We start from the raw sequence: 72,089 nt of genomic DNA, 5'->3' as shown, positions 1-72,089 counted from the left end.
GTCTAATCAGAGCATCATATGCATCGACGTTACATTGTGGAGACTGCACTAATCGAAGGGTTTTGTGTATTTCATTACGACAATCCCTTAACAGTAAAAGGAAGAAGATTAGGGTTAAAATTAATCGTCGTCAGCGAGATTATTACAGACAGAGTACAAACTCTGATCGTAGAAGAAAAAGGTAGGGTAATAGCCACCTACGTTTAAGACATGATTCAGAGGAACCATTGAGGGGCTATCGGAATAGTTGGACGAGGAGTTAAGCCTCGTTCTTCTCCTATTGGAAGACGGCAGTAGTTGTTGTCAACTGTCGAAATATACAGTTTTCCCCAGGTATCGATACTATGACTCGCTTTGCACTGTTCGTCTGGCGTCGATGTGTAAACGGTTTCCTGGACCATCAAAGAGGAGCGCCGAATCTTTTAAGCAACAATGAGACTACGGATGCATTCTGTGAGTGTCAATCGAAAACAGTCTCTTCTGAAAAATTGTTCTATATTGTGTCAAAGTATTTCTGACATCTGTTTAGATGACTGCCATATTTCAATTTTTATCGTTATGATGATACCCGCTGGCAAACACTGTCTGTGCGGTTTCCCTACGGTTTCATCAGTAATCACAGTCCCTGCAAATTCTGAGCATTTCATCAGTAATTGCTATGGGAATTTGTAGAGCGCAAAGCTATAACCCACCCCCAGCACACTCCTTGACCAATAACTTGGTCCCGTGTGTAGCGGTGTATTCGCGGTATGTTTGCTGAGAGATCTAGCTCGAAATGTGCAAGAGGTTGGATTGGCGGATGCTAAACGCACCCGATACATAGGGCCACGAATCATAGTACAAGTTGGCACGAATTACACCTGCCATTCTCGGTTTCTTTAGAAGACTGGCTGAATTGGTGAACTCATTAAGCCATGGAAGTATGGTTTACTATCTGCGGAATTATACCCCGAAATCATCGTGGTCCACTGGAGTTGAATGGAAGACTTAAACCGAAGCTTATACGATTCCATGACGATCTTGGTCGAGAATTTCTGACCCCCGCCAAAGAGGTTGAGACTTGCGGGTCACTCACTAAATAAAGGAAGGGACTACTCGGGTATCAGAGTACGCCAACGTGCAAATGGTTTTTTTTTCCGTAGGTTAAAGATACCCGACGATGAATTAGGCGCCGTACTTCGAGAAACGAGTAGATAATTCACGTTAATCAAAGTGGAGAACGTTTTTCCTTCAGATGAGAAAATGCTAATGAACCGCAGGGGCTTCAATGGTAAAACTCTACAGTTATTTGCACTTGTTAAAGATAATAATATCTACGCAACACTAGGAACAGAAAGCTGGCTGAAACCGGAAGTGAACACACTCCTGGAAATTGAAATAAGAACACCGTGAATTCATTGTCCCAGGAAGGGGAAACTTTATTGACACATTCCTGGGGTCAGATACATCACATGATCACACTGACAGAACCACAGGCACATAGACACAGGCAACAGAGCATGCACAATGTCGGCACTAGTACAGTGTATATCCACCTTTCGCAGCAATGCAGGCTGCTATTCTCCCATGGAGACGATCGTAGAGATGCTGGATGTAGTCCTGTGGAACGGCTTGCCATGCCATTTCCACCTGGCGCCTCAGTTAGACCAGCGTTCGTGCTGGACGTGCAGACCGCGTGAGACGACGCTTCATCCAGTCCCAAACATGCTCAATGGGGGACAGATCCGGAGATCTTGCTGGCCAGGGTAGTTGACTTACACCTTCTAGAGCACGTTGGGTGGCACTGGATACATGCGGACGTGCATTGTCCTGTTGGAACAGCAAGTTCCCTTGCCGGTCTAGGAATGGTAGAACGATGGGTTCGATGACGGTTTGGATGTACCGTGCACTATTCAGTGTCCCCTCGACGATCACCAGTGGTGTACGGCCAGTGTAAGAGATCGCTCCCCACACCATGATGCCGGGTGTTGGCCCTGTGTGCCTCGGTCGTATGCAGTCCTGATTGTGGCGCTCACCTGCACGGCGCCAAACACGCATACGACCATCATTGGCACCAAGGCAGAAGCGACTCTCATCGCTGAAGACGACACGTCTCCATACGTCCCTCCATTCACGCCTGTCGCGACACCACTGGAGGCGGGCTGCACGATGTTGGGGCGTGAGCGGAAGACGGCCTAACGGTGTGCGGGACCGTAGCCCAGCTTCATGGAGACGGTTGCGAATGGTCCTCGCCGATACCCCAGGAGCAACAGTGTCCCTAATTTGCTGGGAAGTGGCGGTGCGGTCCCCTACGGCACTGCGTAGGATCCTACGGTCTTGGCGTGCATCCGTGCGTCGCTGCGGTCCGGTCCCAGGTAGACGGGCACGTGCACCTTCCGCCGACCACTGGCGACAACATCGATGTACTGTGGAGACCTCACGCCCCACGTGTTGAGCAATTCGGCGGTACGTCCACCCGGCCTCCCGCATGCCCACTATACACCCTCGCTCAAAGTCCGTCAACTGCACATACGGTTCACGCCCACGCTGTCGCGGCATGCTACCAGTGTTAAAGACTGCGATGGAGCTCCGTATGCCACGGCAAACTGGCTGACACTGACGGCGGCGGTGCACAAATGCTGCGCAGCTAGCGCCATTCGACGGCCAACACCGCGGTTCCTGGTGTGTCCGCTGTGCCGTGCGTGTGATCATTGCTTGTACAGCCCTCTCGCAGTGTCCGGAGCAAGTATGGTGGGTCTGACACACCGGTGTCATTGTGTTCTTTTTTCCATTTCCAGGAGTGTAGAAGCGAAATCTTTGTTTCACACAGGGTGTTTCAGGAGAAACAGTAAATATTTTGGGATGTAGTAGTATATATTAATTCTAATAAAAAATTTCATATAACACGTGGACTGTTATCATACGTTTCGGAAATACAGATTTTGGAATGTAACCTGTTGTGTACAGCTTCGTACACAATGATATAGAGTGGTACGACAATCGTCGTCGTAGGCAAGTTGGACAGCAGCAGAAATGATCAATAAATAGATTAACATAGTAAACTGAATATTTATTTAACTTTTATTTCTCCAAGAGAACGAAGATTCAGAACAAATATACAGCAAGCAGTAGAGTCCAGCTGTCAACACGGATGAAGCTCACTGTTCTAAAACTATGGTGTCGGTGCGATGAGTTTCCAACCGAGAGTGGCTGAGCCTCTGCTGCCGGCGTTCATGGTACAGAGCTACTGGAGGCGCCGCTCAGTTGGCACGCACGATAGGGTCTGCCAGATTCCACGCGACCGTTATTGGCGTCAGAGAGAAACTTGCAATTCCGTTGCTATGACGCCCATGGGGTGGTATCGATACGTGATATCAAATAACCCAAGTAAATACAGAACTTTATAGGCAAATGATTAAGTTCGAAGTTGATTTCCTTGAATTCCACCTCCGATTTTAACCGATTTCCGAATTCACTTGAACAACACTGCATATAAATCTTCAGAGATCATGTTGGGGTAAGGTCCAGAAACGTTGGTGGTTAGAACGTGGTCATATGTAACGATCCATTGTCGGGGAACATTAGGTTTAGACGATGTGTCACCTAACGAGTAGAATGTGCAAGGGGTCCAGTCATGCTGAAAGAATATGTAGTCAAAGGTACCTCTTGCAGTACGGTTGGAAGCCCGTTTTCCAGAAAGTCCAGACAATGGGGCTCTGTGGGGTGAGGCAGCAACACAAAAGACCCAATGAACTGATTGTTTATCGTACCACACCACACATTTACAGACGTGAAACTGTGTCTTCATGTGGGTTGTCGTCGGACCACCGATTGGAGTGACGGATATTATTGACACTGTCACCAGGGAACATGGCTCATCAGTAAATAAAATTAAACGTATTACTCGGAATAATTACCGATAAAATACGAGGAGTCTACCATCGAGCCGGCCGGAGTGGCCGAGCGGTTCTAGGCGCTACAGTCTGGAACCGCGCGACCGCTGCGGTCGCAGGTTCGAATCCTGCCTCGGGCATGGATGTGTGTGATGTCCTTAAGTTAGTTAAGTTTAAGTAGTTCTAAGTTCTAGGGGACTGATGACCTCAGAAGTTAAGTCCCACAGTGCTCAGAGTCATTTGAACCATCTACCATCGACTCCTTCTCGAAGATGTTGAATCCGTCGTAAATGACGAGGATAGAAGACGTACATAAGTAACGTCCATCATATTCTTCAATGTAGAATAGCGAAACACGTAGAAATTCGACGGGTTCTTGTCGACGGACTACGTTCTATCGACTAAATAACGTCTCATGCGTCATTCACACTCTTTACTTTTAAAATTTCAGATGAGAGACAATTGATGGGTGCTGCAGAAGTCGCACACAGTTTAGTGAAAACACGTGAAACACTTTCGCATTTGAAAAGTGTATTTACTTTCTTCTATAGTCGCAATGTTGTCTGTTGGCTACCAGTTTCGGTACATTGTACGACCATCAGGACGTCTTATGATCAAAAAATCACAGTACATGGTTAAAACAATAACCTAAGAAACATTTACAAGGTATTTTCTGTTATAATATAAAACGTATGGTATGGAGTACAACCTTGAAATACATAGGTAGCTTCTCGCCGCTAGCACGCAACCGTCACGCTCGCTTCCCAGGTAGGTGTGCCAAAAACTGCAAGTTAAGGTCAATGCTAAGCTTTAAATAGAATCAAATTAAGGCCAGCAGTGGCAAGAACACCCTCTATATATAGAGATTCCTCGTCTTTCTTCTTAAGAAAAGTCACGTTGTAAAAACATCTAAAGAATAAAAATCTATAGGACATAAAATTTACGAAATTACGTAATGAAACAAAAATAAAAGAGTCGCCACCGAATGAAATAATAAAAGCTAAATAGCAAAATTAGGTTGCCTGCTCTGCGAAGGTAATGTATTTTTGTCACGTGACTCATATTCTATAACGAATATATAGTATGACAATTGCCAAGACTGCAGACGAAGAGCGGATACGGAAATGACTGGACGGATAGTTCATAATTTTTTGAAAAGAATGAAATGAGTCCCGAGGGAGATTTGGACGCAAATCTTCCGGGCTACAATCGAACACCGTGACCACTCAACCACGACGCCGTGCTTCTTCTGATTCTTTCGACGTTGCACATCTTGAGCTTGTACCGGTAACCGTTTCTATTTTGCTTCTTTTTTCACTCAGTGCACCTTCTTCCTATTTTCATGCTTGATCTATGGCAATTTGGAAATTTGTGGTAAGATCTTATGGGACTAAACTGCCGAGGTCATCGGTCGCTAAGCTTACACACTACTTAATCCAACTTCAACTAACTTACGCTAAGGATAACAAACACACCCATGCCTGATTGAGGACTCGAACCTCCAACGGAGGGAGCCGCACCGAAAGCGACAAGGCGCCCCTGACCGCGCGGCTACCCCACGCGCTTCATCTGTCTTCAGTTTTTGACAGGCTTTCCACTAGTGTATCTTACCACTGAATCTGAGGGGGGTGCGATGTGGACTTTCCGTTGTAAGTATTGCTCTACAACTGTCAGGTGAAGATTTCTGCTCTCATTATTTTCCAGTTTTCCTGTTTACCCCAGCAGTGTCGTTGAGTAATCTGCGCCTCTCGGCACCACTGCATCACATTTCCTCCACACTCTGACGCAGTTCATCAACCCGCCACAGGCGTGAGAAAGATGACTCGTTAAGTACCATGCAGTTGTGAGAAGTCCATTGTATGGTCTTTGGTATCTTTGGTATTAGCAGAAGCCCACAACACTAATTCATACGACTGCGTCGTTCTGTGATTGTTATCCCACTGTGACATTTTAATACAATACTTGTGTTCCAACACTGGTAGCGCTGTAAGTCTATAAGTGAAGAGACCACATTACATTCGTAGCTAACACGTGCATTTTCATCTTAAATCAGTAAGTCAAGTCCATTTAAAATATTCTCCTGATCCTTCCTGCCTTTACAATCCCACACTCTGCCGTTCCAAAAGGAATCTTGAGCTATTCTGTTTCGTACAGCACTGTACGAGGCCCTCCTTTAATTTCCTCGAATGTAAGTACATTCCTTAGACCCTTGTGATACCTAACAAATGCTTTATCTTCTACAGTTAAACAGAACCTGGTCATCTACAATATCTGCTCATTCGTCTAGAAACCCAGCCTTGCGGATGTCACTGGTTCATCTATAAATGACAACACGTCCTCCAATGACTTGCCCAACGGGGTGGTAACCAAATTGGCACCAGCTGAATCTAACGGAGGAGTGGTTCAAACTGGATGAGGTTCTATCCTCTCTCATGGCGACTAGATGCCTTTTGATAGTTTTAATGATGTCCAGTTTAATTTTTAATGTGTAAGTTAAATTTGTATCCAAATCATCTGATTCTTTTTCCAGCGAGTAATTTAATAAATACAAAGGAGATATATTCTCTAATTCTAATTCATGCAGGATTTCCATGTACAGCTCACATTTAACAAAATGTATGCCAATTAAATGTAGTTATTCATCAGTTTGAAACTCCGCTAATGGCTGTTCTGTTGCTAGGTGCACAATGTGCACCACATTTAGATACACTGTAACCATCCTTTCTAAGTAGATCCAAATTGGAATTAATTTGTATAAACAGATATTTGCTGCATCCTTCATTTTATTTATTCATTAGAATAATCCTTTCCAAGGGTAGAATAAATCCACTATGGTTTTGCTTCTTTGTGTATAATTTTCCTTGCTGCCAGACTTCCCTCAGTCCTTTCCTTGCTGGGTACACTTCCTTCCATTTGTCGACTTTTTTCTTTCCTAAAATCCTGCCATTTCTGTTGCTTCTATAAGATTTATTCTGTTATCTATTATGTCCATCATAATGCCCGGTTTTTCATATCTTTTCCAGTTTCAGTGAACCATATGAGTTTGGATTTAGTAAGCTGAAGCTCTATTTGGTTAGCCCATTACTATCTATCTGTTTTATTTTCCTTAGAATTCTTCTTCCAACCTTTCCCAGTTTTTCACGACCACCAACTTTTTTTAGTGTAAGTAATCCTGCAGTATATAGTGTTTCGGGCCTTACGACTGCTTTATACTGCCTTAGTTTTGTATTAGAGAACAAAATTTTTTTTTGTTTATGAAAGGCAGTATTCATTTTATATATTCCGCTTCCTATTGCTATATTTTCTTTCGTATTGTTTGTTATCCATTCTCTTGGTATTTAAAACAGCTTGTTTAAGATATTGTGGTGTTACAACTGTTAAGATTTTGGTGGTATAATTGATATTTGCTGCGAACTGTAGTTTCTCCGTAGTTGAACATTCTTAGTGTTGATAGATTTCCTCCATTCTCTCACTACATTCTCCACTGCGTAGCGGTGACAAACCATCCCATTATCTTACCCCTGACTTTTTTTTATAAAAGGTTTTGACAGTTCCTCCCTAAATGTTCTGTTTGTTCAAGTTCCTTTATTCCTGTTGTTTCATTATCCGGTCTAAATTCCTTTATAATGTTGTTTTTTATCAGTTGAGTCAATGTCTTTTTAAAACCACAAAAGTTTTCATATATTTAAAAGTTCTGATTTTCAAAATTTTGAGTATGTTCTTTAGATTTAGTACGTGCTTAACACAAGACCTTTCCTTCCTAAACCTCGCTTGATATTCTTGTAGATGTAGGTCATATATTCCTATAGCTCTCTTCAAAAATGCCATAAGAAGTTCCCTAGCAAGAAGGAGAGCCCTTTATAAGTGCTAGGATCCGTTTTTTTTTTTCTTTTTTAAGTAGTGAATTTATTAATGCCAGGTCCATTATGATGATAAGCTGTTTGCTGTCCAAATTTAAGTAATTATTTCTGTCATTCAGAATAATGTCACTGGAGTGTTTCCATAATTTAGCAAATATACTGTCTTCTCCTGATGCTTCGTTATTTTCAAGTATTTTAATGATTTCTCTGATTTCCTCTATTGTTGGTGGCTTTGATAATGGTTGTATTTCGATTATGTTGTCAAATTTAAATGGTTCTTTGGGTGGATCGCAGTTATGTAGGTCTTTGAAGAAGTTCACAAGTATTGTGCAGTTTTCAGTGTTATTGTACGCATCCTTCTGTGTTTTTGAGTTTATAAACTATAATCTTGGTGATGTGCGCTTTCGTAAAGTATTTTGAATGTTTTATAAACGTTGTTTTGCTTCAAACATGACTTAGTTGAAGTCAGTAGACATTCTATATGTTGTATTCTGATCTTTTTGAGATCTCTTGATGCAAGTTTCCTGGCTTGTGTAAAATTTTCTCCGTTTTTAGCATTTTTATTTGCACTCCAAATATTCCAAGCTCATGGTTTCTTCACAATTGACTCATCACAGTCATCATTCCACCAGTAAGTTCACAATTTTATTTTTAAGAGTAGTAGTTTCCTATGCAGTCTGAGTAATGTCATTTATTAAAGTTGTTTCTAATTTGTTATAAATGATTCACTGCAGTTCAAAAGGAACAATGACGTACGTAATTACAGTACTGGAAGGAGAAATGGCGTTTATTACTCCACATTAAATTTGTTTTTAGAAGAAAAAATGGTTCACAATGCCGTAATTAAAATTTTTGATAACTTATCCAGTGACACGTAATCTTTGACAGACAGCATACTAAAATTTTAAAACTAACTGTAAAAGTTTCTCGAAACAAAATTGATTTCAACAACTGACAGATATCGACAGAAAATTCGTTGACTACAAAACAAAACTGACTCATTTCTACATAAAATTGGTTGATCCCACGAGAACGTCGGAATAGCAGTGATGAGTGACATCCATTCCCGTTTTGATTTGCTTATAGAAATTATGAATATACTGTACCAATATGTGGTGGACTGTACGGTGCCTTGTTCTTCCACACGTCTTAAGAAAAATATGCCATTAAGTATTACTGCTGCTACAAATAATGTTATTCCAGAGGCCTTAAAAAAGTATCATCTTCTTTCAAATAGAATTAAGCCACTCCTTATTAAAGAAATTATTCCTTTAAGGACAGTTCTTGTGGAAAAATGGGAATGGAAGAGATCAAGGTCAAAAAACGAAAACTCCTGAATATCTCAATACTCTGAAACAAAATTTGCACAGAAGTGCAGAAAAGTGAGAACTTAGATAAATATTCGTATTTTTCCAGCATAATGACCCGGAGGACTCCTCATATCTTGTGAAACAATGGCCTCTTTATAACTTTCAGAATGTTTTTCGGACGCCACCTTCACCATCGGACCTCATTCCATAGAAAATTTATGGGAGGTACTCGTTGGAATAGGCAAGAGGGCTACAACCAACTAGAAAGAAGATCTGAAAAATTAGCTAAATGAAGAATAGGAACTAGTGGGGCGTGTGTACACTGTCAAAATAGCTGATTAGAAGTAAAAACGTCTGAATGCGATTGTAAAACAGAGGGAATACCAAACGGAGAATTTAGCGCCAATATTATTCCTCTATTCAGGAACCTTTATATTGTTACCCAACATTAAAGACCCTATATTGACATTCTTTGTAATATTATTTAAGAAAATAATTGATTGTGATGTTACCTAACAAACTATGTGACACATTTTATACTTATTAAGACGTTATATAATGTATTTTGTAATTGCATCTTTCACTTATTGAGATTTCATTTCTTTGGCAAGTATATGTGTAGAAACACATACTACTACAAATAGTGACGTAAGCGACTATTGTTGATAGGCTCTCAATACAAATCATGAGCCAGGACTGGAAAATACTACTGGAAAAACAGATCCGACTCTACTGACTCCTGCCGGCTGGTGTACCCCAGCGGTTCTAGGCGCTTCAGTCTGAAACCGCGCGACCACTACCATTGCAGGTTCGAATCCTGCCTCGGGCATGGATGTGTGTGTGATATCCTTAGGTTAGTTAGGTTTAAGTAGTTCTAAGTTCTAGAGCACTGATGTCCTGAGATGTTAAGTCCTATGGTGCTCAGAGCCATTTGAACCATTTCTACTGACTCCAATCTTGGGGACGAAGGGTAAAGTGGGCTTTACTGTTGTCAACAATAAGTTCTGTCAGTGAATGAAATATTCCATGAACTGTGTACAAAGCCAGACCAACAGGCATTACATACATTGACCGAAAAAGGATAGTGCATTGAGAGTGGCTAGTTGCTAGCCGAAATCTAGATATGCCAATAAAAATTCCAAACGACGACTGATAGCTGAAATCTATTATTTGTAAAACATTAAATTTTATATAAGAAAACTGAAACAACGCAAATATAAAACGCCCACATATGTCTCAATATTATGGGAAACTAATAATATCTCAGAAAGAGAATTAACATTAATAATATTTGATTCTTTACATTTCTCATTACAAAAGTACTAACTGTTATATAAATGGCTCTGAGCGCTATGGGACTTAACATCTGAGGTCATCCAGATTCTGAAAGAAAATCCATTCAAACTCATTATACAATAAAACATCCGATAGAAACAGCTTCTGTGCATGATAGCGGACTTATAACTAAAAGGCAAAACTATTCAACAAATGTTGTTGTAACAGATGTAGAATGTAATACAACACGTATAACATTCAACTACATATTGTAGTAAAAATTAAAATAATATGAATAGTTGTCGTGTAATGGAAGCCATACATGGTCCAAATTATACTAGCGCTAAGGATACATAGTACAAGCTATACAAATGCTGTCTGTATTCCATTAGACTACATTATTATTTTTCAGTTCAACGTTAGGTCAAGAGTCTTGATTTTACAAAGCAACTATTTACACCTAGAGTCACTCTGCAGTTTTTCAATTTGTAGATGTTATTTAACGAAAGTTATGCTATCTTCTATGAAGCTAATGTTAACATTTGTGCATTTCTTTATAATTGGCCCGCAGTGACTATCTAAGACTACCGCACTTGAGGGTGGTTTGCATTATTCTTAGATTGTTATTTGCTTCTAAGTATAAGAACATAGACAAGTCCTACATAAAATTAAATCAGGACAACCAGAGTGTATCTTGAACATGAGTATATGTTGGGGCATTTATCACTCCCACTAACCGCTAATTATTCATGTTATTTTATTTTTTACTACATGTGTGGTTGAATTTTATATGTATTGTAATACATTTCTGTCCCATACAACAACATTTCTTGAATAGTTCTACCTTACAGTTATATGGACGCTATCGTACTTGGAGGTTGTTTCTCCTAGCTTTTACACTGTACAGTGAGGTACAGCAGTTTCCATTCAGCATCTCGATATGTAATAGTTAGTATTTTTGGAATGAGGAACGTAAAGGACAAAATATTGTTAATGTTAATTCTCTCTCTGTGATATTATTAGTTTTCCATAATATTACGCCACCTGTAGGCGTCTTCTGTCTGTGCTATTTCAGTTTTATTATACAAAATTTCATATCTCTATAGTTAAAACCTTTAGTTACTTCAGATGTTTTTAAATTATTATTTTAGTTTTTCAACCTTTTTTGATTATTGTATTACACTATATTCGAATTCATTATACTGTACTGCCACCTTTTGGCATTTTCGCTGACCTGTAAGTCAATGTATACAGCGCCAGTGAGTCTCTTTGCTACGTTCGTCTAGTTAAGCTTTACTAGGCGTTATGACTTTATCTTATGTCGTATTCAAATTATTACAAAGATCCAGAATGAGATTTTCACTCTGCAGCGGAGTGTGCGCTGATATGAAACTTCCTGGCAGATTAAAACTGTGTGCCCGACCGAGACTCGAACTCGGGACCTTTGCTTTTCGCTGGCAAGAGCTCTACCATCTGAGCTACCGAGGCACGACTAACGCCCGGTACTCACAGCTTTACTTCTGACAGTGAGTAAAGCTGTGAGTACCGGGCGTGAGTCGTGCTTCGGTAGCTCAGACCGAGACTCGAACTCGGGACCTTTGCCTTTCGCGGGCAAGAGCTCTACCATCTGAGCTGCCGAAGCACGACTCACGCCCGGTACTCACAGCTTTACTTCTGACAGTGAGTAAAGCTGTGAGTACCGGGCGTGAGTCGTGCTTCGGTAGCTCAGATGGTAGAGCTCTTGCCCGCGAAAGGCAAAGGTCCCGAGTTCGAGTCTCGGTCGGGCACACAGTTTTAATCTGCCAGGAAGTTTTATTACAAAGATGTTTGTGCAATATGCTTCACATACGTATACTGTAAATACGACTGTAAGGTATTTTCTCACTGTAATTCTGCTGTACATATCTTTGTTTCATTGACTCTGCGTCATATCCAAGTAATTTTATTCTATGTTGTTTTACAGCTGACATTTCCTTAAGAATGTTAACACTATAATGACAAAGAGTCTTACCTATTCTCTTGACTTGAGACCGCATGTTTGTATCCTGGTGTGTGGCCCTACTTCTTTCCCAGATCTGAAGATGATAGTTTAAGTGGGTGAAACTTGTAGAGACTGTTTTTTACGTTGCAATCTCGGTCGAATAAAGTTTTTAGTAAAATCTACAACATTAAAAAATCATATTTCCATACACAACACACTCAGAAAAGTCAGACCTATTCTTCTTAGGTGAATTATTGTTTCACTATTTTTGTTACAATTTATTCGGATCGATGGGAATACAAAAAAGGCAGTAAATCTCCTAATGGATCCAGTAACAGTAGCATCTATCGTTTACTTTATTTGCGTGTTGTTTGTAGGACGGTATATTGAAGTGTCCGATTTCAGAAATGAGACTGTCATTGAACTCGATGGTTCGTGTCATTCGGCTCACTCTAGGTACAAGCGCGTCCTACATCTGTCCGTTGTAGCTCAGACGGGCAGACGAGGACTAAAGCGTTACTTCAGGCGGAATTCGTCGGCGGTCGAGTCGCTCTGCGCGTCCTGATCGTGGTAGCCGGACAGCTCGCGCTGGATCTGCTCCAGAGTCTTCCCCTTGGTCTCGATGACGAAGAAGAAGATCCAGACGGCGCCGGCGAAGCAGATGACGCCGTATATCCAGAAGGTGACGGCGACGCCGAAAGCCTCCACGAGGTTGGCGTACGTCTTGGCTACGACGAAGACGAGGATGAGGTTGGTGGCGCCCACGATGGCCGTGGCGACGGGCTTCACCTCGTCGGGGAAGACCTCGCCGAGGATGGCCCAGGGCAGCGGCCCGGAGCCGATGGAGAAGAAGAAGAGGAAGGCGCACGTGGAGGTGACGGGCAGCCAGCCCAGCCCCGCCGCCGAGCCCGTGTCGCGCACGTGGAAGAAGGCGCCCACGCCCGCCATGCTGGCCGCCATGCCCACGTGGGACACCAGCAGCAGTGGACGGCGCCCCGCGCGGTCCACCACCAGTGCCGACGCCAGCGTCGACAGCACCTGTCAGACGTACACACACCGCATTACCACTGGAGCCTGCACCACCATTTCAAGTAGTGCCAGCATCAGGGAAGTGGCGGTAACGGATTTACACTAATGGCCCTTAAAATTGCTACACCACGAAGATGACGAGCTACAGACGCAAAATTTAATCGACAGGAAGAAGATGCTGTGATATGCAAATGATTAGCTTTTCAGAGCATTCACACAAGGTTGGTGACGGTGGCGACACCTACGACGAGCTGACATCAGAAAAGTTTCCAACCGATTTCTCATACACAAACAGCAGTTGACGGGCGTTGCCTGGTGAAACGTTGTTGTGATGCCTCGTCTACTGAGGTGAAATGCGTACCATCACGTTTCCGACTTTGATAAAGGTGGGATTGTAGCCTATCGCTACTGCGGTTTACCGTATCGCGACATTTCTGCTCGCGTTGGTCGAGATCCAATGACTGGTAGCAGAATATGGAATCGGTGGGTTCAGGAGGGTAATACGGAACGCCGTGCTGGATCCCAACGGCCTCGTATCACTAGCAGTCACGATGACAGGCATCTTATCCGCTTGGCTGTAACGGGTCGTGCAGCCACGTCTCAGTCCCTGAGTCAACAGATGGGGACGTTTGCAAGACAACAACCATCTGCACGAACAGTTCAAAAATGGTTCAAATGGCTCAGAGCACTATGGGACTTAACATCTGAGGTCATCAGTCCCCTAGAACTTAGAACTACTTAAATCTAACCAACCTAAGGACACCACACACATCCATGCCCGAGGCAGGATTCGAACGTGCGACCGTAGCGGTCGCGCGGTTCCAGACTGACGCACCTAGAACCGCTCGGCCACTCCGGCCGACACGAACAGTTCGACGATGTTTGCAGCAGCATGGACTATCATCTAGGAGACCATGGCTGCGGTCACCCTTGACGCTGAATCGCAGACAGGAACGCATGTGATGGTGTACTCAACGACGAACCTGGGTGCACGAATGGCAAAACGTCATTTTTTCGTATGAACCCAGCTTCTGTTTACAGCATCACGATAGTCGCATACGTGTTTGGCGACATCGCGGTGAACGCACATTGGAAGTTTGTATTCGCCATCGCCATGTTAGCATTGACGGCACTTTGAACACTGGACGTTACATTTCAGATGTGTTACGACCCGTGGCTCTACCCTTCATTCGATCCCTTCTAAATCCTACATTTCAGCAAGATAATGCACGACCGCATGTTGCAGGTCCTGTACAGGCCTTTTTGGAAACAGAAAATGTTCGACTGCTGCCCTGGCCAGCACATTATCCAGATCTCTCACCAATTTAAAACGTCTGGTCAATGGTGGCCGAGCAACTGGCTCGTCACAATACGCCAGTCACTATTCTTGATGAACTGTGGCATCGTGTTGAAGTTGCATGGGCAGCTGTTCCTGTACACGCCATCCAAGCTCTGTTTGACTCAATGCCCAGGCGTATCAAGGCCGTTATTACGGCCAGAGGTGGTTGTTCTGGGTACTGATTTCTCAGGAACTATGCACCCAAACTGCGTGAAAATGTAATCACATATCAGTTCTAGTATAATATATTTGTCCAATGAATAGGCTTTTATCATCTGCATTTCTTCTTGCTGTAGCAATTTTAATGGCCAGTAGTGTATTAGAACTGACGTCGGAGACGGATGCTATCGAAATGATTGGCCAACATCGAAATCGAATTCGTACGTGGAAGAGATATTTACGTAATCATCATTTCTACCTAACGACGTAAACTGTAAGGTTCATAAGAGGGGTGTGCAACGGGCGTTCAATAAGCAAAGCAACCCTTTTTTTTCTCCGCCAATTTTGGTTGAAAACATGCATAATTTGTCATGAGACAACGTGGAACATTACCGTTTTATGAAGGTCCTATAGGTAAAAGTGTTGTACGTAGTCTTCAAAATGGCGTCTGTAACGGAAGTGCGTTCCAAGCAGACAGCTGTCATCGAGTTTCTTTTAGCGCAAAACCACAGCATGAAAGATATTCATATGCCCTTGCAGAATGTCTACGGAGACTTGGCAGTGAACAAAAGCACGGTGAGCCGTTGGGTCATGCATCTGTCGCCACCACTATGAAGTCATCAAACCTGTTGGATCTCTCCTGTGCCGACCGGCCGCACTTAGACGTAACTCTTCCACTTTTGGAACGTGAGGACACTATTATTCGATGTCGTCGATGGAACGCAATCAAACATCTCACTGCTTAACTGGACGTATCTGTTGGCAGTGCTGACACATTCGTCCACCCGCTGGGGTACTCAAAGGTGTGTGCCCGCCGGGTTCCTCGCCGCCTAACAGCAGACCACAAAGAGCAACGAATTGCATGCGTGTTAGGAGGATGATCGTAAGAATTTTTTGTCGAACATCATCATAGGCGATGAATCATGGAGCCATCACTTTTAATCGGAAACAAAACGGCAGTCCATTGAGTGGTACCACAACAAATCTCTCCGGAAAAGAAATTCAAAGCAGCAACCTCAATGTAATCAAAGTCATGGCGATCGTCTTCTGGGTCCCTGAACGGGGACGGCCGGAGTGGCCGAGCGGTTCTAGGCGCTACAGTCTGGAACCGCGCGACCGCTACGGCCGCAAGTTCGAACCCTGCCTCGGGCATGGATGTGTGTGATGTCCTTAGGTTAGTTAGGTTTAAGTAGTTCTAAGTTCTAGGGGACTTATGACCTCAGCAGTTGCGTCCCATAGTGCTCAGAGCCATTTGAGCCAACCCTGAACGGGTTATTCTGTTGATGTCCTCTATCATGGTGCAACGATCAACTCTGAAGTGTATTCTACCAGGAAAATATCAAACTCTGTATAGTGCTGACAACATTGTCTTACACGAGTAAGCAGCATCTACGTGTTCTTCATAGTGATCACTCGACATCTGACACTGTTCAGGCCCCTTATCGATACTACCAAGCGTGATAACAACACTAAACGTAGACAGCGCTGATGTACTCTGGTGACCTTTCTATTTGTCACAGACAACTGCAACTCTAGAACCATCTATATACCAACATTTACAGTTGCACAGACATTTTACGATGACTTCTGTGTGCTCCACTTCTGTTGTGAGGCAGTATATACACCTACGCATGCTTGATCATAAATACAGATGCGTGTAGGCTGCGTTGTTGTAGTTAGCGACTAATGATACTTGTGCAAAGTCCTCAGTACGTTGCAAGTGTCAGCAGTGGTCAGATTCTGTGTAGCCGTGAGTGCATTGGTCGGAGCTAAATGAGTTGTAACAGTCTCAAATTGTTGGTGCTCCTATGGTGGGTCCTTATGTAAAAAAGGTAGTCTACTTCTCTAGTGATTTGGGAGGCACCATGTGCTTCTACATCTACATTTACACATTTACTCTGCAATTCACACTTAAGTGCCTGTTAGAGCGTTCATCGAACCATTTTCATACTACTTCTCTACCATTCCACTATGAATGGCGCGTGGGAAAAAGGAACACCTAAATCTTTCCGTGTGAGCTCTGATTTCTCTTGTTATGATGATCATTTCTCCCTACGTAGGTGGGTGTGAACAAAATATTTTTGCATTCGGAAGAGAAAGTTGGTGATTTAAATTTCGTAAATAGATCTCGCCGCAAAGAAAACCGCCTTTGTTTCAGTGACTGCCACCCCAACTCCCATATCATATCAGTGACACTCTCACCCCTACTGCGCGATAACACGAAACGAGCTACCTTTCTTTACCCTTTTTCGATGTTCTCCGTCAATCCCACCTGGTAAGGATCCCACACCACTCAGCAATATTCCAACAGAGGACGGACAAGTGTAATGTAGGCTGTCTCTTTAGAGGGTTTCTCGCATCTTCTCTTAGATTTGTGCAATTTATGGTACACCCAAAATTTATCGGATTTCTTGTATTACCCATGCGGATGACGTCGCACTTTTCTTTGTTTAGTGCCAGTTGGCACTTTTCGCACCATACAGAAATTCTAACTATATCATTTTGTTATTGGAATTGATCGTCTGATGACTTTATTAGACGGTAAATTACAGCGTCATCTGCCATCAATCTAAGGGGGCTTCTCAGAATATCACCTAGATCATTTATGTAAAACAGGAATAGCAGAGGGCCCACGACACTACCTTGCGGAACACCAGATATCACTTCTGTTCTACTCGATGATTTACCGTCCGTCACTACGAACTGTGACCTCTCTGAGAGGAAATCACGAATCCAGTCCCACTACTGAGACGATACTCCATGTGCACGCAATTTGATTAATAGTCGCTTGAGAGGAACGGTATCAAAAGCCTTCTGGAAATCTAGGAATATGGAATCGATCTGAGATCCCTTGTCGACGGCACTCATTACTTCATAGGAATAAAGAGCTAGCTGTGTTGCACAAAAACGATACTTTCTGAATCCGTGTTGGCTATGCATCAATAAGTCACTTTGTTCAAGGTGGTTCATAATGTTCGAGTACAGTATATGCTCCAAAATCCTACTGCAAATTGAAGTCTGTGATATGGGTCTGGCCAGCCGTAGTGACCGAGCGGTTCTAGGCGCTTCACTCCGGAACCGCGCTGCTGCTATGGTCGCAGGTTCGAATCCTGCCTCGGGCATTGATGTGTGTGATGCCCTTAGGTTAGTTAGGTTTAAGTAGTTCTAAGTCTAGGAGACTGATGACCTCAGATGTTAACTCCCATAGTGCTTAGAGCCATCTGAACCATTTGATATGGGTCTGTAATTCAATGGGTTATTCCTAATTCCTTTCTTGAATATTGGCGTAACCTGTGCCACTTTACAGTCTTCAGGAACGGACTTTTCGTCAAGTGAGCGACTGTAAATGATTGCTAAGAAAGGCGCTATTGTGTTTGCATACTCTGAAAGGAACGTGATTGTTATACCATCGGAGATTTATAGCAAATAAAGGAAAAGTGGATAAACATCATTCGCTAAGTCACAAAGCGGATAAAAGTGTGTTTTGATCGTGACAGACTGTTGTTGAAGAGGAACGTGATGAAAAACAAGTGGACGAAAGCTGCAAAAACCACTATAAAACTGAATGCTGCAATGGCGAACGCTGTCAGCATCAGATCAACGCGTTGGGAGCCCTATAAGCTGCTACTTGCAGGGCGAGCTGGAATTCCAGCCCAGTCATCATAAATGTGGATGACCATAACAGGAAAACGTAGTGCCAAACCCATAAAACCTGGACTACAGAGCAATCGGAAAAGTATTTGATAGGATGAATCTTGCTCACATTGGTTCAAGCTTCTGGCCGAGTTTGTGTCCCTAGAGTGGTGGAACAACTTGGTGGGCGGGGGGGGGGGGGGGGAGGGGAGGGAGAGGGGGGGATGCAATCATATCGTGGTACTCAAGGGCTCCATGGGTATTCTCCAAGATCGTATTACTGCCAAGGAATGTGTGACCTTTTTTGCTGGCCAGGTCTATCCCATGGTGTAATGTTTCTTCCCCAATGGTGACGTGGTGTTGCAAGACGATAGGGACCCTGTTCACACAACTCGCACAGTCAACAACTGGTTTCGAGAGCACGAGGGCGAATTGTCGAATCCCTCCTGGCCACCACAGTCACCATATCTCAATAACATTGAGCCTTTGTGGTCTGCTTTGGAGAGAAGGGTCTGTGATAGCTCTCTACCTCCATCATCGCTACCTTGCCATTATTTTTGCAGGAAGAATGCTATAAGATTCCCTTGACACACATTCAGGGCCTGTCTTCAGTTATCCAGTTCTACTGAAGCCGTACGTGGCCGGCCGAAGTGGCCGTGCGGTTAAAGGCGCTGCAGCCTGGAACCGCAAGACCGCTACGGTCGCAGGTTCGAATCCTGCCTCGGGCATGGATGTTTGTGATGTCCTTAGGTTAGTTAGGTTTAACTAGTTCTAAGTTCTAGGGGACTAATGACCTCAGCAGTTGAGTCCCATAGTGCTCAGAGCCATTTGAACCATTTTTTTGAAGCCGTACGTGGTACATCAGTATTTATCCATTATGAGATGATTGGAATCTGTTTTGAATACCAACGAGTTTCGTACACTGTATTAGGTACTGTTAATATGTTGCATGTTAGGTGTATCCATATTTTTGACCATCCCCTGCATGTCTATACTCTGCAAGCCACATAATGGTGCTTCGACAAGGGTACTTAGTGTACTACTGCCACTTTCTCCTCATTCCTGTTGAGTCGTGGATGATGCCGAGGAAGCCTACGCATGACCTAAATTAGGGCGTTGCATCGCTCCCCCGTAGGGCCTCGGCTACGCAGAGGCACTCATCAGCTCTCTTGCGGGCAGAAGTAGCTCGGATAGGCTATACGCCAGGTGGCTAGCCATATTCTCGCCTTCTGCTCATGCTCCAGCCACTTGACCATTCCTGTCCACAGTCACCCGCAGTATTGCCAAATCAGCTTTTTAGAGCTACTTCTGGCTTCTTTTTACCTTTTCGCTGACAAATGAGTGACATAGCTGGGGTCCGGAAGTATGGCCTTTTTCACAATCACTTGGCCTTTTCTTGCTTCCTTCTTCTTGATTATAGGAAAGCATTAAAATACACGTCGCTACTAAGATTTCAAAACACACTTTAATTTCCAAGGAAAATTCAGTATTAGACGGAAAAGTCACAACAAAGCAAATTAAAACTACATTGGTGTGTGTTGTGGGCTCGTCAGAATACACAAACACAAGAACAAAACAAAACAAAAAAACTGCGAAATACAAACAGTTGATAGTGTTACTGGAGACACTATTGCAGCATAGTTGACAGCAGCAGAGTATCACAACTTCACAATAATGAAGGTGTTCCAAGCAACGCAAGCTTTGATTTATGCGAGTTGAATCAGAAGTCATACGCTTCACTGTTGCTATCAACGATATGCTAGCGACTGAACTGAGGAGAGAAACAGCTAACTCCTATTCAGGCAGTAGTTTGCTAAGGTGTCAACCTCACCGCAATGCACTGATGATTTGAATGAAGCAGACTAAATATTCTTTTCATGGGTACAAACTAATGTTCAAATTAACACGTATAGTGATGCATATCATCCGTTTTGAACTTTTAAAATGCAGGTTCTATTGTTTCCGTACCATCAAGGATATAAAGTTCAAATAATTTTATATATTCACAGTTAATTGTTTGTACTGCTATAATGTCCAGCAGATTCCTAATTAATAAAATAAATAATAATTCATGCTAGTCCGTTACACATTATAATTATCGTAAAAATAAGACTACGGGTATTTTATTTCAGATTTTTCTGGCTTGTTTATGTAGACACATTTAGCTTATTTCGCTTTGGAGAGTTGGCAACACTGGGCACTCGGCCGCCATAAAAACTGTGATCGTGTACGCATGGCCCGTCTACAAGACTTCTGTGCATCAGCTGTTTGTCCACCTCTACCGACAAGTGCGAGTGTGTGCCAGGCTATCCGACATATCTGGAATGGCATAACCTAGATTCTCTCTAATTTTGCCTTCTTGATCCATCAGTAAAAAATTCGTAGGATGGGGCAAACAAAACCTAGGCTCAGTAAACGACGTCATAAAGCATAACATTACTCTTGTAGCGTCTGCCACTGTAGTTGGGTGAGCATCTCTGTGTCACTTTCGTGCCCTCCAACCGAACCTGTGTCGTAACAGGCTGCACTCCATGAATCTTCCATATTTTAACTGTCAATCCTCTCTTGTATGGGTCCCAAAGTCACAAGCGATACTAAAGTATCAGTCCAACGCAGTTTTTGTAAGCTATTATAACTACTTCTTCCAAATACGAAGGCCACGTTCAGAGATTATTTGTAGTATCTGTCACTTAAATTTTGAAGATTCAACGGTTGATTAAGAACAGAAAGACTGTGATACAACTAGATTTGCTATATTGATTAATGCTTTTCCGCCACACAGTTTCGTATCGTGTGCCAGTAAACAACTGGTTAATAGCAAAGCAACTTTCCTACGAATATTTATACTGGATACGCTACAGGTAGTGATTCAAAGATTAAAACAAGAGCATACAAGGCCAAGAGTCCGCGAAAGAGTTCGAGTAGAAGTGCCGCTAGCACACAGCAACACCAGCGTTTTCCTACATTGTTGATAAAAAGGCATGTACTCTCCTGTGCAGTAATATTATTATAGAGATCAAGCTATGCATGCCTTTGTTGTTGTCGTTGTTGTGGTCTTCAGTCCTGAGACTGGTTTGATGCAGCTCTCATGCCACTCTATCCTGTGCAATGTTCTTCATCTCCCAGCACCTATTGCAACCTACATCCTTCTGAATCTGCTTAGTGTATTCATCTCTTGGTCTCCCTCTACGATTTTTACCCTCCACACTGCCCTCCAATGCTAAATTTGTGATCCCTTGATGCCTCAGAATATGCCCTACCAACCGATCCCTTCTTCTAGTCAAGTTGTGTCACAACTATCGCTTCTCCCCAATTCTATTCAATACTTACTCATTAGTTATGCGATCTATCCATCTAATCTTCAGCATTCTTCTGTAGCACCACATTTTGAAAGCTTCTATTCTCTTCTTGTCCAAACTATTTATCGTCCACGTTTCACTTCCATACATGGCTACACTCCATACAAATACTTTCAGAAACGACTTCCTGACACTTAAATCTATACTCGATGTTAACAAATTTCTCTTCTTCAGAAACGATTTCCTTGCCATTGCCAGTCTACATTTTATATCCTCTCTACTTCGACCATCATGAGTTTTTTTGCTCCCCAAATAGCAACACTTCTTTACTACTTTAAGTGTCTCATTTCCTAATCTAATTCCCTCAGCATCTCCCGACTTAATTCGACTACATTCCATTATCCTCGTTTTGCTTTTGTTGATGTTCATCTTATATCATCCTTTCAAGACACTGTCCATTCCGTTCAACTGCTCTTCCAGGTCCTTTGCTGTCTCTGACAGAACTACAATGTCATCGGTGAACCTCAAACTTTTTATTTCTTCTCCATGGATTTTAATTCCTACTCCGAATTTTTATCTTGTTTCCTTCACTGCTTGCTCAATATACCGATTGAATTACATTGGGGAGAAGCTACAACCCTGTCTCACTCCCTCCCCAACCACTGCTTCCCTTTCATGCCCCTTGACTCTGATAACTGCCGCCTGGTTTCCGTACAAATTGTAAATAGCCATTCGCTCCCTGTATTTTACTCCTGCCACCTTTAGAATTTGAAAGAAAGTATTCCAGTCAATATTGTCAAAAGCTTTCTCTAAGTCTACAAATGCTAGAAACGTAGGTTTGCCTTTCTTTAATCTATCTTCTAAGATAAGTCGTAGGATCAGTATTGCCTCACGTGTTCCAACAATTCTACGGAATCCAAACTGATCTTCCCCGAGGTTGGCTTCTACTAGTTTTTCCATTCGTCTGTAAAGAATTCGAGTTAGTATTTTGCAGCTGTGACTTATTAAACTGATTGTTCGGTAATTTTCACATCTGTCAACACCTGCTTTCTTTGGGATTGGAATTATTATATTCTTCTTGAAGTCTGAAGGTATTTCGCCTGTCTCATACATCTTGCTCACCAGATGGTAGAGTTTCGTCAGTACTGGCTCTCCCTAGGCCATCAGTAGTTCTAATGGAATGTTATCTACTCCCGGGACCTTGTTTCGACTTACGTCTTTCAGTGCTCTGTCGAACTCTTCACGCAGTATCGTATCTCCCATTTCATCTTCATCTACATCCTCTTCCATTTCCATAATATTGCCCTTAAGAACATCGCCCCTGTAGAGACCCTCTATATACTCCTTGCACCTTTCTGCTTTCCCTTCTTTGCTTAGAACTGGGTTTCCATTTGAGCTTTTAATAAAGTGGTTCTCTTTCCTCCAAAGGTCTCTTTAATTTTCTTGTAGGCGGTACCTAACTTGCTCCTAGTGATATATGCCTCTATATCGTTACAGATGTCCTCTAGCCATCCCTGCTTAGCCGTTTTGCACTTACTGTCGATTTCATCTTTGAGACTTTTGTATTCCTTTTTGCCTGCTTCATTTTATAATGGTTCATTTTATAATGTAATATAATATATAATGCATGTATATAATACATACTGTACATCTTACATGTTCGCAAAGTACTAAATTTATTTTTAATACACTCCTGGAAATGGAAAAAAGAACACATTGACACCGGTGTGTCAGACCCACCATACTTGCTCCGGACACTGCGAGAGGGCTGTACAAGCAATGATCACACGCACGGCACAGCGGACACACCAGGAACCATGGTGTTGGCCGTCGAATGGCGCTAGCTGCACAGCATTTGTGCACCACCGCCGTCAGTGTCAGCCAGTTTGCCGTGGCATACGGAGCTCCATCGCAGTCTTTAACACTGGTAGCATGCCGCGACAGCGTGGACGTGAACCGTATGTGCAGTTGACGGACTTTGAGCGAGGGCGTATAGTGGGCATGCGGGAGGCCGGGTGGACGTACCGCCGAATTGCTCAACACGTGGGGCGTGAGGTCTCCACAGTACATCGATGTTGTCGCCAGTGGTCGGCGGAAGATGCACGTGCCCGTCGACCTGGGACCGGACCGCAGCGACGCATGGATGCACGCCAAGACCGTAGGATCCTACGCAGTGCCGTAGGGGACCGCACCGCCACTTCCCAGCAAATTAGGGACACTGTTGCTCCTGGGGTATCGGCGAGGACCATTCACAACCGTCTCCATGAAGCTGGGCTGCGGTCCCGCACACCGTTAGGCCGTCTTCCGCTCACGCCCCAACATCGTGCAGCCCGCCTCCAGTGGTGTCGCGACAGGCGTGAATGGAGGGACGAATGGAGACGTGTCGTCTTCAGCGATGAGAGTCGCATCTGCCTTGGTGCCAATGATGGTCGCAAGCGTGTTTGGCGCCGTGCAGGTGAGCGCCACAATCAGGACTGCATACGACCGAGGCACACAGGGCCAACACCCGGCATCATGGTGTGGGGAGCGATCTCCTACACTGGCCGTACACCACTGGTGATCGTCGAGGGGACACTGAATAGTGCACGGTACATCCAAACCGTCATCAAACCCATCGTTCTACCATTCCTAGACCGGCAAGGGAACTTGCTGTTCCAACAGGACAATGCACGTCCGCATGTATCCCGTGCCACCCAACGTGCTCTAGAAGGTGTAAGTCAACTACCCTGGCCAGCAAGATCTCCGGATCTGTCCCCCATTGAGCATGTTTGGGACTGGATGAAGCGTCGTCTCACGCGGTCTGCACGTCCAGCACGAACGCTGGTCCAACTGAGGCGCCAGGTGGAAATGGCATGGCAAGCCGTTCCACAGGACTACATCCAGCATCTCTACGATCGTCTCCATGGGAGAATAGCAGCCTGCATTGCTGCGAAAGGTGGATATACACTGTACTAGTGCCGACATTGTACATGCTCTGTTGCCTGTGTCTGTGTGCCTGTGGTTCTGTCAGTGTGATCATGTGATGTATCTGACCCCAGGAATGTGTCAATAAAGTTTCCCCTTCCTGGGACAATGAATTCACGGTGTTCTTATTTCAATTTCCAGGAGTGTAGTTCGTCGGTATAAAGATTAAAAATTATATGGAACGACGATCTACAAGTAATGCAACACATTTTTTGCTGACCAGTTTCGGTTGAAAAAACACAGAATTTGTTGTGAAACATCGTGGATATTTCCGTTTCAGCACCATAGTCCTATGGAATTCCTATAGGTCGCGGCGCTACACGTAGCCTTCAAAATGGCCTCTGTAACGGAGGTGCGTTCCTAGCAGAGAGCTGCCATTGAGTTTCTTTTGGCGGAAAACCTAAGCATAGCAGGTATTCATAGGTGCCTGCAGAACGTCTATAGGGACCTGGCTGTGAACAAAAGCACTGTGAGTCGTTGGGCGAGGCATCTGTCATTGTCGCAACAAGGTCGCCCAAACGTGTCCGTTGCCATGCGTGCCGACCAGCCGCCCACAGCTGTGACTTTTGAAATACTAGAACGTGCGGACACTCTCATTTGAGAATCTCAACCCAACACCACGCTGCAGAACTGGACAACTGGACGTCATTGTTGGAAGTGCTGGGGCGATCAAAGGTGTTTGCCAGCTGGCTTCCTCGCCGCCTAACAAAAGAACATAAAAGAACATTAAGGACCATCTGTGATGAGTTCCATGGGTTTGGCGCAATGAAGGGCTCATTTCGCGGGAAGTATTACGTGAATGATGGGGACGTAATTGATGCAGCAGGACGTTGGCTCCGACATCGCCAAGTAGAGTGATACCATGCGGCCCTCCCAGTAAGGTGGCATAAGGCCATTGCATTGAACCGATATTATTTTTGACAAATATGGTTTTGTAGCCAAAAGAGTGGGGAATAATATGGTGTATTGTAATCCGAATAAAACAAGCTTGTTTTCAGAAAAAAAATTGTGTTGCCTTACTTATTGAACATCCCCTCGTACATATTAGACAACGTCCTTCGTGGATGGACTACAGTTCCTGAAGAGTCTTCCGATGTACGTGTCTGGCAACTGCGTTTCCAGCGGTTAGTTTTATGTGGTCGCCGCACGGTATTAGCCGAGCGGTCTAAGGCGCTGCAGTCATGCACTGTGTGGTTGGTCCCGGCCGAGGTTCGAGTCCTCCCTCGGGCATGGGTGTGTGTGTTTGTCCTTAGGATAATTTAGGTTAAGCAATGTGTAAGCTTAGGGACTGATGACCTTAGCAGTTAAGTCCCATAATATTTCACACACATATGAACATAGATTATGTAGTCGTTCAGCTTGAAACTGCTTCATACGCGTACTCTCAGATATTTAATGAATGCGACTGCTTCCAATGATCTATAGGCTATTATTTAACAACGCAATAACAGTTCTTTCTGTTTGTTTATGCAAAATATGTTAGATTTTTTTATGTTATACCTTAGGAGATCTTGCTTCATTCCGTTCAAGTGCTGCGACTTCTCTACATATGACAGCGTCATCAGCCAGTAGCCTCTTGGAGCTTTCAACGCCATCCACTACATCATTTAATATTGTAAAAAGTATGGTCCTATAAAACACCCTTGGGGTACGCCCGAAATTATTTTTATGTCGTTTTGGAAAGAAAGGCGCACGTTATTCCCGTTTTCAACAGGGGTCGTCTAACAATACTTCTTATAACTACATGTCTATATCGCTGAAGTCAGTCTTACCTACAATTAGGAAACACTTTGGGTGCATGCAGTATGACCTTCTTGAAAAGTAATAACCGACAACATCATTACAATTAATTCTCGAGGGAAAACCAATAAACGAAAGAAAGCTTTCTATATTGATAGATGCTGACACTGACGAAAGCCAGAACTCACGTTACAAATGGTTCAAATGGCTCTGAGCACTATGGGACTTAACATCTGAGGTCATGAGTCCCCTATACTTAGAACTACTTAAACCTGACTAACCTAAGGACATCACACACATCCATGCCCGAGGCAGGATTCGAGCCTGCGACCGGAGCAGCGTTGCGGTTCCGGACTGAAGGGCCTAGAACTGCTCGGCCACAGCAGCCGGCACTCACGTTACACATCATTTCTAGGCCTGATCACTGCAACTTCTGCATTACGCATAATAATAGACTTTGAAGATAAAAATGTCCTAAACCTTCGTTATTTCTCTTTATTTTATTCCATAATGTCTTACGGCATCACATTCTGGGGCAACTCTTCGTTTAGGACAGAAATGTTTCTTGCACAGAAGCGTGCAACAAGACAAAATAATATGAGGTTACCATATTAGAACTTCCTGTGTAGAGTTTCCCACTACGTTTAATCCCTTATAAGCTTCGTTGTAAACAATCAATCGTAGTTCGAAAACAACAGTAACACCCATTGAAATAATTGCTGGCGGTGAATGACTGAATACCGTCCATCACTAGCGCTACTATGGCGCGGAACGCAGGTAGGTGTGTCTTCATAAAGAGCATTGACCACTTACAAAGTAGTGCCAATGATCTTATATTTGACGAAAATGACTTAGAACCCAAGCCGAAGTCATACCTTCATAACAATACCTACTCCACAGAAGAATTCTTGAATATATAATAATGTAATGTACACTGAAGCGCCAAATAAACTGGTACAGGCAGATACGTAAACAGGCAAAATACGGCGCTGTTATCGGCAACGCCTATATAAGACAAGTTTCTGATGCAGTTCTTAGATCGGTTACTGCTGCTACAATGGCAGGTTATCAAGATTTAAGTGAGTTTGAACGTAATGTTATAGTCGGGGCACGAGCAATGGGACACAGCATCTCCGAGGTGGCGATGAAGTGGCGATTCTTCCATACGACCATTTCATCGCCTTGTACCTTGAATGTCAGGAATCCGGTAAAATATCATATCTCCGACATCGCTGCGTCCGGAAAAAGATCCTGTTAGAAGGGGACCAACGACGACGGAAGAGAATCGTTCACCGTGACGGAAGTGCAACCATTCCGCAAATTGCTGCATATTTCAATGCTGGGCCATCAACAAGTGTCAACGTGCGAACCATTCAACGAACCGTCATCGATATAGGCTTTCGGAGCTGAAGGCCCACTCCTGTACCCTTGTTGACTGCACGACACAGAGCTTTACGCCTCGCCTGGACCCGTCAATACCGACATTGGACTGCTGATGACTGGAAACATATTGCCTGATCGGAAGAGTCTCGTTTCAAAGTTTGTCGAACGGATGGACGCATACGGGTATGGAGACAATCTCGTGAATCCACGGTACCTGCATTTCAGCAGGGGAATGTTCAAACTGGTGGAGATTCTGTAACGGTGTGGGGCGTGTGCAGTTGGAGTGATATGGGACCCTTGATACGTCTAGACACGACTCTGACTGGCGACACGTACGTAAGCATCCTGACTGATTCATGTCTATTATGCATTCCGACGGACTTGGGCAATTAGAGCTGGACAATGCGACACCCCACATGTCGAGAATTTCTATAGAGTGGCTCCAGGAATATTCTGTATTTAAATACTACCTCTGGCCATCGAACTGCCCAGACATGATCTGGGATTCCTTGCAAAGTGATGTTCAAAAGAGACCTCAAACCCTCCCGTACTCTTGCGGATTATGGACAGCCCTACAGGATTCATTGTGTCAATTCCCTCCAGCACTACTTCAGACATTAGTCGTGTCCATGCCACGTCGTGTTGTGGCCCTTCCGCGTTCTCGCGGGGGGGCCTACACGATATTAGGCAGGTGTGCCAGTTTCCTTTGCTCTTCAACTTATGTACTGGGAGACGACAGAGCTCATGAGAAGGTGGCGGTTGAAGCTGTCGGACCAGCGGGCGACATACCGAGCTCTGCTATTTGCAGAATATGCGGGGCACAAAACAGGTGGTTTGTCGTAAGGACAGTAGGTAGTCTGAAGGACTATAGTGAGTAGGTTTCATCGGGCGAGTGACCGTTGCTGTCCCATGCGCTGTGTGACAGTGCCGTCACAGAGTAAACTCAGAATTCGAAAATCATTATACGACTGCTACATAAGTAAAATCCATATTAATGAAAACATATATTACAAATTGGCACCACGTGAAAGGGAGAAATGAGGCTGGGAAAAACGACAAAGCATCCACTCTGTAGATATAATAGTACACTGTTTGTACTAATGGACGAAAAGTCATGGCGTAAAATAGAAGTAATATCTGGCGTTCCCCAAGTAGTGTTGTAGGCCCTCTACTTTTCCTGATCTACATAAACAATTTAGGAGACAACCCGAAGAAACCTCTCTGATTGTTTCCGGATGACACTGTCATTTACCAACTAGTAAAGTCATCGGATGATCAAAACAAACTGCAAAACTATTTAGGCCAGAGATCCGTATGCAGCGCAGAGTTGCAATTGACTCTCAATAATGAAAAGTGTGAAGTCATTCACAGGAGTACTACACAGAAACCCCTAAATTTCTGGGATATTTATGCCAGATATCCTTATGCTGCGCAAAGTGGCAATTGACTCTCAATAATGAAAAGTGTGAAGTCATTCACATGAGTACTATAAGGAATCCCCTAAATTTCGGTTACAGAATAAAACGAACAAATCTAAACGCTGCAAATTCAACTAAATACTTAAGGATTGTACCTACGAGTAACGTAATTGTACGATCACGTGGATAATTTTGTGGGGAAAGCAAACCAAAGATTACGAATTATTGGTAAAACACTTATAAAGTGCAACAGTCCTACTAAAGAGACTACTTACACTATGCTTGTCCGCCCTCTTCTGAACTATTGCTGTGCTGAGTGAGACCCGCATGAGATAGGATTGACGGTGGACATCGAAAAAGTCCAAGAAGGGTAAGTCTTTTTTTTTGTTATCACGAAATAGGGGAGAAAGTGCCAGAGATAAGTTATGCGAGTTGGCGTGGCAGTCATTAAAACTAAGGCATTTTTCCTTGCGGCAGTATCTAGTCATGAAACTCCGGTCACCAACTTCTTCCTCAGAGTGTCAAAATTTTTTGTTGGCGCCTACCTAAAAAAGGAGGAATGATCATCAAAATGAAATAAGAGAAATCGTAGTTCTCACGGAACGATTTTTCCGCGCCCTGTTAGAGAGTGGAACGAAAGAAAAACAGACTGAAGGTGGCTCGATGTAATCTCTGCCAGGAACTCAGTTACGAACTGCAGAGTAATCATGTAGATGTAGATGTAGTTTAAATGTTGACTTTGAATTACTCATTACTTTAAAAATTAGTAAATTCGTAACACTTTAAACGAACTTAACGAACCAAGCGTCAACTGATGGCGCTTGAACAGCCCTTTTAGAAAACAGCTTCGGAATTTCTATTACAGCAGTACAGTCGGAGTTATAAGCTGGAACACTGATTTTGAGAGTTAAAAAGGATTTTTGTGTAAAATAGACTGCAAAACAATAATTGTAGCGACAATATTCTCATTAGCTTTAATAGGGATAACAGCAAATAATGCTAGCTAATATTCACAGTTCATTGAATAAGATGAAAATAACCCAAAAATCTATGGTCTCAGCAATAACCTAACGTCATCACCGAAAATCTCTTGCAATTCTCGACCCAGTTCATGTACAATACTTACGCTAGTGGTAATGTTTGTGTAGTTTCATTCGTTCCAAGTTTTATGTGCAACCAAAGGTAGATTTCCTGAAGGCAATGAAAGTGGTATTTTTTACAGCGCGAAGGAATCAGTGGAAAAGCGCGAATCATGTAGAGTGTTCATACCTGTTGTTTTTGTAGCATTATGTAAATACGTGTAGTATTGTGGGTTTTGCCGGGCGAGCGGTGTGTCAGCCACAACTACAGTGTTCAAAATTTTTCTGGCGACAAATCCAGAAGCTTGTAGACTTGTCGTTTATCGACAATGAGAATCCATCGAATAGATCAAGAGAATATCTTCTTTTGTAGCTGCATTATTTCGATAGGATCATCCACAAAAGCTTCTAATTGAGTTCTGCCGATACGTAACATCTCTAATCGTCGTACTGTGTCTGACTAGCAAGTTATTTAATACGAATGCAAATCTATAATTTGAAGCTTAAAGCCGGCCGGATTGGTCGAGCGGTTCTAGGCGCTACAGTCTGAAACCGCGAGACCGCTACGGTCGCAGGTTCGAATCCTGCCTCGGGCATGTATGTGTGTGATGTCCTTAGGTTAGTTAGGTTAAAGTAGTTCTAAGTTCTAGGGGACTGATGACCACAGAAGTTGAGTCCCATAGTCCTCAGAGCCATTTGAACCTTTTTTTTTAAGCTTAAATTTCTCCCGATGTACAAAATGTTTAAATAACTTATGGGACTGCAGTATGGTGACGATTTCAACAACTGCTAATATTTAGAATGGTGCAAACCCTGTCATTTTCAAGGCAGAAATTCAAGCAGGGAGCGCTATGCCAGGAAAGTGGAAACATCGGTACGCAGACCATACGCCGGAAAATAACAAAGCACAATCAAATGTGAGCAACGTCAAGAGTTATCGATACTCACCGATAGCTGAATTTTGTTTCGAAGGAATTATTTCAGCTTCATTTAATGACTGATTCGAAAATTTCGGCATTACCCAGGGATCGGCTGGACAGTGCTTTCTGGTCGCAGTCTGACAAGGAATTTCGTTCTGCAACTGCCCAGCTTTCGACGAAGTTTGAACGTTTCCGTGGCTTGAAGTCTAATTTTACGTCTCAACGCTCTGTGATCAGTCTCGGGGAGAAAGCTTTGGACGAAGAATAGTTTAAATTTTGAACCAACGCCAAAGTATTTACTTGTTATTTATTTTATAAGTTCTCAAGAAAAGTCTGTTTTTAAACTACAAAGTTAGGAGAGACGCATGTTAAGTGTTGACTGGACTATGTTCGTCCAAAAGTAATATACGTTAATAGTAGCTCAGACGGCTGCCCTGCTTTCACTGAGGGTGGATCCAGATATGGTTCTCTCACTCGCGGACATGGGCTCTGTCACAGTTGTATTAAGCAAGCAGAACTACGCTCAAAAGATTCAGTGTTTACTACCTGATTCAACGTATCGTAGCATCGGTGTTGACCCAACGAAAAGTGTCGGGAGAAAGGATAACACACTCCCGAAAAAGAGTTTCTTATCGCAAGATATTACATCAAGTGTTTTATTTCTTGTTGTTCTGTGGCGTTTAGATTAAATGGCCTTCCGAAGATTCACAAAGAAAGGGGTCATATTTTATCTACTGTAACATTCGTACTCTGACATACCGTACACCAAACATGTCGCTATTCCGTTGAGCTCATTAGGACTCGCAGGATTTCTTACGTCGACAAGGGAGGTTGCGTTTGAATTAGTCTGATCTCAGCCACTCGCTTTTCTTTGATTCATTAAGGTTAATTGACGTTTGGTTTGGTGTTCAATTAACGAACCTACTTCACATGTGCTGACTGCCACATGCTTTATATTCAGTGACCAGTTCTGTGAGCAGGCAAATGGAGATGCGATAGGGAGTCCTTTCTCCCAACACCGATGCTACGATACGTTGAATCAGGTAGTAAACACTGAATCTTTTGAACGTAGTTCTGCTTGCTTAATACAACTGTGACAGAGCCCATGTCCGCGAGTGAGAGAACAATATCTGGATCCACCCTCAGTGAATGCAGGGCAGCCGTCTGAGCTACTATTAACGTATATTATCTGTTATAGGCAGCCTGTTTGTGGAAGATTTCGAGAAAAGTTCCCTGAAGTCGGCTACTTTGAAACCTGAGTGGTTTTTTTTTCTTCTCAGATATGTATTAGGAACTTTTATTGTGTGGCCTGATAGGACATCTGAATTGAATCCATCCGAATATTCACTTCACGATGGAGGTGGAGAAAAATGGCTGCGTCCCCTTCTTTGGTGTATTACGATGTTGCACTTGTAAATGGACGTACTGCTTCCAGCAAAAAGCCAGTGAAAAGAGACTACTGACCTGAACGCAGCCGAGTATGACGGAGCAAGTGTTGGCGTCGAGGGCGATGCCGGCGCTGGCGAAGATGCTGACGGAGAAGAAGATGAGGACGTTGACGCCGGACAGCTGCTCGCAGATCATGAGCCCCACCCCCGTGGCGAGGCCCTTCACCGCAGCGCGGGACCTCACCAGGGACAACACGCCGCCCTTCCGCTGCTTCGCCGACGTTATCACCTGCCAAAGATACAAGCAGCACCTCGTAACTAGAAGCGACCGTAGAATAACTAAGCGCACCAGACGAAAAAGAATTAGCCACCCATAGAGAAATCCTTACAATTATCTTTTAATATGGTGTAATTCCAAACCTTGGATTTGATAACCGCCTGGATTCGACTAGGAAATGAGTCCACAAGGTGGCGCAGATACGTCACGTCCAGGTTAAATCACTGGCTGAGGATCTGATCGCGCAATTCCACTAAATTGCGGGGACGCGGGTGTCCGCCTTTTTCCACTGTTCCATGTCCCGCTGAGTTCCTATGGGTTCCAGCCAGGAGACTTTGCAGGCCAGTCGAGATGTAATAGGGTGAGCGAGTATTCAGAAAATTGCCCGATAATCTTTGCTGTTGTCATGAAAAACAGGAATGAGCATAGTTGTAAAACTACCGTAGGCTATCATAGCTAAGGGTAGACTACAGAAGTTTTCCAAGTAGGTTTGGTCTGTTAGATCATAACGGCGTTACCTGTGAGTTAGGCGTATTGTACACCTATTGGACCTTACTCATTTCAATCGCTTTGTTTGCGTTTGTGATCAGTGTCTTACTAGTTTCCCCTATAAACCGGAAGCGGTGGACTGTCTCGATACCGACTGAGCATACATAAAGGGCCGCGTAATCTACGGAACATTTCTGCTCTAAATACTTATCCTCCAATCTGTTACGTAGAAATAAACACTATTTATGGCAAAAATGAAATCGTGAATATTTGCTTAATGTTTAATTCGAAAATTGTTGATTTGTAACGCGGAACGGTGAAATTTTGTAGCAAAAGTAAAAGGAAGTGATAATACCTTACCATTTGGCGCTGGAAAATGCAATTTCCTCAAAAAAAAGGTAAAATAAAAAACGAAAAAAACATGTTAAACATGGCTTGAATACTTCGAGCTTATATAAAACATGTTTCTGTTATTTATAAACAGCTTTCACATTTATTAATAATAACAGGGAAGTCTTGTCTTTGATCGTGTTGAAGAATGTTCGCCGCGCGGAGTGGCCACGCGGTTTGAGGCGCCATGTCACGGATTGTGCGGGCATGGATGTGTGTTTTGTTCTTAGCATAAGATAGTTTAAGTAGCGTGTAAGTCTAGGGACCGATGACCTCTGCAGTTTGGTATCTTAGGAATTCACACACACATTTGAACATTTTTTTTAAGAATGTTCCATTGAGTACAAAATAACATTAATTACATGCATTTTTTTAAGTTTGCGCATGCAAAGTCTACTTGCACGAAACTTAATTGCTTCAATTACAAGAAAGCGCGGAATTTACGCTATCTACTAACTTTTCTTCCTTACAAAATGTAATTTATATTTTGAAAGGACACAAAATAAGCAATGGACTAACACTAAACGATGTACAATTCTAATTGCGTCTTAAACAAACAAACAAAAAACAAAGAGAAGTCGTCGGCTCCCAGTTGCTCCTTTCTCAAGCATTCATTTATGATTGTTTGCCTACCAATGCTACTAACACTACCTGTAATCCTACCACTCACATCACTTACGTAGTGTACCTAAACTATCGAGCGGTAGTTTTGGCAGAGCGCAAATTCAGGGGTAGCAGTGGTCTCTTACGTAGTGACTAGCTCCGAATGTTGATTGTGTACAAATCCAGTAGCAATATTTTCTCGATAGCAGGTTGGGATGAACCGTCACTGACTGCCTGCAGTAATTCTCGTCGGGTGTGGCAGCGATTTTGATTCAAAAGTCGTGGAACGTCTCTCCGGACGCTCTCAGTCAGGTTCTTTTCTGACCATAATTCTGACGCCCTGTTACACCACTGCTTGTAGACACAAAGAATAGTCCGCCACGAAACACCAAAGAAAGCAGCAACTTCACACACTAACTGGCCTTGGGCCCGACCAAACTAGATTCCTCCCTTTTTGCAGCTCTGTCACGTCCTTACATTTACCCATATCTACGTACAACGACCACTTTAAACATTGTCTCAGTGATCGCTATTTCCTTATGCAGTGCACGTAGAGTTGAGCACGTCACTTGATCGCTGTGCCATCTGTAAAGTCTTAACGATTCATCTGTACATGCCCGCTGAAGTGACTAATTTTTTGTCTGGTGAGCTCACTAAATACTTCTACATAGCGGTTAACTACTCTGTTAACTTATGATTTTTCACAATATTCGGTAAATACTTTCCTATATTTAGAACGCCACACAGCGCAAAGCTATTGCACCGCTGGAGATCTGCTCCCTATAAAAACTAGAAATAATTGCTCATTCACAATATCAGTTTCCTAAGTAAAGAAATAACACAACTGCTATTTCATCTACAGTGCATAACACACTGCCTGACGAAAAAAAGTTAAGTACTCAGAAGACAAGGCAATGGAATTGTAGCTAAACACCATCAGCAGATAGGTAAGTCACTAAAGTTCCAATTCCACCGATCTTGGTGGCGCAGTGGTTAGCACACTGATTGGGAGGACAATGGTTCAGACCTGCATCAGGCCATCATGACTTAGGTTTTCCGTGATTTCCCTAAATCGCTTCAGGCAATTGCCGGAATGCTTCCTTTGAAAGGGCACGGCCGACTTCCTTCCCCATCCTTCCCTATCCCCATGGGACCGATGACCTCCCTGTTTGGTCCCTTCCCCCAAAACAACCAACCAACCAAACAATTCTCTGTGGCAGATAGAACGACCAGCAGAGTGCACTGGTGTTGTTTGTGTTATCAGGAGTTCCAGTGGCGTTGGCAGCGTCACATGTTGAGCAATCACTACAAAGGACACGGAGATGCCGCGAACTCGTCTGAGACAACCTTATCAGCATCTGAAAGTACGAAAAGGGCCTGACTGTGGATCTCAATTTGGGTGTCTGATCGAATCGTGCCTCATCCAGATTTGTGGAGCACTAGGACGTCACAGTGGCCCGAACTGGACTGCACGGGAACATGACGGCAGGCATATTCGTCGTCAAGGTTCCAGTCGGCCACACCTGACCACCACAAAGGAGGTTCGTCGTATTGTGCTCGAAGCACATCGTAGCCCCTTCTAATCTACGCCTGTCGTCCGAGAACAAGTAATGGACTGCCGGCAACATTCTGTGTCATCCCGCACCACAGGAGTTGCAACAGCCGGACTGTGAAATTACCACCCCATGTGTAGGCTGTCGTTAGCATCACAACACAAACAACAGGGTTTGGAGTGGCGCCGTCAGCGGAAAGTATGTACTGCTGATGAACGTCATCGCATTCCGTTCCACGATGAATATCAGTTCTGCACTTGATGGTGTTGCATCCTTTGTAAATGACAATAACAAGAGAACGTATATACGTAATGTTCACTATATCCTTGTAAGTGGAACACCGATACGTATAGAAATTCTGCGTGTGCTTGTTAATGGACTACGTTCTGTCAACTGAATAACACACACTGAGGCAAGAAAAGGACAAACCACGAAAAAATTGTCGGAATTGGATGGAAATCGGTAGATGTGATGTATACATAGCGACAAACAAATGATTACAATTTCAGGCAAATTGGGTGATTTATTCATGAGAAAGAGCTTCAAAAATTGAGCAAGTCAATAACGATCGGATCATCTCTGGACTTTATGCCAGCAGTTGGTCGGCTTGGCACTGATTGATAGAGCTGTTGGATGTCCCCCTCAGGATAATTCTGTCCAATTACCGAGTTAGATCGTCAAAATCTCTAGATGGTTCGAGGGCCTTGCCCATAGTTCTCCAAACGTTCTCAATTGGGGAGAGATCCAACGACCTCGCTAGGCAAGGTAGGGTTTGGCAAGTACGAAGACAAATGGTAGAAACTCTTGCGGCATGCGGCCTGGCATTTTGTTGCTGAAATGTAAGCCCACGATGGCTTGCTATCAAGAGCAACAAAACGGGGCGTAGAATGTCGTCGAAGTACCGCTGTGCTGTAATGGTGCCGTGGATGACAACCAAAGGGGTTTTGTTATGAAGTGAAATGGCACTCCTGATTGGCGGGCCGTATGGCGGGCCACAGTCAAGTTGGTATCGCACCGCTGTCTGGGGCTCTTCAGACACGTCTTCGGCCTGGAATCTCATTGGATGGAGTAGAATTGTCTGCAGTGGTAAGTCTCGCTTGGAACTGAGCCCCGATGACCAGCGAAGACGTGTCATGGGGTGAGACTTCTCATCACGGCTGGTAGCGATTGAGGGAATTCTGACAGCACAACGGTACGCCACGGACGTCGTGCGGTTCGCCTGTTACCTCTAATGCGCAGCGTTGTAGAGCTACTTTTCTACAGAACAATGCTTGTCTACACATAGCGCATGTCTCCATGAACTGTCTGTCCGCAGCTCGTGGTCTTGCGGTAGCGTTTTCTCTTCTCGCGCACGGGGTCCCAGTTTCGATTCCCGGTGGGGTCAGGGATTTTTCCTGCCTCGAGATGACTGAGTGTCGTCTTCATCATCGTCATTCATCCCCCTTTCGGTCGCAGGAAGGCAATGGCAAACCACCTCCACTAGGACCTTGCCTAGTACGGCGGTGCGGGTCTCCCGCATCGTCCCCTCTGCTCCTCGGAGTATGGGACCTCATCAACACCATGAACTGTTTGAGCGATATTGAGGTACTCCCGGGGACAGCAAGCTCCCAAATCTGTCCCCGATAGAAAACGTGTGGAATGAACTTGGACAACTGTCCGAGTGCCAACATCCAGTACACTATGGACCAGTTTCAACAGTTGTGGACCAACTTGCCTCAGGAGAAGTTACAACGGTTTAATGACACCCTTCGCAAACGAATCAGTGCGTGCATCCAGGTCAGAGGGGGTTGAGACACAATACTAATAAGTGTGTTCATAGTGCCAAGTTCTTCGTAAATTTGCCCGATTTTGTAATCGCAGAAGTAACATCAAATGGCCATTCAGCCTGTGAAGTTTCATATCATTTCCTCCTCCCCTCCAGGGTATTGCTCTTTTTTCGTCATACGTTGTATTTTACACCATAGCATGTTATGACGTTCTGTCCCATAACACTGTAAGGATGTGTGCCTTTTCTATGTCATTTAACAACTCAATGACATCTCTGCTTTGAATGTCTGCCTCTCCACCGAGACAATCTGTGCATATACGGGGCGATCTCTCATTAGTCAAGTGAACACTTCCTTTCAAAGAGGTCACATTCGGCGTTCGATCATATCTCTACCTCACGTCATAATTGTGACAATTTCGTATCTCTTCTAATTTTTAATCTCTCTTGTATGTTCCATACTCTGAAAATTCTCAATCTCTGAGTTTTTTACCTCCCTACTGTTTAAACATACGCTCGTGGATGCAGTGTGTGCGAATAGTTACGCTACAAATTTCGAACCAGTTATCGATTTCACCACATTACACAAAATAATACTCAAAAACGCATTAGTATTCATATTTTCGTCTAGAATCTATTGTCCCAGGAATACATTAATAATAGCTGTAATTTCCCGTTACGCTGAAGTTTTCTAGGATACCTCCATTGGTTGTAAGCCAAATCCAGAAGCTGGAAATTCCCTGTGAAATATTCCTTAGTTGGACCCGCTCTGCCGCAATACCAGATCGCTTGCTATTTAGGTGGAAAGAGCTGGACTATAATAGATCGAATTTCGAACTGACTGCCTTACACGCCAAGCGAAAGTATAAACGGCACTTTTTAAAAAATACAAATTATTTTCTCAATTCTGTGCCTTTGTTACTTTCTCAGTCAAAAGATGACTGCCTTTTGACAAAGTACTAAGTTTCGGGGACGAAGCCCCATTATGAAAACAAATCATCAGACGCTGATGTGCTTACCGCATCAATACGCCTCAGTATAATACTTACTCTGTATCCTTCTTAGCGCCGTGGATGGCTTCAGCAGACCTAATCTCTGGGCCCAGACACATAATCTGTATATTACCACAGGCGCTGCTAAGAAGAGATACAATTTGATAACATTGGATGGGAAGTGGAACCTGCCTCCAGCAGTACCGATAACATCATGAAAGAGGGTGACAGTTGCTTGCTTGTTCAATGTGAGGACCACTGGTCCACCTCTGAACAAGAGAGACAACTAAGGATCTGGACTGAAATTGGCGCCTTATGTTTCGTTCAGTTATCCTTGTAAGAGAAAGTAAAAATATGTCCGGATTCAAACTTAACGCTGTCGCCAGCATTATACTTTTCGTTATTGTTTAAAAAGCTTGCGGAATGTGTCATGGAAGAACTTTTCGGAATCGATTAAGGCGCTGCTACCACACGTCTTTTGATGTCGAGGAAAATATGATGTAGACAGCTGTGCACATCAAAAGTTATGGTCACCTAACCTTCTAAAAGTGTGGAACTGGAAAATATTTACTATGTTGTAAGCAACATTAAGAAAGGCACTTATAAAGAGAAAATGGAACTGAATTTCAATTTATTGTAAGCTTACAAATATCAGCACTTATTATATCTTATAGTAATTCACAGTATTTGCAGATTTTATTTATAAATTAAAATTCTGTTTATATATCAGAAAACGAAGATTCCATTCTGACATACTAGTGACATGTATGAACACTGTGACTGTATTCGGAATTATCGTGACAGTTCTTTCGGCTCCGTCATGCTGGATACTGAGAGCCAATATTTTTATGCATCAACAAGCTCTCACTGACTGTATGTGCATATTGCACTGAAAACGTGCATATTAGCCCGAAACTGGCCAGCTGTGGATATACAATGAACAAAACTTGGGAGGTAATAAACAATCGAGGTGGAACCGATGACTTTGTTATTATCTGATTATCTCGAAATAGTGACTTTATCCTGGTGAGCCAAGACATTATAACCACCTGCAAAGTAACGTAAGTGTCCGTGATTAGAACGCAATACAGCAGCCGCGCGGGATTAGCAACGCGGTCTTAGGCGCTGCAGTCGTGGACTGTGCGGCTGGTCCCGGCGTAGGTTCGAGTCCTCCCTCGGGGATGGGTGTGTGTGTTTGTCCTTAGGATAATTTAGGTTAAGTAGTGTGTAAGCTTAGGGACTGATGACCTTAACAGTTAAGTCCCATAAGATTTCACACACTTTTTTTTTTTTTCAATACAGCAACGATATTTCTTGACATGGATTCCGCAACTGCTTGGTATGTTTGCGGGTGTGTGTGCTAACAGATGTCCACGCAATGGTCACGCTGTTCTCATAAATTATGGAACGCTGACTTGTGGGCACGCTGCTGGTTCTCGATAGTGTCCAAGATATGTGTTCCATCACCTTCAGATTACGTAAATTTAGCGGCCAAGTCATCTAACTAAGTTCACTATGAAGCTCCTCGAACCACTGTAGCCGGCCGCGGTGGTCTAGCGGTTCTAGGCGCTCAGTCCGGAACCGCGCGACTGCTACGGTCGCAGGTTCGAATCCTGCCTCGGGCATGGATGAGTGTGATGTCCTTAGGTTAGTTAGGTTTAAGTAGTTCTAAGTTCTAGGGGACTGATGACCACAGATGTTACGTCCCATAGTGCTCAGAGCCATTTGAACCATTTTGAACCACTGTAAACGATTACTGGCCTTGTGACATGGATAGTTGTACTGCTGGAGGATGCCATCACTGTCGAGCAAGACATCAAGCAGGAATGGATGCAGGTGGTCTGTCATAACGATCATGTAATCGACAGGTGTCATAGTACCTTCGATTGCTACCACAAGTTCCATGTAAACTCAGGTGGACGGCCTCATACTGCTGACACTGACCTGTGTTCCTGGTACATTGCATGATTCGAGCAGCCATACACTTAGATGACAAGTTTTTGGACGCAACGATCGACCTGCAGTAGTGAGAAACATGATTCATCTGAAAAGGAGACACTTTTCCAATGAGCAGTCCAATCTCTACAATACCGTGCTCACTGCAGTCGTAATTGACTATGTCATTATGTCAACGTGGAACATGTGGGGTCATGTGACGTGCAGCCCCACGTTCATGTTCGACAATGTTCACTGAACAGTATGATCACAATCACTTGTGTCTACAGCAGCATTGCCATTTGTCGTCAGAACTGTCACAGTTCGCCGGTAATAGACTGATCCCTTTGGTCAGCGACAAGGTACGAACGTCCAACTTCTTGCTGCTTACTGGTGGTTTCACTGTCCTTCAACCACTCTCTGCTGCCGATCAAGAAATTGAAAATTTGTGGTAATTTCCTATGGGACCAAACTGCTGAGGTCATCAGTCTCTAGGCTTACACACCATCAAATATAACTTAATCTAACTTGCTAAGGACAATACACACACCTCCTCACATCATGTCGGACCTCCCTTTCCCCGGCGTTGCGCAACAACTCGGCGTGGCATGGACTCAACAAGTCGTTGGAAGTCCCCTGCAGAAATACTGAGCCATGCTGGCTTTTTAGCCGTCTATAATTGCAAAAGTGTTGCCGACGCAGGATTTTGTGCGTAGCGACCTCTCGATTATGTCCCATAAACGTTCGATGGGATTCATGTTAGGTGGTCTGGATGCCAAATCATTCGCTCGAATTGTCCAGAATGTTTTTCAAACCAATCGGAAAAAACTGTGCTCCGGTGACATGGAGCATTGTCATCCATGAAAATTCCACCTTGTCTCGGAACATGAAGTCCATGAACGGCCGCAAATGACCGTTCAAGTAGCCGAACATAACCAGAGGAGCCAGTCCATTCCATGTAAACACAGCCCACACCATTATGGAGCCACCACCAGCTTGCACATTGTCTTGTTCACGACAAGCGTGGGGTCTGCGCCACACTCGGATTCTGCCAACTGTTACCGACTGAAATCGGCACTCATCTGACCAGGCCGCGGTTTTCCAGTTGTCTAGGGTCCAACCGATATGGTCAAAAGCCCTGGAGAGGTACTGCTGGAGATGTGCTTTTAGCAAGGGCACTCGCGTCGCTCGTCCGCTGCCATAGCCAATTAATGCCAAATTTCTTCGCGCTGTCCTAACGGATACGTTCGTCGCACATCCCATATTGATTTCCGCGGTCATTTCACGCAGTGTTGCTTGTCTGTTTGCACTGACAACCGTACGCAGAGGCTGCTTCTGTCGGTAGTTAAGTCAAGGCCATCGGCCACTGCATTAACAGTGGTAGTATGTACGAGGGTTGTCCGTAAAATAAGGCTCCCATGGCGCTACAGTCCTGAAAAGCGCTGTAACGGTGGACGCCGCGATTCTGCAGTGTACCTTTGTTCCCCCACTCCAAATCTCCTCCCTAGCGAACTGCCTGCGGAGCTCAGTCTTGGCTTGGCAGCCGTACGTGATGGATCTCCCCCACGCTTCGCCCGCCAGGTGTGAGCTGCGCTCGGTGATCCATGATGCCAACAGTGTTTTGGGACAGGAAGAGGGTAATGTTGTGCGAGTTCTTGCCCACCAGTACAACAATCAACGCTGCCGGGTACTGCGAGACACTGCAAAAATTGCGCAGTGTAATTCAAAATGAGAGGATGGGTATGCTGTCCAACGGGGTGCGTTTGCAACAGGATAACGCTCGACCGCACACAGTTAAATCTACCAACGAGCTCATCGCAAAATTTGGATGGGATATTGTCAAACACCCACCCTACAGCCCGGACTTTGCCCCAGGTGAGTACCACCTCTTCCCTGACATGAAGAAACACCTGGATGGAACGTATTTCGGCGACAAAGAAGAGCTGGAAGAAGCGGTTCTCAGGTATCTGTACGGCTTGGCAGCAGATTTTTTTAACTCGGGCATTCAAAAGCTCGTACACCGCATGCAATAATGTATTGACCTCAGCGGCGACTACGTAGAAAAAAAGGTTGAATTCTGAGCTTTCCAAAAATGTACGCATTCATGAAATAAACATCTTTTAGACTGAGAAAAAAATTGGGAACCTTATTTTACGGACACCCATCGTAATTTTGTATTCTCGACACACTCGACGCTGTAGATCTCGGAATATTGAATTTCCTAACGATTTCCGAAATGGAATATCCCATGCGTCTCCAGCTAGCGCGTTGAGAGTCTGTTAATTCCAATCGTTTGGCCTAATCACGTCAGACAACTTTTCATACGAATCATCTCAGTACAAATGACAGCTCCGGCAATGTACGTATTGCCCTTTTATACCTTTTGTACGCAATACTACCGGCGTGCATATATGTGCTATCCCATGAATTTTGTCACCTCATTGTGTAAGTGTCAATGTACTGGTGTAGGTTACAGTAGAAACTACAGCGCCCACCTCGTCCATCTCGGCGAGGTCCCCCGAGATGTCTGCGGCCGGCCCCCGCAGCCAGCGCAGCGCCGCGATGGCGTCCTCGCGGCGGCCTCGGCCCAGCAGGTAGAGCGGCGTCTCGGGCGCGAAGAAGAAGAGCACCGTGAAGGCGACGGGCACCGCGCCGCACGCCAGGCCCAGCGTCTGCAGCGACACCGCCTTCCCCACCACGTACACGTACAGTATACCTGTCGCAGAACGCACGGGGCCTCAGCCACCACCTCCGTCCAGCCCCCACTTTGCACAATAAATTAAGCGCACCCTCTAGTCTTGATAATGGCCTCAATTCACCGACGAAGAGAGGCCATAAGTTATCTCAAGTATGCCATATCCCAGCGGTGGTTTATCATGAACCACATGGGATAAACAATAGCGTCCAGTATCACTCGTCGGTTTTGACCAATCCCAAGGTTGAGGCGTAGCGCCCTATACCGATCCTGCCTGGGAGGCGGTTGAGTGGGAGATGTGTCTCAGAGCTGGATAGTGACAGATGGTGACGCGACACTGGACGCGCACGTAGTTTATGTATCAGCCGATAGAGGGCAATATTGGATAGGGGACTGATTTAGTTTCGATTGTGCCCACTAGGGTGCACTAAAGTAATAGAATGTTTTTCATAAACAGTTCTAGTATTTTCATAAAGTGTTATTATGTCTTTTTGTGTAGGTAAAATGTTATAAATGTGTTTTAGCAGTATGAATGATGCGTGAGTGTGGTTTAAGGTTAATATGAAGATAGTATGAAAGCTTTCACGACCGGATGACATATCTTCTGGTAAACCTTCCGGGATGTAAGGTCGTGGTCCATGAAACTCTTCAGCTCCTATCGTTTCGTCCAGAGCTGCGCTGGACATCTTCAGAGGGGTGTTTCTCCTCCGGTGAGTCGGCAAGACTCACCGGAGGAGAAACACCCCTCTGAAGATGTCCAGCGCAGCTCTGGACGAAACGTTAGGAGCTGAAGAGTTTCATGGACCACGACCTTACATCCCGGAAGGTATACCAGAAAATATGAAGATAATTGTTTAACGAGTTATGTAGTGGGATTTAGTGTGGGAACATTTCGAAGCAGTATGGATATGGACAAAGGGGATTTTTGTAGAATGGATTTGTAAAGTAACTTTATGGTAAAGGGTAAGTTAATTCAGGTATAAATAACAGTAGGAAATAACGTTATGCATAAACAAAACTTCAGCATATTAGATAATTAGGTCGGTAAAAAGTGCAGTCGTTAGGTTTACTATTTTGCGATTGGTTATTGATGAAAAGCGCGGATTGACGCGGGAGAATGTTGTTTTGCTACTGGCTGTCGAGTAAACTGACCAATGGTAAAGCAATATTCTTCGCGCGCCTTTCTCTGCTAGTAGAGAAGACTTAGAGTGTTCTAGAGGAGAAGTCGGAGCCCAGCCATGAAACAGTTCGGACGTGTGTAGTAGTAGTTCCGATAGAAATGATAAGTTGCCGGGTCTAGCAGGGTTTCATACATCAAAAGTGTGGTAAAGTGACGGCATAATTACTCCGATGGGTGTGTAGAAATTTCGGAATTTTTAAGTGAATTTTGTGACGAGAAAAGACATAAAATGCGCGTGGAGTAGTGAGCAGGTCAGTGGCTAAAAGCTGTGACTGCATTAGGTACCGACAGACTTAATATTTGGCGAGGATTCTCAGTCAAAAACAATCCGTATTTTTTTAGCTATTACGTTTTCGGGAAATGCAACACCATACACTTGCTAACGTGAGTGAAAGGTATTGTGAGTGACTGTGTTACGACTAGCACGGGTTTGGCAGTGATACTTTTTCACCTAAGTTTCAGGGATATATTAATTAAGGACAAAATTTCGTTCCGTGTGAAAACTTTCTCCCGAAACGTAGTTTAGTGACTTTAATTGCAGCCTGGTTCACGTAAAGTAAGTTTCGCTCGGCCTCCCTACTGAAGATATGCTGGGACAATGTTCACAGATAGGTGCAGGTTCGTCGTAAAGGGACGGAAGGTCCTACACAAACATGGCTTGAAATTAGCAATCAATAAGATTACACTTGCCATGACAATACAAAGATCAGATACAGAATCGTACAAATGCATAAAAATAAATATTGAAGATGACGGGACAAACATGGGTAATCGGGGTTTTATAACGGGGACAAACTAAAATCTAAAGTACCTAGCAGTACTGGTGAAATATCAAGAACGAAAGAGCCGGAGAAACACGATATAACATCAAAAATGCAGAAAACTACCAAATGAGCGCAAAGCAGTGTAATTTCTATCAAAAATACCATTTGCCCTTTACAGCTCAACATTGAGGACCATTACCGATACATTGTCGAGCGCCGTGCCGAGTGACACAACGTCAGATCACCACAGTTAAACACCAATGCGCGTAGTCCGTGTTTCGATGGGTGACCGTATGCGCTTTGATATGTTCCTATTTGCCTTCACTGTATAGGGTAGAGGAGAGATGTTGAATGGAGTCCCTGATAACCATTCTTTGAGCCAAAAGCCCTCAGTTCAGTTCCAAACCTCTGTGCAGTGTCATATGGAAACGTTAAGTTCGGTGGTCCCTTTTGTGCTCTTCAAGACGAATAGACTTTGTACCGTCAACGGGTTTCACCCTCTCCCTTCCCTCATGATGTCCAACACGAACATGACTCACCCATCACCGTCACTTACACTTACGCACACAGCGCTTATACTTCGCGGAGGTAAGGTGCCTAAGGCGCGAAAGATAGGGAAAAGCTTTCCAATTCGGCTGCTGAACCTACCCTTCGGAGTCTCCCAGCTATTCATGGCATACGAGTTTACTGTACAGAAATCCAAAAACAGATAACAGTTGGTTGGGTGATTGATTTATGGAAAGGGACCAAACAGCGAGTTCGTCGGTCCCATTGTATTAGGGAAGGATAGAGGAGGAAGTCAGCCGTGTCCTGTCAAAGAAACAATCCTGGCATTTGCCTGAAGCGATTTAAGGAAACCACGGAAAACCTAAATCAGGATGCCCGGACGCGGGTTTGAACCGACGTCCTCCCGAATGCGAGTCCAGTGTGCTAACCACTGCGCCACCTCGCTCTGTCAGATAGCAGAACAGAAAGACAAAAGGAATTAGCACAGCAGGCAAAAATTTTATTTTCTAAAAGGAATTCATTTTTATATAATTCATAGTTCACATAAATTGCAATCAAAGTATTCTCTTGTTACTAGGACTACCAAAGTAATGTCTGATCTCTGGACGCTTCAAAATTCCATCTAATTAACAAACGACGTCACTTAGCACATCCTGGGTCAAAGCTGACGTGTGATAATGAACATTCAAGTTCACCCATCCCACGGATCTCGTACTGTCACGGGTCAGGGACATTACGGAGGCAGGACCATGGCAAGGAAACAGTAAAGAAAGAAGGAAAAGCTGAAAGGATTAAGGATTATATAGAAGGGCTGTGTAAGAGGAATGAACTTGAAGGTAATGCTATAGAAAGGGAAGAGAAAGTACAGTGTACAAAGATGAGGTGGGAGGCATGATACTGCGAGAAGAATTTGACAGACCACTGAAAGACGTAAATCGAGTCAAGGCCCCTGGAGAAGACGACATTCTCTCAGAATTATTGACATCCTCGTAAGAGCCAGCCAGGGCTAAATTATTCAAGCTGGCGTGCTAGATACATGACACACTTCGAGAAGAATGTAATAGTTGCAATCCTACAAGAGGCAGAGTAAATATGAGGGAACTACATGGCTTGGATGAAAATTAGTGACAACACTGCTATAAAACATACCAGACGTTAGTGACAGACGTTCATCCTATTACATGCCCTCAATATAATCGCCTCGCATCTCCAATACGTTCTCCAAGACAGATGGAAGGCGTCGTACAGCGTCAGTGGCTCCACCTCTGTCGATGCCTCGCAAGGACCGCCTATGGTGCGAATAATGTCTTCTCTTGTGTTGTAGTACGGGCTACGAAGAGGTTCTTTCATTTTGGTGAACAGGTCGTAATCTCAGAGACTCAGGTCGTAATCTCAAAGCGTCATATCAGGTGAAAACAGTGGATTTTCCAGTACCTCCCACCCCCATACACGCAGGATCTCCAACACGGGGTTCACCGTGTAGTATCGTGCATTGACATGAAGGACGATGGGCTGCAGTGTCTGAATGTGCAGTCACTTTCTTCTCAGCGTGGGACGAGGGTCATGTCGCGAGATATTGCACTAGTAGGCTGCAGTGGGGCGTCTTGTAGGACGCTTGAACTGTCCTCTCGCACTTTCAGAAAGTACACACTCCAGTTGACTCACACAGCCGCCGCCGCTCGCTGCACGACGTTAACTGACTAACCTTCTGCTACCAGCAACAAACAGCATGCATTCCATTTGACGTGCATCCATCATGTTACGGCAGTGCTGCACTTTTATCCAACCCTAGTAGCAGAATAACAGCTCATGGCTGGAATACACTGACACGAAAGATTTACAGAAGAATGAGAAAATGCTAGATGCCGACCTCGGGGAAGATCGGTTGGTACTGAAACATAGTGGTGAATGTTCCTAATCAACGTTAGACGAGACTGAGCGAAGGTCCGCGTAACTGACGAGTCCAGCAAAATGATAGCACATATCAATGTCACTGGCCAGGGACCCTGAACTGGCAAGCTAGCACTGACAAAAGCACGCGCTGGGTCAGTGCATTCGTGGAATTCCTAGGAGTTTGCTGTCCAAGACTCTGCCTGATTGCTAACGCTGGGTTCTGACAATATACGGGCATTTTAATATCTTATCAACATAAATTTGTAATACTTTCGCCATTATACGAAGGTCGTCCAATAAGTAATAAAACTCCTTTTTTCCGAAAGCAGGCTGATTTTATTCAGGATTCCAGTACACCATTTTATTCCCCAATCTTTTGGCTACAAAGCCCTATTTTTAAACATAATTTCCTTTCAGTGCGAAGGCCTTGTGGTACCTAGAGGGCATGTATGCCCTCATGGTACCACTCCACTGGTCGACGTCAGACACAACGTCATGCTGCATGAAGCCGGCCACTGTGGCCGAGCCGTTCTAGGCTCTTCAGTCCGGAACCGCGATGCTGCTACGGTCGCAGGTTCGAATCCTGCCTCGGGCATGGATGTGTGAGATGTCCTTAGGTTAGTTAGGTTTAACTGGTTCTAAGTCTAGGGGACTGATGACCTCAGATGTTAAGTCCCATAGTGCTTAGAACCATTTGAACCATTTCTTACTGCATGAATAACCTCCCCATCATCCACGTTCTGCTTCCCGCGAAGCGCATGCTTCATTGGGCCAACCAGATGAAGTCTGAAGGTGCGAGGTCCAGTCTGTACGGTGGATGACGAAGAACAGTCATTAAAGTTTCGTAAGCTTCTCGCGGGTGCGCAGACTTGCGTGAGACCTGGCGTTGTCACGGGGAAGGAGACGTTCGTTTGCACTTTCGATGTTGCGCTTCTTAGGAGACGGAGTACCACCTCGACGACAGCACCCGGGTAATGCATATTCTGATGAACAGCGGTTAAGTACATATGACAGATGCTATAAAATGCTTGACTGAAGCGCTCCTGGTACGTGACGACCCTTAGTGATGGCAACCAAGACCCTGTGGCGGCACAGGGCGGCGCGCATATTATGCGTCCCACCCATCGACGCCTGATCCATTGAGAGGACACGAGACATCGTACGCCGAATTCGAGCTGTGAGTAGACGTGTGAAGATTTTCATATCACAGTTCAACATAGTTAATGGTCGGTAGTCCATAACAGGTGATCCTCCTTGAGGTTTACGGATTGGGATGATGATACTTTTCACAAAGGAAGTCGGAAGTTGCATCTCTGGTGTCATGAGCTCTTGACATATAGTCGTCCAATAGTGCATCAACAGCCTCTAGAATATCCTATAAAACTACAAGGGTAAGCAGCCCGGTCCTGATTACTTCTTGGGTGCCCCTTTTCCTACTGTATCCAACAAGATCTTTTTTTCAACTCGGTACACGAATATGTAAACTGCTCATAACAAGATCTCTCATAGAGTTTCTGTCTTGTTTTTTACTATAGATGACATCTATTTCAGCATTTCACTAATACTGGCACAAAATTAAGTTAAATGTTAATTCATTCATCCATGTTACAAACGGGGCGAAAATTTCCTTTTAAGCCCAGCCAAACACCATTACTAAAATGTCACAACACCATTACTAAAATTAAATTTTTTGGAGAAATTCCTGAGCCCTTTGAAATGAAGACAGGGGTCTGGCAAAGAGACAGGTTATCCCCAGCTCTCTTCAATATTGTTTCGGAGAAAATAATGAAAACGTGGAAGGAGGCTCTTAATTTGAAAGGAATAAGACGAATGCACCTTAGAAAGGAAAGATACCACCTGAAATCGAGTCTTTACCTTTTGCAGATGACCTTTCGTTCTTAACCAGAAATTGGAATCATGCGCAAATAATGCTGGAGATCTTGCATAAGATAACTCCTAAAACGGATCTCCAAGTCTTGTATGAAACGACGGAATATATGAAGCACAGGTACCAAAATAGCAGTAATACTCCCTTGCAGCAAAGCAAGTTTTAAATCTAACCTAAAACCATCTCTCCTGGACAATTCCTTCTGTTCCATGGACGAATTTCTATTTAAAAACTGGTAGCATGTGAATTCTTTTTTAAAAAAGACGTACCATTTAAGTGTCACTGCACGAGTGGGACTAAAAAATAATACTTTATGTTCATAAAAGTAAACACTAATCATTTATAAATATCCCATCAACTGTCTCGTTCCACATCACTTCGACCAAAAAAGTCGTTCAAATGGTATGTGAAACATGTGACAAACTCACTAAAATATGCAAGACTGAAAGGACAGATAAATTCAAATACTTATAAGGAATAATCCTCCCCAATGGACTCGATAAAGAGGTACTGAAAGGAAGAGACAAAAAGTTAGACCTTGCTTACAAACTAATACAGAACAGACACCACAAACAAGCGATTTCCTGCAAGGCCAAAAAGGGCATTACAATCGAATTATAAAATCAGTAGGACTCTACGCTTCCGTGTGTCTTATCTGTGTAAATAACAATGTAAATGTTTGATTGTTCATAATCTTAAATCTCCGAAAGTACTTCACTAACTGATTAGAAATGTTGACACAGCGTTGCATTAGTATACGCGCGTGTTTTTAAATACCTACGGGAGCGCCATCTAATACAAATTCATATTATAGTACAGGGTGTAAATAAAAAAATATTAGTATCACTGGTACCTTAATATCTACCCACTCCGGTATGTTACTTGTTTTTTCTCTGCGTCTAACGGTCTTCCCGCTAACACCTCACATAATTTACTTCCCGATGTTTTCTGCACAGTCGTAACTGCATCACTAAGTGAACTATGCCTGTCACTATAGACTAAACGTTCTCCGTCGACGAGTCCACGCTTCGGCACATAAACCGCTGCCCAGGGAAAAATAACTATTAATGGCTTGCTTTTACTACATGTATTTCGAGGTACTAACCAACCCAAAAACATACTATTCCACATAGCTATTACTGTAAGTCTGCAAATAAAGTAAATACTGGTGTAATGTTGTTCAGTACACTGTCCTCAGTCAGCAATAAAAATATTTCCTCTTACATCCCTAACACCATGTGTGAAGGGTCAAGTTGTTACCAAAAATGTCGAAGAGTACTTGAGCGATTTACTTCAGATTTTTACATTATACTCTAACGAACGTTACTACACACGCCACCCCAAAACAGCAGGGAAACTCCAGCTTGCTGCACTGGCTGGACAGGGTGTCTAAGGCGTTCAGCCTGACCGGGATGCCTGCAAACACGCCTCCGACAGTTGTCTGGTTGAAGGCGTATGCGACACTCATCGGTGAAGAGAACGTGAGGCCAAAAATGAGCGGTCCATTCGGCATGTTGTTGGACCCATCTGCACCGCGTTACACTGTGTCGTGGTTGCAAAGATGGACCTCGCCATGGATGTCGGGAGTGAAGTTGCGCTTCATGCAGCCTATTGCAAACAGTTTGGGTCGTAACACTACGTCCTGGGGCTGCACGAAAAGCATTATTCAACACGGTGGCGTTGCTGTGAGGGTTCCTCCGAGCCATAATCCGTAGGCAGCGGTCATCCACAGCAGTAGTAGCCCTTGGGCGGCCTGAACGGGGCATTTCATTGACAGTTTCTGTCTCTCTGTATCTCCTCCATGTCCGAGCAACATCGCTTTGGTTCACTCTGAGGCGCCTCCTGGCACAAAGTAACAATGTGGACGCGATCGAACTGCGGGATTGACCGTCTAGGAATGGTTGAACTACAGACAACACGAGCCGTGTACCTCCTTCCTGGTGGAATGACTGGAAGTGATCGGCTGTCGGACTCCCACCGTCCAACAGGCGCTGCTCATGCATGGTTGTTTACATCTTTGGGCGGGTTTAGTGACATCTTTGAACAGTCAAAGGGACTGTGTCTGTCATACAATATCCTCAAGCCAACGTCAAGTTCTGGGAACCGGGGTGACGCAAAACTTTTTTTCATGTGTGTGTAGTACTCCAAAACATTATGACCACCTGGCACCTGCTTAATAGCTTGTTTGTCAGTCTTCGGAACGAAATATCAGGGATCTGACAGTTTGCTGCAACGTTTGTGGAGGTATGCGGCGTTAGATGTCTACGCACAGGTCATGTAATTCGCCTAAAAAAACGGGGGCCTCATTTGCGTACGCCATGATGGCGCCAGATAGCGACCCAGATGAGTTCCATAGGATTTGCATCAGGTGAATTTGGTAGCCGAGAGCTCAACATAAGTTGACTGCAATGCTCCTCAGTCCACTGGAGCACGATTCTGTCTCCGAGACACGGACAATTATACTGCTGAAAGATGACATACCCGTCGGGAAAGACATCGAGCGTGATGGGATGCAGTTGGTCCGCAGATGAAATGGTGTCTTGAATTACACCACAGGTCCCATGCAAGCGCAGGGGAATGCCTCCATTAGCGTAATTCTGCTCCCACCAGCCTGCGTTCGTGGCGCGCTTCACGTTTCGAGCCGTCGTTCACCTCGATAACAGCGTTTGTAGCGACCTAGTGTAGCAAAAATGTGATTCACCCAAAAAGCCGACACGTTTACATTGATCGACGGTCGAATCCCAACGATCCCGTGTCCACTCCAAGCGTAACTGACGATGTCGTTGGTTCAACATGTGAACACGTAGGGGTGGTTTGCTGTGTAGCTACACGTTCAGCACTGTACGATGAAAGATGCGCTTCGAAATACTTGTTCGTGCACCAGTGTTGTGCAGAGGTGTCACCGGAGGCTCGAAGATGGCAGGCGCCATGTGGGCGAGGGGGCAAGGCAGAGGTCGCCGCTGCTGTTGCGACCGTTTTAATAGCAGCTCTGTGTTGTCTACAAGCTGCTGTCGCCTCTGACATACTCGCGTCAACTGATGAAATTACACTCACATCACTTTAGTCACGCTGCAGACGTATATGATGCATAATATAAAATAGTGTGCTTTATGCAATAACGAAACTTTGGAAACAATTTGGTGTTTCACAGGAAAACTATGTAATTACCAACTTTCGTCGGTCTCATAATGAAAAATCACATCGCTGTTTTTTGTAACATCGCCTGCATTATCCATTCAAATTTACATACGTGTCTTGTCCATCTAACAAATTAGAAATCTAACAAGAACAAAGTTGTCTAAAAACTATTTCCTCTTGGTGTAAGTACAATGAATACACTCGTTTCGGATCAAGTTTGCTTCGTCCGTACGAGATAAGGTTCTAAACAGCACTTAAATTTCTTCCGCTATTCACATTTGTGGCTGGAGCACAAAACTTTCTTCACGCTATATTTCGTTGTTTTTGAAAGAGACTACGGTCACGTTTTCATCTCTCCAGCGAATAGTCGTCGCCACGACTAATCGTTCAGGTTAAATACAAGTCAACTTAGTCGATGGAGTGAGTGTGACGTGGCCTACAGTCCAGCCACTTCGAAAACAGAGAACTCATTTTTTTTAGCTGTTGAGTGCGGCTGATAGTCTCTCAACGGCCATAAATAAATATTTACAGAAGTTTATTAAAACTAGACATGATTGTCTTAATGGGATCTCCGCGATCGTTCTTTAAATAAAAATATGGCATTTCAGTCTCTGATCGCTATCTTTATTTTCAATTACCGGTTTCAGGCTAGCCGCCCATCTTCATATCATATATTATAGTTACAGAGTAACTTGTCAGTACAGTGAACCGATAGTTCTGTACTGACAAGTTACTCTGTAACCGTAATATATGATATGAAGATGGACAGCTAGCCTGAAACCGGTAACTGAAAATAAAAATAGCGATCAAAGACTGAAATGCCATAATTTTTATTTACAGATGTAACAAAAACAGAGCAGGGTAATAATTCCACGTTGTCGTTTCGTTCTAGCTTATCAGAAACTGATATTTCGTCACGCATTTGACGCACAGTATTTAAAATCTCGTCTCTGTCAGAAACAGAGATCATTCCCAATAGCAAGAAGGGCCACCACAGTATTGTTACTACTGTGCAACGTCGGAATTTCGACTTCCTCATTTGCGAGACGGAGACAGCGATATTTCAGCAGTCGTAGTATCTTCAGTCAATAAAGGACAATACGACTATTGAACTGTGCTGTCAAAATACCGGCGACAATGAAACCGGCGTTTTGCAATTAAGCGCAGTTTCATTGACTGGAGATGAGTTCTGCTTCATAACGACTTTTCAGTTCGTCACCCATAACAAAACAAACTGAAATGTTGGAAGTCTGTCGCCTCCCAGCATTCTTATTGCATCTTTGAATCGCTCTAAAAATATCATGAGCTCTTTCGCAATGTTGTTATCGTAAACAATAAGTTTTTCAGCGACGCCTCAGTCCGGGTGCAGTTGCATGATTTTGTCGCACTGCGTTACTACGTACTGTGTCATTCTAAACACGCTATTACACTTTCTCTCCGTTTCTTGATTCAAGCTTCTCTTCACCGAGTTCACGTCACCAGTTTCAAATGGTTCAAATGGCTCTGAGCACTATGGGACTTAACTTCTATGGTCATCAGTCCCCTAGAACTTAGAACTACTTAAACTTAACTAACCTAAGGACATCACACACACCCATGCCCGAGGCAGGATTCGAACCTATGACCGTAGCAGTCGCGCGGTTCCAGACTGTAGCGCCTTTAACCGCTTGGCCACTCCAGCCGGCGTCACCAGTTTCTTTCATGAAACAGGCACTACCCTTAACAGCCACTGCAAGCCCATTTATCACATAATCGTCATCCAACATGTATTTAAGGACTGTGTTCTAAGCACGTGTAATGCATGCATAATGCTGGAAGGATTGTAGTACCTTTCATACAGAATATTATAACCGCCGCCCTACTATCGATGTAACCCCGTCGAGGTGATAGCAGCGTTACCTGACGAAGAATGACTGTCAGCCAAACACACGCACGGTGAATGTAATATCAGTGAGCGTGCTGTCCATGTGTAGAATGGGGGAAGTGCGCGATCTGAGTTTGAACGAGGGCAGATTGTGATGGCACGGAGGCTCGGCACGGGAATTTCGGAAACTGTACGAGTTTTCAGGTGTTCGAGGAGTGCCGTGGCGAGTTTCTTCAACACATAGCAAAACCGACGTGGAACCACGTCCAGACGTCGTTTGATTGGGCGGCCACCCCTCGTTACAGATACAGGACATCGTAGAATAGGCAGACTGGTAAAACAGGACAGGCGGCGAACTGTGCCGGAACTAACATCAGACTTCGATACTTGGCAGAGTAAGAGAGTGTCTGAATAAACAGTAAGCCGGGCAGTACTAACGATGGGCCTCCGCAGTCGACGAGTCACGCATTTTCCAATCTTAACACCACGATATCGAAAACAACTACTGAAATTGTCTCGTGACCATTGGCACTGGACGTTGGCGCAGTGGCAGAGCGTTATCTGGTTTCATGACTACCGATACATTCTTCATGATGGTGATGGGAGAACGCGAGTCTGTCGCCTACCAGGGAACAGCTCCTTGACACCTGTACTGTGGGACGGAGAAAAGCTGGTGGCGGCTCCATTGTGCTCTGGGGGACACTCACGTGGGCATCCATGGGTCCAGTGGAGCTCCGTAGTAGGCGCCATGACACCAAGGAGTACCTTATACTGGTTCTAGATGATCATGTTTCCCGATGTCAGTGGCAGTTTTCAACAAGGTAATACCCCATGTCACGAGGCCAGGAGTGTGACGGAGTTGCCCGAGGAACACAGTGGTGAGTTCCAATTGATGTACTGACCCCCAAACTCGCCAGATCTGAAGCCGATAGAACATATCTGGTTCAAAAAATGGTTCAAATGGCTCTGAGCACTATGGGACTCAACTGCTGTGGTCATAAGTCCCCTAGAACTTAGAACTACTTAAACCTAACTAACCTAAGGACATCACACAACACCCAGCCATCACGAGGCAGAGAAAATCCCTGACCCCGCCGGGAATCGAACCCGGGAACCCGGGCGTGGGAAGCGAGAACGCTACCGCACGACCACGAGATGCGGGCGAACATATCTGGGACGTGTTTGAACGTGGAGTGAGAGGTCATCGCTCTCCTTCCCGGAATTTACGGGAATTAGGTGACTTACGTGTGCAGATGTGGTGCCAACTTCCTCCAGTGACCTAACAAGACCTCATCGCTTCCATGCCATGATGCGTCACCACTATCATCTGAGCCGTGGCGGCTCATATCGATAGTGCCACTCTGGTGGTTTATCTTTCCTGCCACGGTCAGGACGGTAAGCAGCGCCCTCTGCGGCCTACGCGAGGAGTAACGAGGCAAGGTCCTGTGGGGGGGGGTGTGCTCCGGGACGTGGTGGAAGACGGTTGTCGGATTGACACAGCGAGTGTGGGACCGGACCTACCGAATGGAGTTATACAATTTGGCTCTGAACGGAAGGCGCCGTACCAACCAGCGGGCGTCCTGTAATTTGTGTGAAGGAGTAACGATTTTTGCATTGGATGTTCCAGTGGTTCCCGAGAGTTGCGGTGGCTGCTTGCGGAGAAGAGAATTGGTAAGAGCTTGTGTCTACGCTCTTTTCCGTACGATGTTGATGCCTGCCGTTATAAACGGGTGAAAATCAGGTGCTTGTATTGACTATACGGGAACTGGGGATGTATAATTACATTTGTGATTGAGTATCACTAGTACTGTGACAATTTAGAGGCGAAAACTGTGGTGGTTTCATTAGGTCTGGTTCTTTGCTGTGCAACTAAGGGAGTCAGTTATTTGGGGTAACTGAGGGAGCGCCATTATGTTGGTCTAAGTGATACGTTCTCCACGTTTTGTCTATGGCTTTGCGAATCGAAATCGTGGGGGAGTTCACGTGTGAGTAATTTGCTATTGTACTGATGGTTGTGTTGTAAAGACTGTTCGCTGGTGTGTTAAATCACGCGCTGATTTGTAGCCAGTCTAAGCAGAAGTTACCATTGATAATTGCTTACGTGCTACGGTTCTTCTGATTGGCGTTGTTTGTCTTTTGATTGTGGGTGCGCTCACGTTTAAAAAAAAAATTACGGCTACTATTCATAAGGGTTGTCTAGTAAGGAAATTGCATAAGCTTCTATCATATGCTGGTCTGTTTGTCTATCACATTGGCTTTTTATGCAGTAACTGAAGGAATGTGTATGGTGGTTCAAGATTGTAGGCTGACTAATATTTGAACTGGTGTTGAGGTTAAGGGCGAGATCAGCATCCCGCAAACCCGCACGCTGCGCGTGGTTAAATGTTTCGCTATTGGGGAGCCGGCTCTCTGTTCTTGGATTTTGTAAGGATACGTGATGAGTGCATTGCTGTAGTTTTTCGCGTGCTAAATTGCGGGGTGTCGGTGCCGTCCTACGGCTAGACTTGTGATGTATTTTTTATGTTGAAAGGGAAGTAACTGTACCAAGCTTAAGAGAGCTTTTAGTTTGTTTTAGGTCTGTACATGGAATGATGTTGATACACTCCTGGAAATGGAAAAAAGAACACATTGACACCGGTGTGTCAGACCCACCATACTTGCTTCGGACACTGCGAGAGGGCTGTACAAGCAATGATCACACGCACGGCACAGCGGACACACCAGAAACCGCGGTGTTGGCCGTCGAATGGCGCTAGCTGCGCAGCATTTGTGCACCGCCGCCGTCAGCGTCAGCCAGTTTGCCGTGGCATACGGAGCTCCATCGCAGTCTTTAACACTGGTAGCATGCCAAGACAGCGTGGACGTGAACCGTATGTGCAGTTGACGGACTTTGAGCGAGGGCGTATAGTGGGCATGCGGGAGGCCGGGTGGACGTACCGCCGAATTGCTCAACACGTGGGGCGTGAGGTCTCCACAGTACATCGATGTTGTCGCCAGTGGTCGGCGGAAGGTGCACGTGCCCGTCGACCTGGGACCGGACCGCAGCGACGCACGGATGCACGCCAAGACCGTAGGATCCTACGCAGTGCCGTAGGGGACCGCACCGCCACTTCCCAGCAAATTAGGGACACTGTTGCTCCTGGGGTATCGGCGAGGACCATTCGCAACCGTCTCCATGAAGCTGGGCTACGGTCCCGCACACCGTTAGGCCGTCTTCCGCTCACGCCCCAACATCGTGCAGCCGCCTCCAGTGGTGTCGCGACAGGCGTGAATGGAGGGACGAATGGAGACGTGTCGTCTTCAGCGATGAGAGTCGCTTCTGCCTTGGTGCCAATGATGGTCGTATGCGTGTTTGGCGCCGTGCAGGTGAGCGCCACAATCAGGACTGCATACGACCGAGGCACACAGGGCCAACAGCCGGCATCATGGTGTGGGGAGCGATCTCCTACACTGGCCGTACACCACTGGTGATCGTCGAGGGGACACTGAATAGTGCACGGTACATCCAAACCGTCATCGAACCCATCGTTCTACCATTCCTAGACCGGCAAGGGAACTTGCTGTTCCAACAGGACAATGCACGTCCGCATGTATCCCGTGCCACCCAACGTGCTCTAGAAGGTGTAAGTCAACTACCCTGGCCTGCAAGATCTCCGGATCTGTCCGCCATTGAGCATGTTTGGGACTGGATGAAGCGTCGTCTCACGCGGTCTGCACGTCCAGCACGAACGCTGGTCCAACTGAGGCGCCAGGTGGAAATGGCATGGCAAGCCGTTCCACAGGACTACATCCAGCATCTCTACGATCGTCTCCATGGGAGAATAGCAGCCTGCATTGCTGTGAAAGGTGGATATACACTGTACTAGTGCCGACATTGTGCATGCTCTGTTGCCTGTGTCTATGTGCCTGTGGTTCTGTCAGTGTGATCATGTGATGTATCTGACCCCAGGAATGTGTCAATATAGTTTCCCCTTCCTGGGACAATGAATTCACGGTGTTCTTATTTCAGTTTCCAGGAGTGTATTTTGTCGATTGTGGCAATAACTTCCTGTGTGGGGAGATCCTCTGAGGGACTTGTATTGTACTGTTGCAGTGCAGTCCATCTGAAACGTGCTGCTTAAAACTTGGGACTGCAGCTCTCTGATGTTATATATTACTGTTTAATCTTAAATGTCTTGGATGTAATATGGTTGTTGAGGATTATGTAATTAATTTTGATCGCTGGTTCCTTAAAGGAAGTATTTCGTTTTAAAAAATGTGCTCCGTCAGAGCCTATTTAAATATGATTTTAACTTATCATTCAAATTTTTTAGTCTTGCTTTCTTAATAGGCTTTCAGTCTAATGATTGCTACTTGCCTGTATAAATGTTTGAGTGACTTGAAGGAAAAGAATATTATTTTGCAATTTGTACTGATTGTTCCTTTTGGGTAATTCCTGACTTAAGTGTTCAGTAAATGAGTGTCTAGTCAACGGCGATGCACTGTTCTATTGCTAGCCTACCCCTTCCGCTCCACAGCCTATAGAGCTGCTTTGTGTCAAAATTGTGTTCAGAACACCCCTCTGACCTGACACCTCATTGCCAAAGGTAAACATACCGGCTATTAGGTAGCTGGTCTTAATGTAGTGGCTGATTAGTGTATCTTTTCAATCCGCTGGGGATACACTCTTAACAATCTGAATAATATTCCCTCAATGTTGTCCTCAATAAATTCGCCATTTATTTTTTTCTTCTCAGAAAAGTGAGTTGTCACCAATATGAGGCAACAGATGCAGCATGTCCAGCTTGTTTGGGCAATTCTCCGAAAGAACCGTCCCGCCACTCGAAAGGCCATAATTTGACTCCTTTCAAAGTCGCTCAGTTGGCCGTAGGAAGAACGAGTGCGCCCCCATGGTAAGGTTGCCTGCTTGTTTCACACGTTCGCTCCACACTGAACCTTCTGGTTTTGAGGATTCACTATTAAAGGCTAGACACAGAAACAATTATCAGTACATCTACTACCCCCCCCCCTCCCCTCCCAGGTGGCATAAGCCGTCATGAGTACAAAATCGACGGCATGTTTCCAGGTTGTACTGGTTCTTTATTTACGTGACCATTACGGCACTCCAACCCCAGTTCTCGATACCGGTAATATCGTACGACATATTTTGTGACAATATTCACATTTGGTTTTATTAATGTGTAGGTACTCCGATGTGTCGATATATTACAGTGATATGGTTCTTGTGTGTATTCATTTCTGTGAGACTGTCATAATCTTTGACTTACTTGTAATCGTTCTGGCGCGAATGCACACAGAGCAGTCTTTGTTTCACTTTGCAGAAGGTAAGTTATTTCGCTTTGTAAAAGAACAGTCAAGTCTTGTGTTTGGTTAAAGTGGAAATTAAATATATGAAGATTGATACAAAACTGTTTGTTGATGATGTGACAATTATGAAGTATATGTGAATTTACATGAAGTTCAATAAAAATGTGGATCGTGAATACCAAGTCAAAAATTATTTCTACCATACCATTGTTCTGATGTGGGATTGTTTGATCATTGAGAATTTCCTGAAAAACGCATATGTTAGGTCTTCAAATATTGCTAAAATACAGATCTGGACCTTGTAGCAGTCAAAGTGGAATGACTCTGGAATCAACAAGATGAGCCATAACAACTTCGACGAAATCTACGTGGGAATCCACTCAAGATAAGTGCCAAAATTAATGACTTTTTTAAAGTGACTGCATTATTTCCATTCTGACGATACTATCCACACTCAATAACTTTGTTGTTGCCCGATAAAGCGAACATATGCTGCGTGAGCAACATTATTAATCTGATTTCTAACCTACTTTGCAAGTGGTGGTATTGTTAGAAGGTGTACTGATTTCTCTTCCGGCACTGTACATTGGGCTGTTCCTAGGTTTCAGTTGTAGAGGCGTCCTTGAATTGGTCCTTGTCTCTTACATTTCTTATTGAGCAGGTGGTTAACAAGCGTTTATGTTGGTCCATGAACACGCCAAGGTACACTGCGGTATCAGCGGCCTGTTCCACAGGGTGAGTAGCATGTCTGTGTGAACCTGCTGTCTCTTCCTGGTCGTATTTCTGTGGCGGAAAAGTGCCGTCTGAGTTTTGGTTGGATTAGATCTGATCCATCATTTTGTCATACGTGTGTGCAGTTTGTGGAGGTATGTAGTAGTCTTACGCTGTATGTCTTTGTTCAAAATGTGTGTGAAATCTTATGGGACTTAGCTGCTAAGGTCATCAGTCCCTAAGCTTACACACTACTTAAATTATCCGAAGGACAAACACACACCCATGCCCGAGGGAGGACTCGATCCTCCACCGGGACCAGCCGCACAGTCCGTGACTGCAGCGCCTTAGACCGCTCGGCTAATCCCGCGGCTGTGTCTCTTTGCGTTGGGAACAGTGTGCCAGTGCGCGGTATCGTCCGCGTATAGCGCGACTGTTTCGTCAAGTGTCGTCGTGGTGGGATGTCTGCTGTATGCAGCGCATACAGTGACGGGGAGAGGATGCCTCCTTGTGGGTCGTCGGGTGGGTAGGGTCCAGTATTTACTCCTGGATGGTGCCAGGCTTAAATACTAGACCTGATCCGCCCAAGCACCTGTCTCAGGGAGCACCTTAAGGAGACAGCGAGTCACCCCGGCGAAATATCGGGCGAGAACGTTGTGAACAGCCGGCCAGTTGAAGACTGTCCAACGTAGGCTATTGTGCTCACCACAGGTGAGGAGGAGCTGGAAGAAGACCCCGAGCGCGCCTCTAATCTGCTTCTCGGCGATCTCGCCCGTGTAGATGGGCACGGCCCCGCAGAAGGCGCCGCCGCAGAAGCCGGTGAGGACGCGGCCGGCGAGCAGCATGGGCAGCGCGCGGCCGAAGGCGACGAGCGCCCAGCCGACGGCGCAGGGTGGGCCCAGCGCCAGCATGACGGGCCGCCGCCCCCAGCGGCCCACCGTGAGCGCCGTCACCAGCATGGCCGGCACGGCCGCCAGCGGCGTCACCCCCGCCACCCACGACACCTCCTCCACAGCCAGGCCCAGCTCGCCGCTCAGGTGCTCCGACGCCGGCGACGACCAGCCCAGCGCAGAGCCGAACGTCCACGGGCCCAGCGCCGCTGGCCGGAGAGAACGATGCAGTCGTTAGCGATTCAAAAAAAATGGTTCAAGTGGCTCTGAGCACTATGGGACTTAACATATGAGGTCATCAGTCCCCTAGACATAGAACTACGTAAACCTAACTAACCTAAGGACATCACACTCATCCATGGCCAAAGCAGGATTCGAACCTGCGACCGTAGCAGCCGCTTGGTTCCGGACTGAAGCGCCTAGAACCGCTCGGCCACCGCGGCCGGCCGTTTGGGTTCATTCCAGTGCTTCTGGGCAGCGTTAACTGTGGTACGAAAACAAGATAAAAAAGCGAGCACGGTTAAAATTTCTCAGCTTGGCTAATTAACGCTTTTGCTTTTGTGGACACGTATACACGTTTTGTTACGCCATGTCCCAGGTGTTGTGAGGGTGTATACGCCTGCCGTTTGGTTTTTCCCATGAGAGATACGTAAAAAGGCAGAATGCGTCGCTGTGGTCGGCAACGCCTATATAAGACAAGAGTCTGGCCCAGTTGTTATATCACCTGCTGCTGCTACAATGGCGGATTATAAGTATTTAAGTGAGTTTTGAAAGTGGTGTTACAGTCGGCGCACGAGCGATGGGACACAGCGTCTCCGAGATACCGATGAAGCTTGGATTCCTCCGTACGACAATTTCACGAGTGTATCGTGAATATCAGGACTCCGGTAAAAAATCAATCTCTCACATCGCTGCGGCAGGAAAAATATCCTGCAAGAACGGGAACAACGACCACTGAAGAGAGTCGTTCAACGTGACGCAAGTGCAACCCTTCCGCACATTGCTGTAGATTTCAATGCTGGGCCATCAACAAGTGTCAGCGTGTGAACCATTCAACGAAACTTCGTCCATATGAGCTTTCGGAGGCGAAGGCCCTCTCGTGTACTCTTCATGACTGCACGACACAAAACCTTACGTCTCGCCTGGGCCCGTCAACACCGGCATCTTAATGCTGATGACTGGAAACATGTTGCCTGGTTGGACGAGTCTCGTTTCAGATTGTATCCTGCGGATGAGCGTGTACGGGTATGGATACAACCTCATGAATCCATGGACCCCGCACGTCAGCAGGGGACCGTTCAGGGAATAATCAATAATTCAAGAATAGTCTTAATCGCATTTATTATTGTTATAATACGCCAACCGGTTTCAACCCGACGTAGGGGTCATCTTCTGGGCGTTTACACCATTGGTCGACTGCTGGTGGTGTCACTCCTGTCTACATAACGGCAGGAAACTATCGTTGTCTGGTTGAAACCGGTTGGCGGTATTATAACAATAATAAGTGTGATTAAGACTGTTTTTGAATTATTGATGAACCATACCAATCAATGCTTCTCTCCACAACCATGTTGTCCAAAAAAGACTGTTCAAGGAGACCAATGACCTCAGCAGTTTGGTCCCTTAGGAATTCACACACATTTTAAAATTTGGCTGTTCAAGCTGGTGGCGGCTCTATAATGGCGTGGGGCGTGTGCAGTTGGAGTGATATGGGACCACTGATACGCCTAGGTATGACTCTGACAGCTGACACGTACGTAAGCATCCTGTCTGATCACATGCATCCATTCGTGTCCGTCATGTTTCGGCACTTCTGCCTATTAACCTTTCCGCTACTATGGACACGTATAAACGACTCGCTACGCCATTCCCCAGGTGTTGTGAACGCGCTTATTTGCGTCGTTTGGGTTTTCTCACAGTGCTATGAACGTCTGAATACGTCCTGAGCCTGCTGCAGACTAGTTACTTCATATTTCGGTGAATAAAAGAGTTTCGAGTATTTATCACACATTACATGCTATCATCTGCAGGAAACTTCATTTTCGATATCTGGAACAGTTTGTGAGGTATGACGACTGCTATGACCACATGATTCGCAATGCGCAAGGCCGTGAATCACTTGTCATGTGCGACCATTCTTCAAATATAAAACTCACTAAATAAGATATCCTTCTGCTCTCAATTTTAAATAATATTTATGTATGCTATCTACATTTCATTCCCTGCAATGTATGAGTTAAAATCAACCATACGCAAGGTTTTCACAACATGTGTTTACGTCTGCGAACTGTTTAAAATTTAGTGCATAGTTTTACTTAATATGATTCAGTGCAGGAAATATGACGAATAACGAAAATAAATTCAGTTCTTTATCGAATCAAGATATCAGAATGTAAGACGTGCAAAAATGAAACTTTTTATTTAATAGTTTTCCAAAAATCAAATGATAAGTATTTCATATGAGCCGGAATGAAATCCCTCAGCGCAGCCCATGTTCCACTTAATTTGATTCACTGCAGTAGGTATAACGGATAACGGAAATAAATTCTGTTCTTTATGCAGTGAAGATCTAATAATTTTCGAAAAATTGGATAATACCATATCTGTCGTAATGCCGCCCCTCAGCACTTGCACCAGCATTTGAGGAGGAGTACAGCCACAACAAAAGCATGGAATGCAAAGAGCTTGTCCGTATCGGCGAAAGGGTTAACATACAATGGAGGAAAAGGAAAGTATTACACCTGAACAAATCTTCACCAAATGCTACCAAACTGATATTCTAGTATTCCCAGCTCTTTAGCGAGATCTACCAATGTTTCCTCGTTTTGTTTACAATATGCGAGGCCTCCATTAGCCGAGTCTCATATCCACTACTTCTGAGGATACACAGTGGGGACGGCCAAGATCTCAGCTCGCGTGTAGTACTCGTGCACACGTGCCAATCCCTCTCACCCACGTGTGCACTTCGTCCTCTACCATGCTACGCTATCTGACAAGGGCCGTACGAACTTCCCCTCGGAGATTTGATTCGTATTGAAAGGGAATCTAGGGCACGAATAATACTTTAACAGATGTAAACAAGAAAACGCAACTGTCAACCGTTTTTCGAGAAAATCGAATCAGAAAGTTTTAGACGTGCTTACATATTTTGCATTGTCGGTGACATTCAAGCAGTCCCTCGTCGAGTGAGAACCTAGGTTCAGAACGATCTCCCAGTCACCCGCCCTCCCGGTGCGAAGAACTTTCATCCCTTTTTTGCATTGTTTACCCCACGCAACCATACGGAGATACATCATCCAGACGTTAACCGCAGAACGGTTCGGGGGTGCATTCACGTACCCATTACACCATCGAACGTGTCTGCACTCTGGTACGTCGTTGTAAACGGCAAACTACCGACCAATCGTCGTTTTCATCAAATAGGACTGGCTGCTTCGCCACTTTACTCTGACTGTCAACTCGACGACACCGGCGAACATCATCTTACGTACCCCCTGAACCGGGACATTTGGCTTCTCTTTCAACGCGTCGTGGGCTGTTACTTCTGCGCCAAGCCAACGTCGCTTACCCCGGAGTTTCTGTTGTTACCTCAGACTATACACTATCCTCTTGTGAAACATCACGCACTCATCTACTTTCGAGGACAGGTTTTAGAATACCTCTTTCACAATGGTCCACATACTGTCCCCGAGTTCTGGAATCGGGTTGTGATCGCGCACAGTATGCTCACGCGGTCACCCCACTACAGACCTACGCAAGACACCTCTAAAGCTTTTTTCTTGACCCTCCCCCCTTCCCCAGTCGCACACTTTGGATATGCCCTGTCTCCCGTTATCATGACGCACCTTCCACGGTAATTTTCACCACCATATACAGGCCAACAAACGAATATAATACAAGAAAAATCCTCCATTCATGATTGTTGGGATCTCCTATCCCTCATTCCTAAAGCCCTTAAGAATTGACGCTCGAATAATTGCCCCTTTCATTTATCTTAGTTTTCTTACGTGGGGAGTAGTTTTAGCTGTATCTAGAATGGCAACGCCTAAGGAGGGATAAGTTTAGTTTGTTTGGTAGAGTCTCAAGTGGCGGTGCCCCGTACGGTTAATCCTGCTTTCTTTGTTTTGTTTTTTTAGGTACCCTTAAAGCACCAAACAAACGTCACCAAAAAAAGACCGAGTAAGTGCGTACTTTCTATGCACGAGAACTTTCTATCAAATGAGTAAAGTCATTTCGTTTGTATAATTTTATTTACATTTCTGACTAGTGTAGTACGTAATCTATGAATGCCTGTATGAATGATCACAGAAATATAGAAAAGAATAATTATTGTGACATACACCACGTGTGGTGAAAGCCGAATTTTTCAATGTGTACGATTTTTCAACGTGTCTACTGCAAAATAAACATGCTTCTTTTTCACAAGCGGTCCTGGTCATCACACAATTGAGCGGAGTACCACACATATCGAAGCCCATCACCAGATATTGGTACGGATTACTCATGGTGTACGATTGATTCAACTTTTATGGAGTCTTCTCCAGAAGCTCTCTATTCTGTTCGATAAATTAAGTGTAATTTCGTAGTCCTTTTATAAGGTTCTTCGTCACTCGATAAAAATAAACGTCACAAGATTTCACCAGCGGAGTACATTTACGAGGAATTACTGTAGTACTGCAACGTTGGCATAATAACGTGGAAATGACAAAAAGGTACTGGTAGTCAGATTCGATGCAGGGACCTCACGGCTATTAAAGTAATCAGGTCGTTGGTACGTCCCATGTAAGTGCCACCCGACGTGGCCGAGCGGTTCTAGGCGCTTCAGTCTGGAACCGCGCGACCGCTACGTGACTTATCTCGGCCATATCGCGTGAACGTTCTGCATAAAGCTGGTTTTGCTCAGCAGAACCACCATTTAAGTGTTGAATCATATGCACGTTGACGCCGTTCCCATTGACGTCCTGTGTCTTCAGCCTCCGAGAGAGAGTTTTCATGTCATAGGTGGGGCCAGCCGGTGTGGCCGAGCGGTTCTAGGCGCTTCAGTTCGGAACCGCGCGACTGCTGCGATCGCAGGTTCGAATCCTGCCTCGGGCATGGATGTATGTGATTTCCTTAGGTTAGTTAGGTTTAAGTAGTTCTAAGTTCTAGGGTACTGATGACCTCAGATGTTAAGTCCCATAGTGCTCAGAGCCATTTTCATAGGTGGGTAACATTGAGACTACATGGACCCCCTGTTGCGCCATGTCTTTATTTACCAAGCGGACAACTCCTATGGTAAGGGCAATGCTATGGGTCAATGGTAAGTATTCCACATGTTCCGCTACTGCTCTTTCACATAACAGTATGGTTGTCCATACCTTGCAGCATTTGGATCTTTACCGGTGTGCTAACACCATTGATGGTAACAGTACCAATTCGATAGGCGTGGGACACCGTATCTGCTGTGCCCTGCTAGAATGTCACACACCACACTGGCAATGGAACATTCTTCCCAGAATGGGACCACAATACACCACCTCATTGGACGCTGTGAAAGAGGTTCCCTCCCGACTGATTGTTCGTGGGAGCCAGTGACCGAAAGGCCACCTCTTGCATCTCGCCAGTCTGGTCCATTTCTCGTGCCTCATTCCCCATTGAATTGATGGGAACGCTCGTTGTTGACAGGCATTCGTCTCTACTACTGACAGATAAGACGCCATCCTGTTGCATAGTCGTCTCCATCGCTTCTCCTAGAGGTTGTGCCTCCTCCCCCCTCCCCCCCCCTCCCCCCATGGGCTGTGTGTGTGACTTATCCTTGCCAGCCAATGGAAACAAATTGTAATCATTCCCACTATCTTTGTCACCACATTTGCGGCTCCTTCCGCTTCCTTTGCGACCATTGATTTCATAGCCGCGTCTCCACGTCTGCAGAGGGATGCTCTTCAGTGCGATCCTCTCGCGGACCCACTTCCAAACTCCACACCCACACTCCCGTCGACTTGCGTAAACGATAACCGTCAGGGGATCGACGAATGAGTCTTTTGCAAGCCGCTCCTTCTGTAAGTTTGACGTATACGACGCTGGACGCTATGAACAGGCTCCCGTGGATCTAGATTCACCCGATCAAGCATTAAGCGTTCGATTTCGTGAGCTTTCGGTCTTGTGTATTGTGCTTGGAACGTTACGATCGTCGCCTAACGGCAAGAAAGAGTCATCTCGATATGTGATAATCAATACACCGACGGAGTGCGGTCGTAGTGCTAGGCACGTCCCAGCCGCTACAGCGCCGAAGACGTACTGTACTTGCTCAGCCACGGTCTCCTTGAATCCTAGCGACTACACAGAGTATGCAAGCACCCCTAAATTTTCAAGCTCGATTTTCTCGAAAACTGTTGACAGCTGCGTCTTCCTGTTTACATATGTTGAAGTTCTATCGTTCCTTCCACACCCTGTCAGAAGGAATCATATCGGTGATGGGACGTTTATACTCTGCACTTGTGAGCGGGAAGAGGAGGAAACCGAGGGGGGGGGGGGGGGGGACTGTGAAAGCGTAGCATGCTTTATTTCAGACTTCGTACTTCCCAACAACACAAAGCATAAACAAAATAAACCTTCAGTATTATTTAATTATTTTTGGACCGTTGAAGACACAACAGAATTTATGTCTGTGACAGACTGTCGACATACGGACATATCAAACTCTCGTAGATCTTCGTCATTCAGGTTTCAACCGTGTATTTATTTTCAAAGAATATTCTTAAGAATTTATTTTATTTACTAGCGATTCATCAAGAACATTAACACATTCAATCACACTATGTAACCGTGGAAGTAGTTGCCAGGGAGTAACTGATGAAATCATAACCAAATTGTTTTAACAAATGGGAATTTTATTCACTTTACTAGTCCCTAAAAGCATTTTTTAAAAGAAACAGATTTAAAATTATAATCAGAAAGCACCCTCTAAATATCAAGTTACAATTTATTCAGAGACAGAAAGAAACAAGTCTTGACTTATGAGCTTTAGGGCAGAGAACCTTCCCGCTCCCTTTTGACACGGCCGTAGGTATGACCGCTCACAACAGCCTCTGAAAGTCTACACTGGTGCAAATCTGTAACACACCAGATTACTTTAAACTAAAAGTTTTAACAACTTACACAAGCGCACAAACTATGCACCCCCGTAGGAGGGATGGAAATGATACAAAACAGAAAAAAAAAATATTAATTTTGCCACAGAAGGTGCTACTTGATTTTAACTTCTAAGAAAGTCTTACGGTGAAAGGGTCGAAACTTTGTATACTAAAATGATCATTTAAATAAAAGCGCATGAAATGCAATCTTATATAAAATTCTACAGGGTTGGCCAAACAAGTTAAGATGCTCTACAATACACAGACACCACCTCTCAAGAACACAGACACCACCTCTCAAGATGATAGGCAAGATCAAAACATGTTTCAGGAATTTGGCCGTTACACTCCAAGCAATAAAATCGTTAACACACCAAATCCGACCAACATGACAGAGGCAGCTCCGAACGACAGACAGACACTAACTGCCTAACAAATGCGGACGAGAGACAGACGAACAAGCTGGGGACGAGAGACTGACCAAGAAAACAAGTAGAATTTCACAAGAGTAAATCACAAATATATAACCAATCACTTAACTTCTAGTAAACTGCGATTTCTCGAGAAGACCTGGAGCAGCACCCCCAAATCGCTCTCCCGAACCGTCCGCAGCCAGCCGCTTCAACGGACGCAGGAAGGCGCGCTGATCTCCCGTCTCACGGCGCCGCAGCTCGCATCGGCCAGACCGATGTCGTGCGTTGACTCCTGTTGCTCTCGTGTCGACCGGTAAGCCACTACCCTCGCTATACGCCGCGGCCCACTGGACTGACGTGGCGATCTCACATGCGACGACGCTCAAGACGGACAAGTCATCTTGTGTCTCAGTGCACGACCGACCAACCGATCGATCCAAGCGCCAATGACCATTGCCTGAGCGAACTCGAGCAGACTGGCGGCCTAACGCGCAAACTCAGATGCAGGAACTAAGCCCCGACCGGGCGACCACTCGCTGAGTCCTCTTACTGGCTGAGTGGAAAGACTCTCACCTTGCCGGCTTTGAAGGTTGATCCGAACGACCGACATACTAGCACTCCGGATGGCAGACACTAACTGCCTAACAAATGCAGACGAGAGACAGACTAGCAACTGGTGATGCGAGACTGTCCCAGACTGACCAACTGACGAGCTGATAGCGCCCCTTAATTGCACATGAACAGGCAACCTTTCCCCTTTCCCACCAGAGGGAGACACCAAAGCTGCGATTGCCACAGCGGCGCCGCCGCCAGAAACGGAGGGCGACTGCTTCACACTACGCGCTGCGGGGCGCTCTTCAAAACAGCAATTTTTACCACAGCTCAACGTTGTCATGCAGTCATGATTTATTTAGTTCTATAAGCTAAAAGCCTTTCACACACATATATTGATCGAAACATGGCATCACGTTTGCCAACCGTTGTATGCAGACTTGGAACCTCTTCCCAGGAAAACCACGTAGAACTCCCGAACACTTATAACCTAAAGGATTTTGTCTTTTAAACGGCACATACACTGTAAAGTGCAAATACACATGCAAGTGTAGTGAAAAATCATCTCGGAAAGACGTCACAGACAGATGTATGATTAGCGATGTCCTCAAAAATTTACAAAGGTATTAACGAAATTCTTTCAGTGCCACAACGGAGTGATCAAAATTCACGATTTCTTTAAAGCTAGTGAACTCAGTGAAAAGGACGGTGTTCCCTGTCAGAAGTTGACTCTTCCACAAAGAGTATTTTTCTTAATGCACCCACTTTCTCCATCAAATCAGAAGTAAGTTGCTTGTAGACCTGCAATATCTTACCAAGGGCACTCAGCAATCAGTTCTATTTAAAATTCTAGATCTGCAAAACATTCTGGAGATTCAAAGTTTCGTTTTCGCTTTCCTTTTTCCTTCATATATTCAACAACACTGTGTCTTAAACCGGAAACTTGTTCTAGGCATGTCCTTTGACTTAGCCAATGTACGTTTCAGTAATATATATCGTCCCCATATGCTCCGCACATTTCCATCATACACTGTTGCTACTAACACCCTAATAACGGGTGAGACATCAGAAAATATACTAATTGCACTACTCAAGTAGAAGGGCAAAGCAGGTTCTCACCCACATTTGACATCAAATTGATAATAAATTAATGATTTGATCAATAAATTACCCCAACACCTCAAAAGTCAAGTGTTTTCCTCAGCTAGTACGTGGACCCTACATCCTCCCTCCCTCCCATTATCCACCCCCACTCCTGGAAGTGATTGAAAATAGAAATTTTGACAAGAACTTGAAAACATGGGGGGAAATACAAATTTTTTGGGGGGAATAACAGATTTTATGTGTTCGCCTTGAGGTTCTGATACCGACTAACCCATTTCACAACACCACCACCAGACACCATTGTCCCCCCCCCCCCACTAAACTATCCAACACTACCCTACTCCCCCCACTTCCCGTCTCCTCTACCATTTGTGAGGAAGCTTCAGTCCATGCTGAGCTGCTGGATAGGACTGATGTAAGGTTTTTTTTATATTTAGTGTGGAATACTGATTATTTAAACAATTTGAGTTGGGCAGGGGTTGTTGCCATTGATTGAGCACTACACAGTAGCGCTGTCCAGTTTTGTCAATAACTGTTGGATGTGAAGAGGATATTTTCGCTATTAGTCTAGTGCTAGATACTTGCTCCAGTGAGTCTAGCCGATAGCCCTGTGTTGGGAGGATGGGTAATAATACTAGGATAGCGAGCTACCACTGAAGTACAGGGGAGTAGCCTCCCACCAATCTACAAGTGAATAACTGCTGGACGTGGAGAGGAAACTTTCACTATTAGTCTGGCACTAGGGAGTTCCTCCTGCCAGTCCACCCGGTAGCCCTAGATGGGAAGGATGGGTATATGATAGGACAGCAAGCTCTCACAGAAGTACAAGGGAGCAGCCTCCTGCTGATCCACAAGTGAATAGCTACTGCTGGGAGTAACATGTGTATGGATATTAGAACAGCTACCCACTGTCCCAGTGCACCTGTAACACCCTTCCCCTATACACAGGACTCCTGCAGCAACATCATTTCGGAATGAAACAAACTTCTACCTATTTATGAGTCACAAGTCACATCCCAGCCAAAAGAATCGTGGGAAATCTGTTGTACAATAATTACAGGGTGTTTCAAAAATGACCGGTATATTTGAAACGGAAATACAAACTAAACGAGCAGCGATAGAAATACACCGTTTGTTGCAATATGCTTGGGACAACAGTACATTTTCAGGCAGACAAACTTTCGAAATTACAGTAGTTACAATTGTCAACAACAGATGGCGCTGCGGTCTGGGAAACTCTATAGTACGATATTTTCCACATATCCACCATGCGTAGCAATAATATGGTGTAGTCTCTGAATGAAATTACCCGAAACCTTTGACAACGTGTCTGGCGGAATGGCTTCACATGCAGATGAGATGTACTGCTTCAGCTGTTCAATTGTTTCTGGATTCCGGCGGTACACCTAGCCTTTCAA

At 44.8% G+C, this 72,089-nt stretch overlaps 1 protein-coding gene across 1 annotated transcript; it reads right to left on the bottom strand.

Moving 5' to 3' along the window:
• Positions 1 to 12,673: 12,673 nt before the first annotated feature.
• On the bottom strand, positions 12,674 to 69,753 carry LOC124606060 (facilitated trehalose transporter Tret1-like). Its single transcript, XM_047138022.1, is given in 7 exon segments — positions 12,674 to 13,336; positions 32,726 to 32,938; positions 43,149 to 43,369; positions 61,307 to 61,699; positions 66,848 to 66,941; positions 69,678 to 69,688; positions 69,726 to 69,753. Coding segments are annotated over 7 exon segments (1,482 nt in total). The 3' UTR covers positions 12,674 to 12,814.
• Between the last annotated feature and the right edge of the window lie 2,336 nt (positions 69,754 to 72,089).

This window comes from Schistocerca americana, chromosome 3 (genome assembly GCF_021461395.2).
Source record: "Schistocerca americana isolate TAMUIC-IGC-003095 chromosome 3, iqSchAmer2.1, whole genome shotgun sequence".
In the NCBI taxonomy this organism is placed as follows: Eukaryota; Metazoa; Arthropoda; class Insecta; order Orthoptera; family Acrididae; genus Schistocerca; species Schistocerca americana.
This window is presented reverse-complemented; position numbering and strand designations above follow the sequence as displayed.